Source organism: Oncorhynchus gorbuscha, linkage group LG19, assembly GCF_021184085.1.
Source record: "Oncorhynchus gorbuscha isolate QuinsamMale2020 ecotype Even-year linkage group LG19, OgorEven_v1.0, whole genome shotgun sequence".
Taxonomy (NCBI): Eukaryota; Metazoa; Chordata; class Actinopteri; order Salmoniformes; family Salmonidae; genus Oncorhynchus; species Oncorhynchus gorbuscha.
In genome coordinates this window covers 65,753,689-65,825,437 of record NC_060191.1, presented here as the reverse complement: position 1 = coordinate 65,825,437, position 71,749 = coordinate 65,753,689, and the positions used below count along the sequence as shown (strand labels likewise).

Below are 71,749 nucleotides of genomic sequence, written 5' to 3'. Positions count from 1 at the left end.
AGTATATTAACCTGCCCTGGTCATCCAAGTATATTAACCTGCCCTGGCCATCCAAGTATATTAACCTGCCCTGGTCATCCAAGTATATTAACCTGCCCTGGTCATCCAAGTATATTAACCTGCCCTGGTCATCCAAGTATATTAACCTGCCCTGGTCATCCAAGTATATTAACCTGCCCTGGTCATCCAAGTATATTAACCTGCCCTGGTCATCCAAGTATATTAACCTGCCCTGGTCATCCAAGTATATTAACCTGCCCTGGTCATCCAAGTATATTAACCTGCCCTGGTCATCCAAGTATATTAACCTGGCCTGGTCATCCTAGTATATTAACCTGCCCTGTTCATCCAAGTATATTAACCTGCCCTGGTCATCCAAGTATATTAACCTGCCCTGGTCATCCAAGCATATTAACCTGCCCTGGTCATCCAAGCATATTAACCTGCCCTGGTCATCCAAGTATATTAACCTGCCCTGGTAATCCAAGTATATTAACCTGCCCTGGTCATCCAAGTATATTAACCTGCCCTGGTCATCCAAGTATATTAACCTGCCCTGGTCATCCAAGTATATTAACCTGCCCTGGTCATCCAAGTATATTAACCTGCCCTGGTCATCCAAGTATATTAACCTGCCCTGGTCATCCAAGTATATTAACCTGCCCTGGTCATCCAAGTATATTAACCTGCCCTGGTCATCCAAGTATATTAACCTGCCCTGGTCATCCAAGCATATTAACCTGCCCTGGTCATCCAAGTATATTAACCTGCCCTGGTAATCCAAGTATATTAACCTGCCCTGGTAATCCAAGTATATTAACCTGCCCTGGTCATCCAAGTATATTAACCTGCCCTGGTCATCCAAGTATATTAACCTGCCCTGGTCATCCAAGTATATTAACCTGCCCTGGTCATCCAAGTATATTAACCTGCCCTGGTCATCCAAGTATATTAACCTGCCCTGGTCATCCAAGTATATTAACCTGCCCTGGTCATCCAAGTATATTAACCTGCCCTGGTCATCCAAGTATATTAACCTGCCCTGGTCATCCAAGTATATTAACCTGCCCTGGTCATCCAAGTATATTAACCTGCCCTGGTCATCCAAGTATATTAACCTGCCCTGGTCATCCAAGTATATTAACCTGCCCTGGTCATCCAAGTATATTAACCTGCCCTGGTCATCCAAGTATATTAACCTGCCCTGGTCATCCAAGTATATTAACCTGCCCTGGTCATCCAAGTATATTAACCTGCCCTGGTCATCCAAGTATATTAACCTGCCCTGGTAATCCAAGTATATTAACCTGCCCTGGTCATCCAAGTATATTAACCTGCCCTGGTCATCCACGTATATTAACCTGCCCTGGTCATCCAAGTATATTAACCTGCCCTGGTCATCCAAGCATATTAACCTGCCCTGGCCATCCAAGTATATTAACCTGCCCTGGTAATCCAAGCATATAAACCTGCCCTGGCCATCCAAGTATATTAACCTGCCCTGGTCATCCAAGCATATTAACCTGCCCTGGTCATCCAAGTATATTAACCTGCCCTGGTCATCCAAGCATATTAACCTGCCCTGGTCATCCAAGTATATTAACCTGCCCTGGCCATCCAAGTATATTAACCTGCCCTGGTCATCCAAGTATATTAACCTGCCCTGGTAATCCAAGTATATTAACCTGCCCTGGTCATCCAAGTATATTAACCTGCCCTGGCCATCCAAGTATATTAACCTGCCCTGGTCATCCAAGTATATTAACCTGCCCTGGTCATCCAAGTATATTAACCTGCCCTGGTCATCCAAGTATATTAACCTGCCCTGGTAATCCAAGCATATTAACCTGCCCTGGTCATCCAAGTATATTAACCTGCCCTGGTAATCCAAGCATATTAACCTGCCCTGGTCATCCAAGTATATTAACCTGCCCTGGTAATCCAAGCATATTCACCTGCCCTGGTCATCCAAGCATATAAACCTGCCCTGGTCATCCAAGCATATTAACCTGCCCTGGTCATCCAAGCATATTAACCTGCCCTGGTCATCCAAGTATATTAACCTGCCCTGGTCATCCAAGTATATTAACCTGCCCTGGTCATCCAAGCATATTAACCTGCCCTGGTCATCCAAGCATATTAACCTGCCCTGGTCATCCAAGCATATTAACCTGCCCTGGTCATCCAAGCATATTAACCTGCCCTGGTCATCCAAGTATATTAACCTGCCCTGGTCATCCAAGTATATTAACCTGCCCTGGTCATCCAAGTATATTAACCTGCCCTGGTCATCCAATTATATTTACCTGCCCTGGTCATCCAAGCATATTAACCTGCCCTGGTCATCCAAGCATATTAACCTGCACTTGTTATTCAAGCATGATAACATGCCCTTGTCACCAACATGCATATCTATGGATCTTATTGGAACTCTTGCTTACATATCCAAGCAGGTTAGATGAGTGATTAGTACAGGGGAGAGAGGAAGCCAAAATGATTTGCAGGACAGTTGGAACAGTGCTATGGCGACTGTGACATCTGACCTGAATTATGTCACTGAGGCCTGTTGCTGCTATGACCCTCGTCAGGAGTGGACATTACAGGAGTTTTCCCAGGTTCCCTCTCTTTATCCTGCATCGTTTTTCCTGAAGCAGATTTCTGTCCAGATCTGCTATTCCTCCAAGCCGGTCCACTGCTCTTCCGTTCAGACTCATTGTCAGACCCAGGTTTCAGGAAACCCATGGAAGCTCTATCTCAGTCACTAGGTCTACCTCCATCCCTCTCTCGATCCCAGTCACAAGATGTACCTCCAGCCCTCTCTCTACCCCAGTCACTAGATGTACCTCCAGCCCTCTCTCTATCCCAGTCACTAGGTCTACCTCCATCCCTCTATCCCAGTCACTAGATGTACCTCCAGCCCTCTCTCTATCCCAGTCACTAGATGTACCTCCAGCCCTCTCTCTATCCCAGTCACTAGATGTACCCCCAGCCCTCTCTCTATCCCAGTCACTAGATGTACCCCCAGCCCTCTCTCTATCCCAGTCACTAGGTCTACCTCCATCCCTCTATCCCAGTCACTAGATGTACCTCCAGCCCTCTCTCTATCCCAGTCACTAGGTCTACCTCCATCCCTCTATCCCAGTCACTAGATGTACCTCCAGCCCTCTCTCTATCCCAGTCACTAGATGTACCTCCAGCCCTCTCTCTATCCCAGTCACTAGATGTACCTCCAGCCCTCTCTCTATCCCAGTCACTAGATGTACCCCCAGCCCTCTCTCTATCCCAGTCACTAGGTCTACCTCCATCCTCTATCCCAGTCACTAGATGTACCTCCAGCCCTCTCTCTATCCTAGTCACTAGATGTACCTCCATCCCTCTCTCTATCCCAGTCACTAGATGTACCTCCATCCCTCTCTCTATCCCAGTCACTAGGTCTACCTCCATACCTCTCTCTATCCCAGTCACTAGATCTACCTCCATCCCTCTATCCCAGTCACTAGATGTACCTCCAGCCCTCTCTCTATCCCAGTCACTAGATGTACCCCCAGCCCTCTCTCTATCCTAGTCACTAGATGTACCTCCATACCTCTCTCTATCCCAGTCACTAGATCTACCTCCATCCCTCTATCCCAGTCACTAGATGTACCTCCAGCCCTCTCTCTATCCCAGTCACTAGGTCTACCTCCAGCCCTCTCTCTATCCCAGTCACTAGATGTACCCCCAGCCCTCTCTCTATCCCAGTCACTAGATGTACCCCCAGCCCTCTCTCCACCCCTTTCTCGGTCTCTTCCTCCATCTCTATCACCATCTTTATCTTTGCTACTACCCCCATCCTGATATCTGTCCCAGTGACAATCTCTATTCCTCTCTCGATCCCCCTCTCCATCTCCATCTCTTTCACTTTCCTTTGTCACTCTCTTTCTCTCCAGATAAGGAGTCCCTACCCTTGTCTGGTCTCCTCCACCTCTCTCTGCCTATTCCCTTACTGTCCTCTCCTCCATCTTTCTCCATCTCTCCCATCTTCCTCTTCTCTCCACCCTTTTCCTCTCCCTCTGCCCAACCCTTCCCTTCCTCTCCTCTCTTGTATCCATCTCATCCTCATCCATCCTCTTCAGAAACTTCTCCATGGACTGCAGGTGAGAAACAAACAAACACAATTGACCATATAATACATACACACACAGGTGAGTTGAGTGACATGATGTTGCAACGGTGCGTTGCAGTGTACCTAAGTTGCAATTAGTTAGAAGCCTTCTAACGTTTGACAGACAGAGAGCCTTTCAGACAAGCGTCAACACTGCAGAGAGGGAATTAACCAGAGAGATGGGCAGTGGGAGTGCTTCTGTCAGTAGGACTGTGTATGGAAGGATGCATGTTGTAGGATTTCTGTGCATGAGAGAATGTTAACATACAGTGCGCCTTCGGAAAGAATTCAGACACCTTGACTTTTGACACATTTTATAACGTTACAGCCTTATTCTAAAATGTATTAAATATTTTGTTCCCACATCAATCTAAACACAATACCCCGTAATGACAAAGCAAATACAGTTTATTTGATATTTTAGCAAATAAAAGATAAATAAAAACTGAAATAGCACAGACCATTTATTCTGTCCTATATTGAAGCACCTTTGGCAGTGATTACAGCCTTGATTCTTCTTGGGTATGACGCTACACCTGTATTTGGGGAGTTTCTCCCATTCTTCTTTGCAGATCCTCTCAAGCTCAGTCAGATTGGATGGGGAGCGTTGCTGCACAGCTATTTTCAGGTCTCTCCAGAGATGTTCGATCGGGTTTAAGTCCGTGCTCTGGCTGGGTCTCTCAAGGATATTCAGACTTGTCCCGAAGCCACTCCTGCATTGTCTTGGCTTTGTGCTTAGAGTTGTTGTCCTGTTGGAAGGTGAACCTTTTACTGAAGAGTGGCTTCCGTCTGGCCACTCCACCATAAAGGTCTGATTGTTGGAGTGCTGCAGAGATGGTTGTCTTTCTTGAAGGTTCTCCCATCTCCACAGAGGAGCTTTAGATCTCTGTCAGAGTGACGATCAGGTTCTTGGTCACCTCCCTGACCAAGGCCCTTCTCCCCTTGATTGCTCAGTTTGGCCGGTGGCCAGCTCTGGGAAGAGTCTTGGTGTTTCCAAACTTTTTCCATTTAAGAATGATGGAGGCCCTGTGTTCTTGGGGACCTTCAATGCTGCAGAAATGTTTTGGTACCCTTCCCCAGATCTGTGCCCTGACACAATCCTGTCTCAGAGCTCTACGGACAATTCCTTTGACCCCATGGCTTGGTTTTTGCTTTAACATGCACTGTCAACTGTGGGACCTTATATCGACAGGTGTGTGCCTTTCCAAACCATATCCAATCAATTGAATTTACCACAAAAGAACTCCAATCAAGTTGTAGAAACATCTCAAGAATGATCAATGGAAACAGGATGCACCTGTTTCGAGTCTCATGGCAAAAGGTCTGAATACTTATGTAAATACAGTATTTCAGTTTTTCTAACAATTTCTAACAACCTATTTTCACTTTGTCACTATGTTGTATTGTATGTAGATTTTAAAAATATATATTTCAGAATAAGGCTGTAATGTAACAAAATGTGGAAAGTGTCAAGGGGTCTGAATACTTTCCGTAGGCACTGTAATTAGCTGTTTATGATGTTTACAAGTGTTTTTTGTATGGACTATGTGTCTGTCAACCTGCGTGTGTTTGAGAGTTGAGTTGAGTGACTGTGTGTGTGTGTGTGTGTGCGTGTGTGTGTGTGTGTGTGTGTGTGTGTGTGTGTGTGTGTGTGTGTGTGTGTGTGTGTGTGTGTGTGTGTGTGTGTGTGTGTGTGTGTGTGTGTGTGTGTGTGTGTGTGTGTGTGTGTGTGTGTGTGTGTGTGTGTGTGTGTGTGTGTGTACTCTCACCCCATATGGTTCTGCCACTCGGACCTCCATAATGCACTGCTTTCTCTGTGCCTTCTCTCTCAGATTCAGATCAACTTTATTAACTCACCAGGGGGAAATTAATTATCATCCTCTGGTAAGACTTCCTGAGCCAACCTAGTCCTGCATCATCTACAGTTGCAGATACAGACAGAGGAGGGAAGGGGGAGAGAGGGAAGAGAGAGAGAGATTGAGAGAGACCAGAGGAAATAATTACCGTTAAACTTTTATCTTTCACAGAGAACAGAATAACATATCCAACTTCCAAAGATAACAGCTGCGCCTTTAGCTCCCTCTCCTCACATCCCTCTTCTCCTAAACAGTTTGACATCTGCCTTCTCTAGAGGAGTTAACCCCTCATCCCTCCTCTCCTAAACAGTTTGACATCTGCCTTCTCTAGAGGAGTTAACCCCTCATCCCTCCTCTCCTAAACAGTTTGACATCTGCCTTCTCAAGAGAAGTTAACCCCTCATCCCTCCTCTCCTAAACAGTTTGACATCTGCCTTCTCTAGAGAAGTTAACCCCTCATCCCTCTTCTCCTAAACAGTTTGACATCTGCCATCCCCAGAGAAGTTAACCCCTCATCCCTCTTCTCCTAAACAGTTAGACATCTGCCTTCTCAAGAGAAGTTAACCCCTCATCCCTCTTCTCCTAAACAGTTTGACATCTGCCATTCCCAGAGAAGTTAACCCCTCATCCCTCTTCTCCTAAACAGTTTGACATCTGCCATCCCCAGAGAAGTTAACCCCTCATCCCTCTTCTCCTAAACAGTTTGACATCTGCCATTCCCAGAGAAGTTAACCCCTCATCCCTCTTCTCCTAAACAGTTTGACATCTGCCATCCCCAGAGAAGTTAACCCCTCATCCCTCTTCTCCTAAACAGTTTGACATCTGCCATTCCCAGAGAAGTTAACCCCTCATCCCTCTTCTCCTAAACAGTTTGACATCTGCCTTCTCAAGAGAAGTTAACCCCTCATCCCTCTTCTCCCAAACAGTTTGACATCTGCCATCCCCAGAGAAGTTAACCCCTCACCCCTCCTCTCCTAAACAGTTTGACATCTGCCTTCTCTAGAAACGTTAACCCCTCATCCCTGTTCCCCTAAACAGTTTGACATCTGCCTTCTCTAGAAACGTTAACCCCTCATCCCTGTTCTCCTAAACAGTTTGACATCTTCCTTCCCCAGAGAAGTTAACCCCTCATCCCTCCTCTCCTAAACAGTTAGACATCTGCCATCTCTAGAGAAGTTAACCCCTCTTCTCCTAAACAGTTAAACATCTGCCTTCCCCAGATACAGTGGGGCAAAAAAGTATTTAGTCAGCCACCAATTGTGCAAGTTCTCCCAATTAAAAAAAGATGAGAGAGGCCTGTAATTTTCATCATAGGTACACTTCAACTATGACAGACAAAATGAGAAAAAAATCCAGAAAATCACATTGTAGGATTTTAATGAATTTATTTGCAAATTATGGTGGAAAATAAGTATTTGGTCAATAACAAAAGTTTATTTCAATATTTTGTTATATACCCTTTGTTGGCAATGACAGAGGTCAAACGTTTTCTGTACGTCTTCACAAGGTTTTTACACACTGTTGCTGGTATTTTGGCCCATTCCTCCATGCAGATCTCCTCTAGAGCAGTGATGTTTTGGGGCTGTTGCTGGGCAACACGGACTTTCAACTCCCTCCAAAGATGTTTTATGAGGTTTAGATCTGGAGACTGGCTAGGCCACTCCAGGACCTTGAAATGCTTCTTACGAAGCCACTCCTTCATTGCCCGGGCGGTGTGTTTGGGATCATTGTCATGCTGAAAGACCCAGCCACGTTTCATCTTCAATGCCCTTGCTGATGGAAGGAGGTTTTCACTCAAAATCTCATGATACATGGCCCCATTCATTCTTTCCTTTACACGGATCAGTCGTCCTGGTCCCTTTGCAGAAAAACAGCCCCAAAGCATGATGTTTCCACCCCCATGCTTCACAGTAGGTATGGTGTTCTTTGGATGCAACTCAGCATTCTTTGTCCTCCAAACACGACGAGTTGAGTTTTTACCAAAAAGTTATATTTTGGTTTCATCTGACCATATGACATTCTCCCAATCTTCTTCTGGATCATCCAAATGCTCTCTAGCAAACTTCAGACAGGGCCTGGACATGTACTGGCTTAAGCAGGGGGACATGTCTGGCACTGCAGGATTTGAGTCCCTGGTGGCGTAGTGTGTTACTGAAGGTAGGATTTGTTACTTTGGTCCCAGCTCTCTGCAGGTCATTCACTAGGTCCCCCCGTGTGGTTCTGGGATTTTTGCTTACCGTTCTTATGATCATTTTGACCCCAAGGGGTGAGATCTTGAGTGGAGCCCCAGATCGAGGGAGATTATCAGTGGTCTTGTGTCTTCCATTTCCTAATATTTGCTCCCACAGTTGATTTCTTCAAACCAAGCTGCTTACCTATTGCAGATTCAGTCTTCCCAGCCTGGTGCAGGTCTACAATTTTGTTTCTGGTGTCCTTTGACATCTCTTTGGTCTTGGCCATAGTGGAGTTTGTAGTGTGACTGTTTGAGGTTGTGGACAGGTGTCTTTTATACTGATAACAAGTTCAAACAGGTGCCATTAATACAGGTAACAAGTGGAGGACAGAGGAGCCTCTTAAAGAAGAAGTTACAGGTCTGTGAGAGCCAGAAATCTTGCTTGTTTGTAGGTGACCAAATACTTATTTTCCACCATAATTTGCAAATAAATTCATTAAAGATCCTACAATGTGATTTTCTGGATTTTTTTTCTCATTTTTTCTGTCATAGTTGAAGTGTACTTATGATGAAAATTACAGGCCTCATCTTTTTAAGTGGGAGAACTTGCACAACTGGTGGCTGACCAAATATTTTGTAAGTCATCCCCTCATCCGTTGATACTCTCTACTTCTCAATCTCTTTTATCTCACACAGTGTGTGTTCATGCATGTGAGTGTCTGTCAAAAGCCCAAGTTAAAAGCAAGGTTTAAACCCCCCTCTCTTCCCCCCTCATTCAGACACGCCTCTTCATGAACCTCTCAGTCAAACCAGGGATGAAGAAAACTGCATTCCCTTCTGACACACAGAGCTTAGAGAGAAAAGTGTGTGTGTGTGTGTGTGTGTGTGTGTGTGTGTGTGTGTGTGTGTGTGTGTGTGTGTGTGTGTGTGTGTGTGTGTGTGTGTGTGTGTGTGTGTGTGTGTGCGTGCGTGTGTGTGTGTGTGTGTGTGTGTGTGCGCATGTGTGCGCATGTGCGTGCATGTGTGTACTGTCCATGTCTGTATCTAGCAGAGTTTGGTTTGCATACGTAAGTGACAGTGTGCGTCACTGTCTGTGTGAGTCTGTCTGTGTCTTAAGTCTGCTTATTCTGCCATGCTTTTAAAGTGAAGCTTACTCAGGAGATATTAGAGTACCTACTGAGTGAAGATGAGACAAACTGTCAGCTTAACAGAACCAAGCTCTTCTCTCTGCAGCTAACTTTAAAAACGTTCCTCTCTCAGACAGCATATCTCAATACTTCCTGCCTCCCTCTCTCCTTCTCTCTGCCCCTTTCCTCTCTGCCTCCTCTCGTTCTCTCTGCCTCCTCTCCTTCTCTCTGCCCCTTTCCTCTCTGCCTCCTCTCATATTCTCTGCCTCTCCTCTCTCCCTCCTCTCATTCTCTGCTTCATCTCCTTCCCTCTGATTCCTCTCCTTCTCTCTGCCTCCTCTCCTTCTCTCTGCCTCATCTCCTTCTCTCTGCCTCCTCTCCTCCTCTCATTCTCTCTGCTTCATCTCCTTCTCTCTGCCCCTCACCTTCTCTTTGCATCCTCTTCTTCTCTTTGCCTCTTTTCCTTCTCACTGCCTCCTCTCCTTCTCTCTTCCCTTCTCCTTCTATCTGCCCTCTCCTTCTCTCTGCCCCCTCTCCTTCTCTCTGCCCCTGTTCCTTCTCTCTGCCTCCTCTCCTCTCCTTCTCTCTTCCCTGTCCTTCTCTCCTTCTCTCTGCCCCCTCTCCTTCTCTCTGCCCCTGTTCCTTCTCTCTTCCTCCTCTCCTCTCTCTTTCTCCTCTCCTTCTCTCTTCCCTGTCCTTCTCTCCTTCTCTCTGCCCCCTATCCTTCTCTCTGTCCCCTATCCTTCTCTCTGCCCCCTCTCCTTCTCTCTGCGCCCTCCTTCTCTCTTTCCCCTCTCCTTCTCTCTTCCCTGTCCTTCTCTCCTTCTCTCTGCCCCCTATCCTTCTCTCTGCCCCTGTTCCTTCTCTCTTCCTTCTCCTCTCTCTTTCTCCTCTCCTTCTCTCCTTCTCTCTGCCCCCTATCCTTCTCTCTGCCCCCTCTCCTTCTCTCTGCGCCCTCCTTCTCTCTTTCCCCTCTCCTTCTCTCTGCCCTGTCCTTTTCTCATTCTTTCTGCCTCCTCTCTTCTCTCTTTCTCCTCTCCTTCTCTCTACCCCCTCTCCTTCTCTCTGCCCCTCCAATTTTCTCTGATAGTGTCTCCCTTTCCTACTCCTTTCCCCCTCTCTCACTCCTAGATTCACCCCCTCTCCCTCCGTCTCTCACTCATACTTCCCCCTCTCTCACTCCTACTTTCCCCCTCTCTTGTTTTGTCCGTCTGTCTGTCTGTCTGTCTGTCTGTCTGTCTGTCTGTCTGTCTGTCTGTCTGTCTGTCTGTCTGTCTGTCTGTCTGTCTGTCTGTCTGTCTGTCTGTCTGTCTGTCTGTCTGTCTGTCTGTCTGTCTGTCTGTCTGTCCGTCCGTCCGTCCGTCCGTCGTCCGTCCGTCCGTCCGTCCGTCCATCTGTGTCTGTCCGTCCATCGGTTATTTACGTGGTGTCTGGGCCCTCAGTTTAGTTTGGTTTAGTATATTAATTCGACCATTTAAAAAAACAATTACACATAAACGTTAAAAAAGCCATACATGCACATGAATAAAATCATGGAGGACAACACACAACAAAGTCTGGGACTTATTTCCATTGTGGTCCTCTTGAGACAAGATGGCTAGTCAAGATCCAACACAGTTATGGCATTGAGATAATACAACGTAAACATGCCCCCCTGACAAACTGTCAGCTTAACAGAACCAAGCTCTTCTCTCTGCAGCTCTAACTTTAAAAATGTTCCTCTCTCAGACAACATATCTCAATACTTCCTGCCTCCCTCTCTCCTTCTCTCTGCCCCTTTCCTCTCTCCCTCCTCTCATTCTCTCTGCCTCTCCTTCCCTCTGCCTCCTCTCCATCTCTCTGCCTCCTCTCCTTCTCTCTGCCTCCTCTCCTTCTCTCTCCCTCCTCTCATTCTCTCTGCCTCTCCTTCCCTCTGCCTCCTCTCCATCTCTCTGCCTCCTCTCCTTCTCTCTCCCTCCTCTCATTCTCTCTGCCTCTCTTTCCCTCTGCCTCCTCTCCTTCTCTCTGCCCCTTTCCTCTCTCCCTCCTCTCATTCTCTCTGCCTCTCCTTCCCTCTGCCTCCTCTCCATCTCTCTGCCTCCTCTCCTTCTCTCTCCCTCCTCTCATTCTCTCTGCCTCTCCTTCCCTCTGCCTCCTCTCCATCTCTCTGCCTCCTCTCCTTCTCTCTCCCTCCTCTCATTCTCTCTGCCTCTCCTTCCCTCTGCCTCCTCTCCATCTCTCTGCCTCCTCTCCATCTCTCTGCCTCCTCTCCTTCTCTCTCCCTCCTCTCATTCTCTCTGCCTCTCTTTCCCTCTGCCTCCTCTCCTTCTCTCTCCCTCCTCTCATTCTCTCTGCCTCTCTTTCCCTCTGCCTCCTCTCCTTCTCTCTCCCTCCTCTCATTCTCTCTGCCTCTCCTTCCCTCTGCCTCCTCTCCATCTCTCTGCCTCCTCTCCTTCTCTCTCCCTCCTCTCATTCTCTCTGCCTCTCCTTCCCTCTGCCTCCTCTCCATCTCTCTGCCTCCTCTCCTTCTCTCTCCCTCCTCTCATTCTCTCTGCCTCTCTTTCCCTCTGCCTCCTCTCCTTCTCTCTGCCTCCTCCTGCCTATAAACACTGAACTCTTAACCCATCCCTCCCCTCACATACAGAAGGTGTAGCATTCCTAGCACAGATAGAGGGGAGGGGGAGTCCTAGCACAGATGGAGGGGAGGGGGAGTCCTAGCACAGATAGAGAGGGAGTCCTATCACAGATAGAGGGGAGGGGGAGTCCTATCACAGATAGAGGGGAGGGGGAGTCCTAGCACAGACAGAGAGACCGGGGGAGAGTGGAGTGTTGACCGACGACTGGGATGATATAGAGAGTTGTGTACATGGGTTTGATGATTAAACTTCAGGTATAAGTGTGAGAGCAGAGAAGGTTGATGATGTAGTATGAAGTTGAGCAGGTGGTTCGATGGACCTTTTTAAATAAAATTACTGGCCTTCTATTCTGAGGGCAGGTCACTCCTCCCGCCCTTCCAGAACAGGTTCAACTCCAGCTTATGCAGATCAGCGTTCAGAGTTCCACACACACACTCACTCACTCAATCACTCACACACTCACACACTCACTCACTCACTCACTCACTCACTCACTCACTCACTCACTCATTCATTCACTCACTCACTCACTCACTTAATCATTCTCTCACTTAATCACTCACTCACTCACTTAATCACTCATTTCACTCACTCAATCACTCAATCACTCACTCACTCACTCACTCACTCACTTAATCACTCACTTAATCACTCATTCACTCACTCACTCACTCACTCACTCACTCACTCACACACAGACACACAGACACACACACTCATAAACACACGTAGACAAAGCTTTGTCAAGTCCCTTGTCCTTCCAGCACCCTTCTATTTAGACATAGCCAGCACCTTCTATTTAGACAAAGCCATTACCCTTCTATTTAGACATAGCCAGCACCCTTCTATTTAGACATAGCCCTAACCCTTCTATTTAGACATAGCCAGCACCTTCTGTTTAGACATAGCCAGCACCTTCTATTTAGACATAGCCAGCACCCTTCTATTTAGACATAGCCAGCACCCTTCTATTTAGACATAGCCAACACCCTTCTATTTAGACATAGCCTGCACCCTTCTATTTAGACATAGCCAACACCCTTCTATTTAGACATAGCCAGCACCCTTCTATTTAGACATAGCCAGCACCTTCTGTTTAGACATAGCCAGCACCCTTCTATTTAGACATAGCCAGCACCTTCTATTTAGACATAGCCAGCACCCTTCTATTTAGACATAGCCAGCACCCTTCTATTTAGACATAGCCAGCACCCTTCTATTTAGACATAGCCAGCACACTTCTATTTAGACATAGCCAGCACCCTTCTATTTAGACATAGCCAGCACCCTTCTATTTAGACATAGCCAGCACCCTTCTATTTAGACATAGCCAGCACCTTCTATTTAGACATAGCACCTTCTGTTTAGACAGCACCCTTCTATTTAGACATAGCCAGCACCCTTCTATTTAGACATAGCCAGCACCCTTCTATTTAGACATAGCCAGCACCCTTCTATTTAGACATAGCCAGCACCCTTCTATTTAGACATAGCCAGCACCCTTCTATTTAGACATAGCCAGCACCTTCTATTTAGACATAGCCAGCACCCTTCTATTTAGACGGGGTGGCAGCGTAGCCTAGTGGTTAGAGCATTGGACTAGTAACCGGAAGGTTGCAAGTTCAAACCCCTGAGCTGACATGGTACAAATCTGTCATTCTGCCCCTGAACAGGCAGTTAACCCACTGTTCCCAGGCTGTCATTGAAAATAAGAATATGTTCTTAACTGACTTGCCTGGTTAAATAAAGGTAAAATAAATAAAAAGACATAGCCAGCACCCTTCTATTTAGACATAGCCAGCACCCTTCTATTTAGACATAGCCAGCACACACACACACACACACACACACCTGCTGGATGACCCGGGCATTCTCTTTCTCTCCCTCTTTCAAACTTTCTTTCTCAGCACTCTTCACTGGTGTTGACGTTGTTCTCACTGTCAAGAAGTCAAACGTCATCGTCTGGATAAGAGCGTCTGCTAAATGACTTAAATGTAAATGTAAATGTCTCATCTCTCTAGCGGATGGATGGAAGGAGACAGGGATAGAGAGAGAGCGATGGACAAAACACATGTTGCCTGACAATAACATTAAACCAATCAATAAAGATATCAATAGGGAACATCAAATCATAACGTACATGTATGCTAATGTAAATGGTACAACACAAAAAATGCTAATTGAAAATGCTAATATGACTATCAATGCTAATATGACTATCAATGCTAATATGACTATCAATGCTAATATGACTATCAATGCTAATATGACTATCAATGCTAATATGACTATCAATGCTAATATGACTATCAATGCTAATATGACTATCAATGCTAATATGACTATCAATGCTAATATGACTATCAATGCTAATATGACTATCAATGCTAATATGACTATCAATGCTAATATGACTATCAAACCAGAGTCTAGCATTCTAACAGTCACTCCATTTTCAAATACAAACACTTTCTCTCTCTCTCTACACACAGACAGACACAAACACACACAGGGGGGCTACATCTAATAAGGGAAGGTGTGTGACAGCACGAGAATGTAAGACAGCCACTGTGCCACTATGTAACATTTTTATTTGTCTCTAGATTGCAGGTAGGTTGTTCAACGCCAAAATCCAAAGGAGGGCAGAGCACCCCTCCGGGCCCCCCCTGCCTTACACATCACCACCCCCATCCTGGACAGAAACCTGAAAAGCTTGGTTATTGATCCGTATTTGGCGATGTTGACACAGGCTGTGCGTCGTTCAGACCTAATTAAGAGTGGGGCTCTATTGATCCAATGTCCTAGAAACACACCCTCACTACAATAATGTCACCTTTTATACCCACTGGAAAATGTCTACCTGATTAATACAATTTGATTTGGAGAGAAAAAAATGTACCTTTCATAGACCAGACAGCTCAATAAGAACACCACACACCACTTTATAAACCAAGCGCGTAGAAACCTTCCGGTTAAACCCATCTTGACTAAATTGCAACGCTCTTTGTTCACTTAGGGCATTTGGCCTGCAGGTGATTTTGTCCCCCCAACTTTTCAGAGTAAAGCACAGTCTATACCCTGTGGAAAGCTTTCGACACCTTGTAGAATCCATGCCGTGACACAAAAAGGCTGTTCTATGGGCAAAAGGAGGGTGCAACTCAATATTAGGAATTGTGTTCTTAATATTTATTTATCTCGCTCTCTCAAACAAGTAAAAATATAAACGCAACATATAAAGTGTTGGTCCCATGTTTCATGAGCTGAAATAAAGTATCCCAGAATTTTTCTATATGCACAAAAAGCTTATTTATCTCAAATGTTTTGCACAAATATGATTAAATCCCAATTAGTGAACAAGTGCCAAGATAATCCATCCACTTGGCAGGTGTGGCATATCAAGAACCTGATTAAACAGCATTATCATTACACAGGTACACCTTGTGCTAGGGACAATAAAAGGCAGCTCTAAAATGTCACACAACACAATGCCACAGATGTCTAAAGTTTTGAGAGAGCATGCAATTGGCATGCTGACCTGCAGGAGTGTCCAAAAGAGCTGTTGCGAGATAATTTAATGTTCATTTTTCTACCATAAGCCACCTCCAACATTGTTTTAGAGAATTTGGCTATACGTCAAACCGGCCTCTAAACCACAGACCACACGTAACCAAGCCAGCGCAGAACCTCCACATGCGGCTTCTTCACCTGGTGAACACCGCTGAAATATCACATTTACATAAGTATTCAGACCCTTTATCAGTACTTTGTTGAAACACTTGAAGGTCTCTTTCAGGTCTCTCCAGATATGTTCGATCGGGTTCAAGTCCGTGCTCTGGCTGGGCCACTCAAGGACATTCAGTCCCCAAGCCACTCCTGCGTTGTCTTGGCTTTGTGCTTAGGGTCATTGTCATGTTGGAAGGTGAACTGAGCGCTCTGGAGCAGGTTTTCATCAAGGATCTCTCTGTCCTTTGCGCCGTTCATCTTTCCCTCGATCCTGACTAGTCTCCCAGTCCCTGCCGCTGAAAAACATCCCCAAAGCATGATGCTGCCACCACCATGTTTCACCATAAGTGTCACGCCCCGACCTGAGTATTCTTTGTTTTCTTTATATATTTTGGTTAGGTCAGGGTGTGACATGGGTGATGTATGTGTTTTTGTACTGTCTAGGGGTTTTGTATGGTTATGGGGTTGTTTACCATATAGGTGTTTATGTAAGTCTATGGTTGCCTAGATTGGTTCTCAATTAGAAGCAGCTGTTTATCGTTGTCTCTGATTGGGAACCATATTTAGGAAGCCATCTTCTTTGGGTATTTTGTGGGTTATTATCTATGTCTGCACATTTAGATTATATAGTGGCACGTTGTTGTTTTGTAAGTTTGTTTCAGTGGTCTTTCTTCATTAAATATAGAACATGTATTCATATCACGCTCCGCCTTGGTCTCCTCACTACGGATGGTGCCAGCTTTTCCCAAGACTTTCAATCTTGGTTTAATCAGACCAGAAAATCTTGTTTTTCATGTCTGAGTCTTTAGGTGCCTTATGGCAAACTCCAAGCGGGCTGCCATGTGCCTTTTACTGAGGAGTGGCTTCCTCTAGCCACTTTACCATTAAGGTCTGATTGTTGGAGTGCTGCAGAGATGGTTGTCCTTCTCCCATCTCCACAGAGGAACTCTAGAGCTCTGTCAGAGCGACCATCGGGTTCTTGGTCACCTCCCTGACCAAGGCCCTTCTCCCCTGATTGCTCAGTTTTGCCAGGCAGCCAGCTCTAGGAAGAATCTTGGTGATTCCAAACATCTTCCATTTAAGAATGATGGAGGTCACTGTGTACTTGGGGACCTTCAATGCTGCAGTTTGGTACCCTTCCTTAGATCTGTGTCTCGACACAATCCTGTCTCGACGCTCTATGGAAAAGTCTTTCAACTTCATGGCTTGGTTTTTGCTCTGACATGCATTGCCAACTGTGGGACCTTATATAGCCACGTGTGTGCCTTTCCAAATCATGTCCAATCAATAGAATCTACAACAGGTGGACTCCAATCAAGTTGTAGAAACATCTCAGGGATGATCGATGGAAACAGTATGCACCTCAGCTGAATTTGGAGACTACTTATGTAAAGTGCCTTGCAAAAGTATTCATCCCCCTTAGTGTTTTTCCTATTTTGCTGCATTACAAACTGTACTTTAAATGGATTTTTATTTGGATTTCATGTAATCGACATACACAAAATATTCCAAATTGGTGAAGTGAAATGAAGAAAACTCACACTATGTTTATGAAGTCAACACAGCAGCTCAGGAGATAACATTTATTTTATTTTATATTTTATTTTACCTTTATTTAACTGGGCAAGTCAGTTAAGAACAAATTCTTATTTTCAATGACTGCCTAGGAACAGTGGGTTAACTGCCTGTTCAGGGGCAAAACGACAGATTTGTACCTTGTCAGCTCGGGGGTTTGAACTTGCAACCTTCCGGTTACTAGTCCAACTCTCTAACCACTAGAGAGTGGATCCCACTACTCATTTTTCTGTGTGCATGGCATATGTATGGTGTAAGGTAAGTGAGTATATGTGTGTTCTGCAGGCAGGAATTTAACCGTGTTAAACTTTATCCAGAGTGGTTATGTCACAGGTCTTATCTCCCTGCAGCAGTGTTTGTTCTGCCATTCTCTGACGACACCTCATATTTACACACACACACACACACACACACACACACACACACACACACACACACACACACACACACACACACACACACACACACACACACACACACACACACACACACACACACACACACACACACACACACACACACACACACACACACACACACTATGGTGCGCCTTAATCAATCACACCACTGTAAACACCATCAATCTGCTTCCATTGATTCAAGTGTCTATCCGCCTTGTCATTTCCTTCCTTTCCTCTGAGGGCACAGCATCTGTTGCTCTTTATTTCTCCATGGTAATATATTGATCACCTGAGGCAAGGTGGGTAGACATTCAGCAGACAGTGCATTCACAGAGGACTAGAGGTAGGCACCACCTCCACTGTGTAGAACACCGCCACCTAGTGTCTACCATTCCCATATCACAACTGACTGACAACCAGATAGAAGAAGAGCACAGTCCTGTAGCAGGAGCAACGAGGGGGGACAGGTAAACAGGTTCATGTACTTGGGTACTTTGGAAGGAATTGAAAAGCAATGCAAGAGACTGAACAAAACTATAAAATGCAACATGTAAAGCATTGGTCCCCAAAGTTCCCAGAAATGTTCCATACACACAAAATGAGTTTACATTCCTGTTAGTGAGCATTTCTCCTTTGCCAAGATAATCCATCCACCTGACAGGTGTAGCATTTAGCTAAAAATGCAATAACATCTGCTAAATATGTGAAGGTGACCCATAACATTCGATTTGATAAAGTGCATTCAGAAAGATAACACAAAGATAACTGAACTGAATGACTATCTTCCCATAGCACTCACTTCTGTCACCATAAAGTGCTTTGAGAGGCAAGTTAAGGATCATATCACCTCTACCTTACCTGACACCCTAAACACACTTGAATTTGATTACCGCCCCAATAGATCCACAGACGATGCAATCACCATCACACTGCACACTGCCTTATCCCATCAGGACAAGAGGAATACCTATATCAGAATGCTGTTCATTGACAATAGCTCAGCCTTCAACACCATAGTACCCTCCAAACTCATCATCAAGCTCGGGCCCTGGGTCTGTACCCCGCCCTGTGCAACTGGGTCCTGGACTTCCTGACGGGCCGCTCCCCAGGTGGTGAAGGTAGGAAACAACACCTCAACACTGGGGCTCCACAAGGGGTGTGCTCAGCCCCCTCCTGTACTCCTGTGTTCACCCATGACTGCGTGGCCAGACAACACAACCATAGTAGGTTTGATTACCAACAATGACGAGATAGCTTACAGAGAGGAGGTGAGGGGCCTGGCAGAGTGGTGCCAGGAAAATAGCCTCTCCCCACAACGTCAACAAAACGAGGGAGCTGATCATGGACTTCAGGAAAAAGCAGAGGGAGCACCTCCCTATCCACATTGACGGGACAGCAGTGGAGAAGGTGGAAAGCTTCAAGTTCCTCGTACACATCACTGACGGAGGCTGAAGAAATTTGGCTTGGCCCCTAAGACCCTCACAAACTTTTACAGGTGCCCAATTGAGAGCATCCTGTTGGGCTGTATCACCGCCTGTTACGGTACCTGCACTGCCCGCTACCGTAGGGCTATCCAATGGGTGGTGGGGTCTGCCCAATGCATCACCGGGGACACAATACAACTATAACAATTTACATTAAAATGCTTAATACTTAGTTGTTGACGTATCAATTACAAGCATTATAGACAGCATACATGATTAATATAGACAGTATACATGGTTAATATAGACAGTATACATGGTTAATATAGACAGTATACATGGTTAATATAGACACCATACATGGTTAATATAGACAGCATACATGGTTAATATAGACAGCATACATGGTTAATATAGACAGTATACATGGTTAATATAGACAGCATACATGGTTAATATAGACAGTATACATGGTTAAAATAGACAGTATACATGGTTAATATAGACACCATACATGGTTAATATAGACAGCATACATGGTTAATATAGACAGCATACATGGTTAATATAGACACCATACATGGTTAAAATAGACAGTATACATGGTTAATATAGACACCATACATGGTTAATATAGACAGCATACATGGTTAATATAGACAGCATACATGGTTAATATAGACACCATACATGGTTAATATAGACAGCATACATGGTTAATATAGACAGCATACATGGTTAATATAGACAGCATACATGGTTAATATAGACAGCATACATGGTTAATATAGACACCATACATGGTTAATATAGACAGCATACATGGTTAATATAGACAGCATACATGGTTAATATAGACACCATACATGGTTAATATAGACAGCATACATGGTTAATATAGACAGCATACATGGTTAATATAGACACCATACTGTCACGCCTTGGTCTTAGTATTTTGGGTTTCTTTAATTATTTTGTTCAGGCCAGGGTGTGACATGGGTTTATTGTATTGTCGCATTGGGGTTTTTGTAGGCATTGGGATTGGGGTTGATTAGGGGTGTGTCTAGTATAGGCTTGGCTGCTTGAGGCGGTTCTCAATCAGAGTCAGGTGATTCTTGTTGTCTCTGATGGGGAACCGTATTTAGGTAGCCTGGGTTTCACTGTGTATTTCGTGGGTGATTGTTCCTGTCTCTGTGTAGTTTCACCAGATAGGCTGTAATTAGGTTTCACGTTCCGTTTTTTTGTTTTGTATTTGTATCAGTGATTTCATGTACCGCGATTCATTTCATTAAAGACATGAGTAACCACCACGCTGCATTTCGGTCCGACTCTCTTTCAACAAACGAAGAACGCCGTTACAGAATCACCCACCACACACGGACCGAGCAGCGTGTTAACAGGCAGGAGCCAAAGGAGAGGCAACAGAAGCAGCTGCAGTGGGAGAGGCTGCACCACTTGGAGAATTGGACATGGGAGGAAGAACTGGACGGAAAAGGACCCTGGGCTCAGCCTGGTGAATATCGCCGCCCCAAGGAGGAACTAGAGGCGGTTAAGCGGAGAGGCGCTGGTATGAGGAGGCAGCACGGCGAAGTGGATGGAAGCCCGGGAATCAGCCCCAAAAATGTATTGGGGGGGGGGGCTTACAGGGGGTATGGCTACGCCAGGTAGGAGACCTGCGCAAACTCCCTGTGCTTACCGGGGGGGCTAGAGAGACCGGTGCCCGAGCCAAATGCCATGAAGCCGGTTCTACGCATCTGGTCCCCAGTGCGTCTCCTTGGGCCGGCTTACATGGTACCAGCCTTGCACAGCCTGCTCAAGAGCTCCAGTGTGCTTGCACGGTCCGGTCTATCCAGAGCCACCTCCACACACCAGTCCTCCGGTAGCAGCTCCCCGCACCAGGCTTGTCTAAATTGTCCACCAGTCCTTTTGTGGCGTTGTAATATATTAGAAAATCTGTTTTTGATGTTCCTGGCCACAGATTCTCCCATCTCTATGCAGCGTACTCATGAGTACCACATTTCTGCCTTTCTTTGGCACGTAGGACACTAGGGACGTGTCGGCCGTGAACACAAAATTAGAGGAAGCTCCTGTCTCAGCGTGTGCAAAGTCAAAAAGTCAAAAAGTTATCGCATGTGATGTTGTGGCCACTTAGTCCTTGTGTCATGTTCAGGACAACCCGCATCGCTTGGTTCTTCTCCCTGTATACACTTTCAAGTTCCACGCATATGATGAAGCAGCATCACGGGCAACCCAGATCTTTATTCCATATTTTACGGGTTTAGACAGTATGTACTGCCTGAAGGGGTAGCAGACCCTAAATGGCATAAGCTGCTAATCTACAGTAACGTTGGGCCCAGGGTTGTAAAACAGGAGAAGGCGGTCCACCCACTTGTTCCACACTGACCTGATCACAGCTGCGTGTCTCTCTGCACTGACCTGATCTCAGCTAGCTTGTCTCTGCACTGACCTGATCGCAGCTAGCTTGTCTCTCTGCACTGACCTGATTGCAGCTAGCTTGTCTCTCTGCACTGACCTGATCACAGCTAGCTTGTCTCTCTGCACTGACCTGATTACAGCTAGCTTGTCTCTCTGCACTGACCTGATTACAGCTAGCTTGTCTCTCTGCACTGACCTGATTACAGCTAGCTTGTCTCTCTGCACTGACCTGATTACAGCTAGCTTGTCTCTCTGCACTGACCTGATCGCAGCTAGCTTGTATCTCTGCACTGACCTGATTACAGCTAGCTTGTCTCTCTGCACTGACCTGATCACAGCTAGCTTGTCTCTCTGCACTGACCTGATTACAGCTAGCTTGTCTCTCTGCACTGACCTGATTACAGCAAGCTTGTCTCTCTGCACTGACCTGATCGCAGCTAGCTTGTCTCTGCACTGACCTGATTGCAGCTAGCTTGTCTCTCTGCACTGACCTGATTGCAGCTAGCTTGTCTCTCTGCACTGACCTGATTGCAGCTAGCTTGTCTCTCTGCACTGACCTGATCGCAGCTAGCTTGTCTCTCTGCACTGACCTGATTGCAGCTAGCTTGTCTCTCTGCACTGACCTGATTGCAGCTAGCTTGTCTCTCTGCCGCAGAGCTAGTCTAGTGTCTCGGTTATTGATAATCTTGGAAATAATGTGGAAGTTTTCCAGAGACATTGTTACACAGAAAAGTTCTCTGCCAGTTTCTGCATCCCACAGGGATTCTGTGGATTCCCATTGGATCTGAAAACACCAGCAAGGATAAGAACCCCAAAGTATGCATGTAAATGAGTTTGGTCCATCTCCTTCCAACTCTCTCCAAAAATCACACCTTCCCTCCAAATGAGTGCAGTTCAGAATGATTTTCTGGATGATGAACAGTTCAAAAGAAGGCTTTATGTCCTGAAAAAGAGTAACCACCATCTGTGTCGGCCCTGGTTACATTCTTATCACATTGGACAGCCATGCGGGGTGGCTTATTCCTTGGGCAAGAAGATGATTAAATTTCATTTGTTTTTACATCCATGTTTATCCTCCTGCAGGCTGCTGATGAGCTGGTTGCTGACGGGTTGGTCCTGGGGCTGGCTGCTGACGGGCTGGTCCTGGGGCTGGTCCTGGGGCTGGCTGCTGACTGGCTGGTCCTGGGGCTGGTCCTGGGGCTGGCTGCTGACTGGCTGGTCCTGGGGCTGGCTGCTGACGGGCTGGTCCTGGGGCTGGTCCTGGGGCTGGCTGCTGACTGGCTGGTCCGGGGCTGGCTGAGGGTCAATCTCATCCTCTTCTTCCAACTCACTGTCAGACTCTGAATTGACAGACACATGATCCTCATATTTGGAAAATATGCTCCTTCCACACTAGCTTCTCTCTCTGCTAAAAATATTCCTAAAGCACTCTGAGCAGAGATTATTTTTGACATACTGATAGAAATGTGAAGAACACAGCAAGTTTGGAAGCATACGATGTACAGGGTCAGTTCCAATACCATATTTACAATGTGCAGGGATTCTGGAGTGATGGAGGTAGACATGTACACTACCGTTCAAAAGTTTGGGGTCACTTAGAAATGTCCTTGTTTTTGAAAGAAAAGCTACTTTTTTGTTCCATTAAAATAACATCAAATTGATCAAATACAGTGTAGGCATTGTTAATGATGTAAATGACTAATGTAGCTGGAAACAGATGTTTTTGAATGGAATATCTACATGGGTGTGCAGAGGCCCATTATCAGCAACCATCAGAGTAGTGCACTCATCCCATAACCACAAGGTTCAAGCTCCCCTCCTTTAGGCCTTCATTGAAAGTTATCCTTTCTCAATCTCACTGTATGTCTGCAGGACACTACTTGAGAGAAGGGAAATAGTGTAGCTCCCATAGAGCTAAAATCTCATCCTACACTAAACAAAAATATAAACAACATGCAACAATTTCAGTCAATTGAAATAAACACATTAGGCCCTAAACTATGGATTTCACATGACTGGGAATACAGATATGCATCTTTTTGTCACAGATACGGATGTGCGAAGTTGCTGGATATTAGGGAGAACTGGAACACGCTGTCATACACATTGATCCAGAGCATCCAAAATATGCTCAATGGGTGACATGTATGGTGAGTATGCAGGCCATGCAAGAACAGGGACATTTTCAGCTCCCAGGAATTCTTTACAGATCCTTGCGACATGGAGCTGTGAATTATCATGCTGAAACATGAGGTGAAGGCGGATCTCGTTCACGGTATCTCTGTGCATTGCCATCAACAAAATACAACTGTGTCCGTAGTAACCACCCCATTGGGCACTCCGTTCACAATGCTGACATCAGCAAACCGCTCGCCCACACAATGCCATAAAGTTGAAACCAGGATTAATCCGTGAAGAGCACACTTCTCCAGTGTGCCTGTCGCCATCAAAGGTGAGCATATGCCAACTGCAGTCAAGTCAAGACCCTGGTGAGGACAACCATGCAGATGAGCTTCCCTGAGATGGTTTCTGACAGTTTGTGCAGAAATTCTTCAGTTGTGCAAACCCACAGTTTCATCAGCTGTCCGGGTGGCTGGTCTCAGACGATCCCGCAGGTTAAGTAGCCGGATGTGTAGGTCCTGGGCTGGCGTGGTTACACGTGGTCTGCGGTTGTGAGGCTGGTTGGACGTACTGCCAAATTCTCAAAAATAACATTGGCTTATGTTGGAGAAATTAACATTAAATTATCTGGCAACAGCTCAGGTGGACATTCCTGCAGTCAGCATGCTAATTGCACACTGCCTCAAAACTTAAGGCATCTATGGAATTGTGTTGTGTGACAAAACTGCACATTTTAGAGTGGCCTGTTATTGTCCCCAACACAAGGTGCACCTGTGTAATGGTCATGCTGTTTAATCAGCTTCTTGATATGCCACACCAGTCAGGTGGATGGATTATCTTGGCAAAGGAGAAATGCTCACTAACAGGAATGTAATCAAATGTGTGACTAAAATATTAGAGAAATATGATTTTGGTGCACATGGAACATTTCTGGGATTTTTTATTTCAGCTCATGAAACCAACATGTTGAATTTATATGTTTGTTCAGTGTAGTTCTGTGGTAGACCCAGTGTGTTCTGCTGAGTAGGCTGAAGGATAAGAGATAGGCCTGCCTAAGGCCAAGATGTTGACCATAACCATAACAGAGAATGAAAAATGGCCTATAATGAATAGGAATGTTTTGCAATGATGTTGTCTTGATGTTACCTCCTCAGTAAATAGATTTAAAATGCATTAGACCTTCTATCCATCTGATCAATACACTGGGCGCAGGCAGACATGTAGCCACCTTTAATTTTCTGAAAATGTCAAGTGTCTATCTGCAGCCAGACAACAGCAGCACAACAATCGATAGCCAGATAAAACACCAGGCACAGTAGACTCCAGCCTCCTCCTTTTAACTACATAACTGGCAGTTCTGTCCCGGTGGACTCAGACAGCGGAGATCATTTACGGAGATAATTTACCGGGAGCCATTTCTGAATTATCACACGGCTGCTTTGAGATACCGCCACTGCCACGAACAAGAGCCCATTACCCAGTGATCCACTCAGCTATTTAATTCCTCTGTTGGACCTTATCTCCTTAACATTTGTGTGTGTGTGAGTGTGTCCATCTCAGGTGTGGTCTAGAGAGCCAGACTCCCTTATAGCGCGTAGTCCTGAATACCGATACTCCGGCTGTGATTCAGCAGATAGGGAGGGATAGTGGTGGTGAGGGAGAGAAGCAGCAAGACAGGATGGGAAAGGGAGGAGACAAAGAGGGAGAACAGTGATAGAGGCAGTGTAGTGACCACAATGATCCCAGTTTACAGCAGAATGGAGAGACAGAGAGACCGATGGAGAGAGAGGAGCAGTCAGTTTACGAGCTGGACATTTTGGGCCCCTCTCTCTGATTGTCTGGTACCCCCCTCATTGAGATGAATTAGTCTGGCATTGGGAAGCAATGGTGGCAGCAACAGACCAACACACTGTAGTAACTATACCAGACCTTACAGTGACTCAGCTTGGCAATGAAGGGGACTAGTTAGGAAGAGTTTAACCCAAAACTAAAGTCTCCAGGCCACCAAAGTGGTCTTGAATCTAACAGAGGTATGAAAACTGAAGATTTTAAAGTGAACCATTCAGATGTTATGACACAAATCAAGGTTACCATTCAACACCCTGGGGCTTAAAACTAAGTACATGAAGTTGGAGTGAAGAACATCAAGCAGCCATTTTCCTCATTAATTTGAAGGACATTTTGTTTTTCAATCTTTATTATTTACAATAAATCAGAGATAAAAGTTAATGGGTTTGTATAATTGTCTCCATCTTTATCTGATGAAGCGAAAAGCTAATTTATTTCTGAATTCAATGTTTATCAGTTCAGGAGCACATTTACCTAAATGTGGAAGTGTTTATCTGTCTCCAGTCTTCTTCAGTATGACACACCAGTTCCCCTGGTCGTGGTAGCTTCTCTGTATGGCCACCCCTCTAACCCTGACACACAGCTCCTCTAGCTCCCCCTTCTGGAACACATGGTAGTAGCGGTGAAACACTGGGCTGGGAGCGGGGGCCTGGGCTTCAGTGGGGGGGTCTAAAGTATTTTTGGAGCCTTGTTCCCCCTGCTCATCCTCTCCCCTCCCCTGGTTACACCCTCCTCTCACTCCACCCTTGAGGTGCCAGGGCACCAGGAGGTCCTGGGAGTTGAAGGCAGTGCGGTTGGTGTGAATGCTCAGTTTTGCTGGACTCTCTGTCTCACGGTGGACCTTGGTGCAGTCTGTGGCTATGCCTGAAAGATCCTGTGCTGTGTTGTGGGCGTCCGTGGCTATGCCTGAAAAATCCTGTGCTGTGTTGTGGGCGTCCGTGGCTATGCCTGAAAAATCCTGTGCTGTGTTGTTGGCGTCTGTGGTATTGCCTGGAAAGTCCTGTGCTGTGTTGTGGGCGTCTATGTTATTGCCTGTAAGACTCTTTGACTTCTGGTTGTTGTGGTCCGTGGAGTCGCCTGTAGGACCCTGTTGTCTGGTCTCTTTGAGATATTTGGACTTCTGCTTGTTATATTCCTGTTCCACAGCCCACACATAGATCAGCGCCTGTCCTCCAGGCCTCAGCAGTCGGACAAGTTCCTCAACCACAGCCTGCCTCCGCTTCTACACACACAAACACATAACTCAAACTACTACACTCGATTAAACATGAAATAAGATATGTTTTAGTTCATGACCACTGACAGCTTGATAATGAAATAATCTCAATGTGAAATACAGAAATCATTAAATCAAGTTGAATTAAATCACTAAAAGGAAAGCATCTGTGTCGGTGTGTGTATGACCTGTGTAGAGAGGTTGTGTGTGACCTGTGTAGAGAGGTGGTGTATGACCTGTGTAGAGAGGTGTGTATGACCTGTGTGGAGAGGTGGTGTGTGACCTGTGTAGAGAGGTGGTGTATGACCTGTGTAGAGAGGTGGTGTGTGACCTGTGTGGAGAGGTGGTGTATGACCTGTGTGGAGAGGTGGTGTGTGACCTGTGTGGAGAGGTGGTGTGTGACCTGTGTAGAGAGGTGGTGTGTGACCTGTGTGGAGAGGTGGTGTGTGACCTGTGTGGAGAGGTGGTGTGTGACCTGTGTAGAGAGGTGGTGTGTGACCTGTGTAGAGAGGTGGTGTGTGACCTGTGTGGAGAGGTGGTGTGTGACCTGTGTGGAGAGGTGGTGTGTGACCTGTGTGTGTGACCCTGGTGTATGAGAGAGTGGTGTATGACCTGTGTGGATGAGGTGGAGAGGTGTATGACCTGTGGAGAGTGGATGACCTGTGTGGAGAGTGGTGTATGACCTGTGTGGAGAGGTGGTGTATGACCTGTGTGGAGAGGTGGTGTATGACCTGTGTGGAGAGGTGGTGTATGACCTGTGTGGAGAGCTGGTGTATGACCTGTGTGGAGAGCTGGTGTATGACCTGTGTGGAGAGCTGGTGTATGACCTGTGTGGAGAGCTGTTGTATGACCTGTGTGGAGAGGTGGTGTATGACCTGTGTGGAGAGGTGGTGTATGACCGCTATAGAGATGCAGGCATCACAGGTGTCACTGCGTAGAGGTACATTGAGGGCATCTGACACAAAGGCCTGGAAGCCTCTTTCAGAGCAGATCTGGACCAGAGCACTGCTACGGTCACAGCCCACCTACACACAGGAAGAACATACAAACACACACAACTTTATTAATCCATATAGCCCATACGCCGCAGAAGGTAGCCTACTGTTTAGAGTGTTGGGTTAGTAACCAAAAGGTTGCTAGATTGAATCCCCGAGCTGACAAGGTAAAAATTTGTCGTTCTGCACCTGAACAAGGCAGTTAACCCACTGTTCCCTTGTGGGCCGTCATTGTAAATAAGAATTTGTTCTTAACTGACTTGCCTAGTTAAATACAATTAAAAATAACACACATGCAACACTTGCATTTTAATCTAAACTTCCTAATTGTTCTGATTAAATAGTGAGAGGAATGAACACAATACTGATTATAAACCTCCTATATGACCCCAGCAAACCCCAATACTGGCCTGCTTTATCGAGAGAATCATTCACTTTCACATCCTCATCAAAGTCACCCAACTTATACCGCATAATGAAAATTATAGCCAGACTAGCCATCCGCAACAAGTCACAGCAGAGTAGGTGAGGAGAGAGCGAGGGAAATTGATAGCAGTAATAATCTTTTGAATAAAACTCTTGTTCAGGGGAGAAATGTAATTAAGCTTCATGAGTCATTTGCTCTAGCCTATAAGGAAGGGAATGGGGGAAGGCTGGAGGAGAATTTCAGATATTCTGTTTTATCGTGCGCGCACACGCCACGAAATACACACTCACTCTTACACAGAGACAGACACACAAAGGTTAACATTTGCATTCAATTCAAAGTAGTGAAGTTATCACTATTAGAATGGCTGAGGGGGGAGTAGAGTCTCTGCAGGTATCCTAATCCATTTTCACAAAAGTAGAGTAGCATTCACAAGGCTTCGCTATACCGGGAACATCGTGTAGAGACTGTTTTGGAGTCTTTGAAAGCCTATATGGTATATCTAAAGCATAGGCTGAGTACCAAGATAAAGGAAAAAGTTGTTTTATACAAATAATAAATGTTTACAAAAATAGTGTAGCATTTATAACAGTCTATTTTCTTCATCAGGCTTCACACAGCTGAGACGTGTAAAAAAGTCAGAACACATGCATGATAGGCTAATGGAAGAGCGAGAACAGAACAGTAGGGTCAATAAACAGGACACTCTCTTCCATTGATAGTGTTAAAAGATGGAAGTATTTATAAATGACCCTCACAGATCCCCCTTACCGCAATCACATCCGGGTTGACGCCCAGGTACTTTCCATTTCCACAGCCCACATCAGCGAGAATGCTTCCTGGTTCTAGGGAAGACAGGAAGTGACACACGCGTGGCCAGGGAGAGTGTCGAGTGCTGCTGAAGTGACAAGCGATCTCCTCGTACACGCGGTGCACAAACTCCGCCTCCAGACGGCAGGCGTCAGTCTGGCTGCGAGGGAGGAAGGGGGGCGAGGGAGGGGCAGGAGGCTGCTGGCTGTCACAGGCAGAGGGGTAACCTGCACAGAAGAGAGACCGGGACAAAGGGGTCAGCACAGGTAAAGGTACACACAGAGACACATCAATCCCATCTGCTTTGAACAAATAAAAGAGCTCACCACAGTCACATGGTGTGCGGCGCACCTTACGGAAGGTGAGAGAGGTCCTGGTGTCCCTCCTACTTAGGGTGAGGTTACTATGGTTACTGAGGTCAGAGGTCACTGCAGCAGGGGATTTTGGGTCACAGGCTGGCACCACATCAAACTTCCTGGGGGTTATCCTGGAAAACCACAGAAAATACTAACTGGAAAGTTCCCCCAAATGTTGGTTTCCTTACTCTGTCAGTCAATAATCAAGGTAAGGACATCAAAACATGCTTTTGGTTTAGTGTCCATGGTACTGTTTACACATACTAACATTTTAGCATTTGTAGCACAAATCCTACTCAAGAAATGTTTGTTGTTAGCATTTTTCACACATAATGTTCACATCCTCCATAAGTGACTGTTGAGCTTCATAATAGATTTGAGATACTCTGGATGTTTTGAACCCGAAGCGTGGATTGCTGTCATACCTGTCCCTAGACTGTTAATGGTGCAAGGAAACCAATGTCATTTTGTAATTTGGTTGAACTGTCCCTACACCCACTAGTCTCACCCTCTTCCTTTACCCCCACTCTCTCTCCATCTCTCGCTCTTACCCATGGGTCCACAGGTCTCAGCTCTCTCCCTCCCCATCTCTCTCTTACCCATGGGTCCACAGGTCTCAGCTCTCTCCCTCCCCATCTCTCTCTTACCCATGGGTCCACAGGTCTCAGCTCTCTCCCTCCCCATCTCTCTCTTACCCATGGGTCCACAGGTCTCAGCTCTCTCCCTCCCCATCTCTCTCTTACCCATGGGTCCACAGGTCTCAGCTCTCTCCCTCCCCATCTATCTCTTACCCATGGGTCCATAGGTCTCAGTACCCATGGGTCCATAGGTCTCAGCTCTCTCCCTCCCCATCTCTCTCTTACCCATGGGTCCACAGGTCTCAGCTCTCTCCCTCCCCATCTCTCTCTCTTACCCATGGGTCCACAGGTCTCAGCTCTCCCCCTCCCCATCTCTCTCTTACCCATGGGTCCACAGGTCTCAGCTCTCCCCCTCCCCATCTCTCTCTTACCCATGGGTCCACAGGTCTCAGCTCTCTCCCTCTCCATCTCTCTTACCCGTGTGTCCATAGGTATCAGCTCTCTCCCTCCCCATCTCTCTCTTACCCGTGTGTCCATAGGTCTCAGCTCTCTCTCTCTCTTACCCATGGGTCCACAGGTCTCAGCTCTCTCCCTCCCCATCTCTCTCTTACCCGTGTGTCCATAGGTCTCAGCTCTCTCTCCCTCCCCATCTCTCTCTTACCCATGGGTCCACAGGTCTCAGCTCTCTCTCCCTCCCCCTTACCCGTGTGTCCATAGGTATCAGCTCTCTCCCTCCCCCTCTTACCCGTGTGTCCATAGGTCTCAGCTCTCTCTCTCTCTTACCCATGGGTCCACAGGTCTCAGCTCTCTCCCTCCCCATCTCTCTCTTACCCGTGTGTCCATAGGTCTCAGCTCTCTCTCCCTCCCCATCTCTCTCTTACCCGTGTGTCCATAGGTCTCAGCTCTCTCTCCCTCCCCATCTCTCTGTTACCCGTGGGTCCATAGGTCTCAGCTCTCTCTCCCTCCCCATCTCTCTGTTACCCGTGTGTCCATAGGTATCAGCTCTCTCTCCCTCCCCATCTCTCTGTTACCCGTGTGTCCATAGGTCTCAGCTCTCTCTCCCTCCCCATCTCTCTCTTACCCGTGTGTCCATAGGTCTCAGCTCTCTCTCCCTCCCCATCTCTCTGTTACCATGGGTCCATAGGTCTCAGCTCTCTCTCCCTCCCCATCTCTCTCTTACCCGTGTGTCCATAGGTATCAACTCTCTCTCCCTCCCCATCTCTCTGTTACCCGTGTGTCCATAGGTCTCAGCTCTCTCCCTCCCCATCTCTCTCTTACCCGTGTGTCCATAGGTCTCAGCTCTCTCTCCCTCCCCATCTCTCTTACCCGTGTGTCCATAGGTATCTGCTCTCTCCCTTCATCAGCAGGAGACTGCGCCGTGGCAACACTACGGCAACCGAGCGGCCTTCAGGATGACGAAAATCCATCACCGTCTGCAATGAGAGATAAATGGAACGAGAGGGAGACAGAGAGATGGCAAGAGAGAGAGTGACAGGATATAATGGAATTTCAGAACCGGTGTGTTACAAACCAGGAACAGATCACAACATTTACCTCCATGAAATCACAGGCCTTACTGATATCTACATGCTCATACACACAAGACCTGGGCTCTCTTCCTCCTCTCAGATCATCTGGGGAGTATCACCCCATCAACAAAACACTCAGCTGTGACCAAATCAATCCAGAACCAGACAGCTTCTCTATGCTACAACCCCAAGCAATTATTCACACACACAAACACACACAATGTTTACTGATTCATGACCTTTTCCTGACAACTTCCTGTTAAATGATTACTGCAGAGGAAACAAAGATATCTTCCAGTAGGTCTATCCTGTCAGTCCAGATAACCTACTGCACTACAACGTCAGAAATATTAAGACATACCTAGATGTACATATTACCTCTGTACCGGCACCCCCCCGTTTATACTCTTCTTTTTCACTGCTCCTCTTTAATTACTTGTTACTTTTATCCAGATTTTTTAAAACTGCACTGTTGGTTAGGGGCTCGTATGTAAGCATTTCACCAATATGACTAATACATTTTGATTTGAGTAAAAGCCTAACTATCGCTTACAGCGGCCTATTCATTTCTACTGAACAAAGACATTGCCAACCACTCAAAACTGTCAACTAGTACATTACAACTTACAAAACAGAGACGTCCCTCCATCACAAAGACACATTACAGTATCAAACGCTCACTCCACACTGCCTACCACAGCTTTTATATTATACCATATTAACTATCAGTCAAGGCTGTCAACTTCTCTCCTATCAGTCTGGGCATAAAACTTCCCTTCACATGGAGAAGTTCCTTATCATTCTGTCAGGCGGTACGGTACTCGGTCTGTAATTTATCTTGTGTTGTAAGAGAGGCCGTTGCTAATGGCACCCCTGCAGGAGCAGAGGAACAGAGGTTTTGATATATTTAACCAGGCAAGTCAGTTAAGGACAAATTCTTATTTAAGGCCTAGGAACAGTGGGTTAACTGCCTTGTTCAGTGGCAGAACGACAGATGTTTACCTTCTCAGCTCGGGGATTCGATCTAGCAACCTTTCGGTTAGTGGCCCAATGCTCTAACCACTAGGCTACATGCCACCCCAAAAAGATGAAGTGTCGCATCCTCTAACCCTGTCGTATCTAAAGCAGCCTCCCTGTCAGCCTGTCACAGACAGTCATTTACTGACAGTGTCTGCCTTGTAGCTGTGACAGGGAACAACTTCACACAGACATATGGAATCTCTTCCTCCTTCCAACATCTGTCTTTGCATTTCTTTCATTAATTCACCAAAAAGAAGCAGTCTTCAAAGACACGCATCATTAACTCAGTCTATTAGACGGAACTCTCCACTCTAGTTTGTGTGTGTGTCTTGCATGATCATAAGTAGCATTGTGAGGGCCTCTCCAGCGAAGAAAGGTCTTAAACATAACTAACCCTCCATTAGACTGCAAAACCTTAACACACACACACGTGCAAACTCACACTTCCCCACCCGCAATCCTTTAATTAGACTGCCACAGTAACACGCTCACAAAAACTCAGAGTATAGACTTAATGTTCTGTGAGGACATTAAAACAGATTGAAGATATACCTTAGCCCCCAGGCTTAGGGAGAGGATGAGGTCTTCAAAGGCAGAGTGAGTGTCTACATGAGGAGGAATACCTAACAGCAACACAAATAAACCATAAGCTCAATGGTATGCCTTTAAACACCAGCACTATTAACATGAGTTATCCAAACATCAACCAGTACAAAGGTCTATAAATTCCCTCTGAATAACTGACAAGGATTGGGTTCATATCCAGTTCCACACACTTCACAGTCTGATTCTACAGCAGCATTGATTCTACCTTCATTGTCCTCTGTCTTCTGACTGCAGAGCACGCTGCCCCTGTGTGGTCAAGGAGAGTACTACAGCTGCTGGATGAGATTAGACTCACCTTGTCCAGACTGGTACTGGTTCACAGTCAGCTGGTCTGGCATGACTTCTGTGTGTCTGTCCCTCACACACCTCTCCAGCACAGGGACACACACCTGGGGAAGACCTGGGAACAAGACCACAAACATCAATTTATAGCAAGGGAACCACTGAATATATTCCATACACAAACACCATACAATATTATGATGGTCATAGAGACTGACAAGACACACATACCTCCAGGTAACGGTTTGTCTTTGTCCACGTTGTTGTTGTCATAGCGAAACTCGTAACCAAAATGCTTCACTCTCCTGTGCTTCAGGACTTTCTGCACTGGAAGACAAACAACAATTATTAGCCAGTGACTGAAACCTGCACAGGCACTGACAGTTGGTTGATTGGTTGTTTGGGGACCTACATGGTGAATATGTAACATAAGAGAGAGAGAGAGATGGGGAGGGAGAGAGAGCTGAGACCTATGGACACACGGGTAAGAGAGAGATGGAGAGGGAGAGAGCTGATGCCTATGGACACACGGGTAAGAGAGAGATGGAGAGGGGGAGAGAGCTGATGCCTATGGACAGTCTGGATTTTTTTGTTGTCATTTAGCAAATGAGCTTATCCAAAGAGACTTATATGATCAATTAGGGTTAAGTGCCCTGCTCAAGGGCACAGATAGATTTTTCACCTAGTCGACTCAAACAAGCGACCTTTTGGTTACAGGCCCAACACTCCTAACTGCTAGGCTACCTGCTGTGTGACAGTGCTTCATTCTGGAAATGGTCCTCAAGTCCTATACAAGCCAGAATGTTGAATAAAATGTATATTTGAACTTACTATGCCAATTGTCCATGGTATTAGTCCTTCAGCTGCTCTAAATTTGAGACAAAATATCTACAGGAAAGTATTGTTTGCCTGACTTTTTAGAGCACCGGTACTGAAGTTGACGTTTCTATTCCCTGGCACAGGCGCAAAACCATGTAAACACCCGGAAGACTTTGGTTAGTATGCATGGTTCGCATCTGTGTATTTCTGTCTTGTGCACGTGCCTCCAGTCATGAGCAAACATCTGTTTTAATTGCCACACACATAGACCCGTGTTTTGAAGTTGGTTAAATAATACTTTCCTGTGGATATTTTGTCTCAAATTTCAACCAGCTGAGGGACCAACACCACAGACAAATGGCAGAGTCAGTTTAAATATGATATTTTTCAACATTAGTGACAGATAAGGGACGTTTAGGATCGTTCTATATAAAATGTGTGTGCGTTGTCCACATAACTTGTAGTCGTCGCCACATTCTGTCACTAGTCGATTGGTTGACTGATTGATCAGAAGGAATAACACATATTTAAAATATCTGAACAGGGCCCATGTGTTGTGTCTGTGAAGGAGTGGTTTAAATCCGACTGCCCACCAGTGACATCCTCATCGTGGGACGTCCAGTCTATAGCATCCAGCAGGAGAGCCTCTTCCTCTGGAGACACAAACTCCTCAACCAGCACCAACCCTGGGGGGAGGTCCACACACCCCCACAACTCACTGTCCACTGCAAGGAGACAGACACAAACACAAGTTACTACAGGTTTTTCTTCTTCAGATCTGACTGAGTCAACTATGGTGACCCCCACACACACCTATTTACCTGTGTTGACATAGCTCAGGTACAGTGTGACAATCTGGTCCCCACGCTGCAGCTGTCGTCCGTTGAGGGCGTGTCCTCTCTGGGCGCTGACCTCTGACCTGTAGGTCACTAGGGCGTAGGGTTTGTGTGGAGGCATAAGCAGGATTTCTATCTCGCCGACCTCTCCCAGCACGTCCTGGAGCTGCTCACGGCTCACACCGTTACCTAGCCCACCATTAGCCACCACCAGGCTCTGCAGAGAAACATCAATGTAGCTAGCATTAAAGTCTTAGACCGTGTCTGTTATTTTCTCAAATAGCTACCTAGTCACATTGCACAGTATATAGCTATTGTATTCGTGTTCAGTCTACTTTATAAACGTACAGATAGATGTGTTCTTGCTGTCAAGCAGCTAGCTACAGGTGCTAGCTTCAGTAGCTAACACGTAAACTAGCTTACTCTCCCCGCAAAACAAAGACTGCCGTTATTACCTTGGTGGGCTGTGATACTGTGCTTATTCCCTCATGTTTCAGTAAAGTATGACTGGCTTTGATTTGCTTTCGGAGAAGTTTCTTCTCCTCTTTACTTCTCCTGACAGCTTTCACGTTTTCACAGCAGGACTCCATGGTGTAACTACTAAATAAGTCCCCACTGCTACACAGACCTGAGAAATGCTTCCGGAATTACGTAAAATACATATCCAGGCGTTGTTGTAATATCTGGAATGCGTCAGCAAAACCTAGGCAAGAGGAATGCGCCTCATACAGTCGTGTTCCCCTAATCCGATTTTGCGAATGCATGCCAGATCTTACAACCCCTGGATAGGTATTTTGCGGATCAGGTAATCACATCACATGCTACAGTGAGCTGGTGCTAGTCTTGCTAACACCAGTCTCACTCTAAATTCTTGATTTGTGTATAGTCATGTGGGTAGCCTGTCAACCAGGGTATAATCTGTTGCTGGACTGCACAGTTGATGCCATTGCACACAATCATTGGTTGATGCATGCAACGCCTGAGCAAGGGAACCAATCATAGGAATATACGCCTAACTGCCCAGTTGATGACGTCACACGGAAACATTGCTTTTGTTTTGTATTCCCAGCGTGATTGGTCCCTGAGCCCATAGGAGATGATTTTGAAATGTAAAGACCTCCTTCCATTTTCTAATCTGTAAAAACGCAAAAGGGCTGAAGGTGAAAGGGTTATGTACTTTTATCATCTTCCACTGTCCTCAAAGAGTTGCTGAATTTTCACTTCAGTTTGCTCCTCAATTCATTCACCTCGAAGAGCGTGATAACGCCAGTGTTCCCTTCACATTATTCCAATGATTTATTTGTTATATTTAAATTGATGCATTTACATTAACCAATGGCTGGGTTATGGATTCAACTCACACAATAACCAATGGCTTAATTATAGGATTCAACTCACACAATAACCAATGGCTTAATTATGGATTCAACTCACACAAGAACCAATGGCTGGGTTATGGATTCAACTCACACAAGAACCAATGGCTGGGTTATGTATTCAACTCATACAATAACCAATGGCTGGGTTATGGATTCAACTCACACAAGAACCAATGGCTGGGTTATGTATTCAACTCATACAATAACCAATGGCTGGGTTATGGATTCAACTCACACAATAACCAATGGCTTGGTTATGGATTCAACTCACACAATGACCAATGGCTTAATTATGGATTCAACTCACACAATAACCAATGGCTTGGTTATGGATTCAACTCACACAATAACCAATGGCTTGGTTATGGATTCAACTCACACAATGACCAATGGCTTAATTATGGATTCAACTCACACAATAACCAATGGCTGGGTTATGGATTCAACTCACACAATAACCAATGGCGGGAGTATAGATTCACCTCACACAATAACCAATGGCTGGAGTATAGATTCACCTCACACAATAACCAATGGCTGGAGTATAGATTCACCTCACACAATAACCAATGGCTGGGTTATGGATTCAACTCACACAATAACCAATGGCTGGAGTATAGATTCACCTCACACAATAACCAATGGCTGGAGTATAGATTCACCTCACACAATAACCAATGGCTGGAGTATAGATTCACCTCACACAATTCACCTCTATGACTTCCTGTAGCCTTTTAGTGGGCCACATGGGCACTAAAAGGAAATATAGCATTTTACAAGCCCGTTATATTAAATTAAGCAGCCTTTAAAATATACCACATTGAAATTCAATAAATCTGATTTTTAATATGAATAGACTTGCTTTAAAAAAAAGTATTTCTGAAGATGATGAATTATTTAATGTTATTAGTGATTCCAATCCTATCCCTCATTTTAACATCAACCCTGTAAACCAAACTCTCATTTTAACATGGGGAATTATTCCTTAAAAGCAGGTGAGAACTGGTTTTACTCTTTAAGGACATTTTATGGTGTTTTGTGGTGGAAAACTAAGCAGGTCGTGTATACTATGTCAACCCTGTTACCCATAGATAAACAGGCTAGAGATGTATTCACATTTTTTATTTATTGTGAAGCTTGTATTCAATTGTCCCTTCCTGTTGCACACAACAAGCTTCCATTCCCCCTGTCACAGGGGGATTTCGGGCTGATTTAAGATAAAGTTTTCAACCCTGTTACGGTCCACTCTGTTACTTTTTGGGGCATTTAATAGGCACTTACTATAGAAAATATGTTTTATCAACTGCTAGAGATGGGAAAAACTGTTTTTTATTAAGTTGAACATTTGCTCTTTAGTTCAAGTTCAAGTTTTATTGTCACATGCACAAGTACAGTGAAATGTATAACTTGCAAGCTCTTTATGACAGAATGTTAGAATTAGGTTAAATAAACTATTTAAAATTCATTACTCAAAAGGCACTTAATTGGTGGAACGACCCAGTTGAAAAGATGTTATGGATGTTTAGTAGTGCTGCGATTGAGCAATATTTGCACACTGACTTTGATAGTGACTTGTTATCATGTTGTGCTTTGGTGATTGGCGGTGTATTGGCATGCCTTCTAAGTGTTACAGGACATTAGTTAATATTGAAAGAACATTAGTTTGTCACACACTGTCATGGACTATTCCGTTCAGAAACAACAACAGTTGTTGTAATAACTGACAGGCTAACTTATTACAGATCACAACAGCTAACCTCACAACTGGCTATACATTCGACAGCTGCTTAAGGGGAATATTGTTATCACAAATCTGCTGCTAAACCTGCCCTCTGGTCAATCCATAAATACACGCAACACGCCTGCATGCACGCACGCACACACACACACACACACACACACACACACACACACACACACACACACACACACACACACACACACACACACACACACACACACACACACACACACACACACACACACACACACACACACACACACACACACACACACACACACACACAATATAATCCAGGGGACTGTCTCTTACTGGAATTATGGAGGCCACAGACAGCACTGATGGAGTGTTCTGGGAAATATCAACATGGAGTGATGCTATTGGACAGGTGGAAAACATACAAAATTACACTAGTGTATGTACATATTCTTATTGATTGTGTACACTGTACTTTGACCAGGTATTGGTTCCCAGGTGACAAACCTGAATACACTACAGTTCCAGCACTCAAATAAACCCCTCAAAACCATGAGTACAGAATCCCCTTCTGCCTGCTGTGTGTGTGTGTGTGTGTGTGTGTGTGTGTGTGTGTGTGTGTGTGTGTGTGTGTGTGTGTGTGTGTGTGTGTGTGTGTGTGTGTGTGTGTGTGTGTGTGTGTGTGTGTGTGTGTGTGTGTGTGTGTGTGTTGGTTCGTCTATCCTTGTGGGGACATCAAATCCCCAAAAGTTCCCACAAGGATAGTAAAAAATAAAATCAAAAATCTCACTATTGGGGACATTTCCAAGATCCCCACTAGGACAAAGGCTATTTTAAGCTAAGGGTTTTAGGGTTAGGGTTAAAACTAGGTTTAGGGTAAGGGATTAGTGGTTAGGATTACAGGTTAAGGTTAAATATAATTTATGGAAATACATTTTAGGTCCCCACGTGTGTGTGTGTGCGTGTGCGTGTGTGCGTGTGTGCGTGTGTGTGTGTGTGTTATAACAAAGCCCTCACCTGTCCTCACCCATCTCGCTAATTAGACAGACATGTCTGTGTTGGCCAGGGGGAACCCTCTGTTATGGAAACAGTCTGGCCAACCAAACAACAGCTGGGTTATGTAACACTGTTTGTGTCCTACCAAATCAATCCAATTTAGTTCAGAGCTTTTACAAGTGTATCACAAACAACAGCATTTTTACATTTACATTTAAGTCATTTAGCAGACGCTCTTATCCAGAGCGACTTACATCCCAGACCTAATCCCTCAAAGAGCAAGTTGGGGCAACAGTAGCAATATAAAACCACACACACTAAACTGGAGTTGCGACCTAATATTGTTTATACTTATGCACACTACACACCCATGACCCCTTCAGAATGCCTGGAATAGTGGTCGGGGCCTGCTGACATCCCCATGTCTCATCATGGAGTGGTGGTCTGGGCCTGCTGACATCCCCATGTCTCATCATGGAGTGGTGGTCGGGGCCTGTTGACATCCCCATGTCTCATCATGGAGTGGTGGTCGGGGCCTGTTGACATCCCCATGTCTCATCATGGAGTGGTGGTCGGGCCTGCTGACATCCCCATGTCTCATCATGGAGTGGTGGTCGGGCCTGTTGACATCCCCATGTCTCAACATGGAGTGGTGGTCAGGGCCTGTTTACATCCCCATGTCTCATCATGGAGTGATGTTCGGGCCTGCTGACATTCCCATGTCTCATCATGGAGTGGTGGTCGGGCCTGCTGACATCCCCATGTCTCATCATGGAGTGATGTTCGGGCCTGCTGACATTCCCATGTCTCATCATGGAGTGGTGGTCGGGCCTGCTGACATCCCCATGTCTCATCATGGAGTGGTGGTCGGGGCCTGCTGACAACCCCATGTCTCATCATGGAGTGGTGGTCGGGGCCTGCTGACAACCCCATGTCTCAACAGTTTGAGGGTTATCCTGTTTTCTCTATTTTGGACTCCTCTTAGAGCCATATGCAGCAGTCAGAGATGCAGAGCCAAGTGGACCTCATACACACACTAACACACATTGACACACACACACACACTCAATGTGGGAGAATGCAAACAGTGAATCGGTGAGAGAGAGAGAGAATATAGACCTCACTCACCTCTTAAAAATAGTCCATCTATGACCAGTCTCCTGTGCTATTGTTATATTTGGAGACCAGATGGTGTCTCATGTTACTTTAAATCCAATAGTCAGTCCAGTGATGATACTGGACAGTGGAAGATCCTTCCATATCCTGCTCCCCATATTAACGGAACATTCCATCTAGCACATAACATTTTGAGAACAATATGTTTATTACAATGATTTGTATAAACCCTAGATGACTGACGGGGGTGCTGTATTGAAGCACCGCGCAGCCATATTGGTACTCCTCAAGTCTAACATTTTGGGGGGGAGCTATAGAAATTCATGTATTAATGGCTATAGTTATTCTGCATGCAACCTTCCCACAACATTCTGGTGCAGGATAGTCGCTTGGCTTTGGAACATTCTCAGAACATTTAAGAAAAAAAAAGTATATATATATATATTTTTTTATTATTATTTTTTTTATTCCTTTAACGGAAGGCATCCTAAAAGTTCAAACATGGTTACATTTAATTACATTTTGTTCTAGGAACGTTTTCCAACTGGTTTGACATTGGGAATGTTCTCGAGCTGGTTTGACATTGGGAATGTTCTCGAGCTGGTTTGACATTGGGAATGTTCTCGAGCTGGTTTGACATTGGGAATGTTCTCGAGCTGGTTTGACATTGGGAATGTTCTCGAGCTGGTTTGACATTGGGAATGTTCTCGAGCTGGTTTGACATTGGGAATGTTCTCGAGCTGGTTTGACATTGGGAATGTTCTCGAGCTGGTTTGACATTGGGAATGTTCTCGAGCTGGTTTGACATTGGGAATGTTCTCGAGCTGGTTTGACATTGGGAATGTTCTCGAGCTGGTTTGACATTGGGAATGTTCTCAAGCTGGTTTGACATTGGGAATGTTCTCGAGCTGGTTTGACATTGGGAATGTTCTCAAGCTGGTTTGACATTGGGAATGTTCTCGAGCTGGTTTGACATTGGGAATGTTCTCGAGCTGGTTTGACATTGGGAATGTTCTCAAGCTGGTTTGACATTGGGAATGTTCTCGAGCTGGTTTGACAATGGGAATGTTCTCGAGCTGGTTTGACATTGGGAATGTTCTCGAGCTGGTTTGACATTGGGAATGTTCTCGAGCTGGTTTGACAATGGGAATGTTCTCGAGCTGGTTTGGGGGAATGTTCTCGAGCTGGTTTGACAATGGGAATGTTCTCGAGCTGGTTTGACAATGGGAATGTTCTCGAGCTGGTTTGACATTGGGAATGTTCTCGAGCTGGTTTGACATTGGGAATGTTCTCGAGCTGGTTTGACATTGGGAATGTTCTCGAGCTGGTTTGACATTGGGAATGTTCTCGAGCTGGTTTGACAATGGGAATGTTCTCGAGCTGGTTTGACATTGGGAATGTTCTCGAGCTGGTTTGACAATGGGAATGTTCTCGAGCTGGTTTGACAATGGGAATGTTCTCGAGCTGGTTTGACATTGGGAATGTTCTCGAGCTGGTTTGACATTGGGAATGTTCTCGAGCTGGTTTGACATTGGGAATGTTCTCGAGCTGGTTTGACATTGGGAATGTTCTCGAGCTGGTTTGACATTGGGAATGTTCTCGAGCTGGTTTGACATTGGGAATGTTCTCGAGCTGGTTTGACATTGGGAATGTTCTCGAGCTGGTTTGACAATGGGAATGTTCTCGAGCTGGTTTGACATTGGGAATGTTCTCGAGCTGGTTTGACAATGGGAATGTTCTCGAGCTGGTTTGACAATGGGAATGTTCTCGAGCTGGTTTGACATTGGGAATGTTCTCGAGCTGGTTTGACATTGGGAATGTTCTCGAGCTGGTTTGACATTGGGAATGTTCTCGAGCTGGTTTGACATTGGGAATGTTCTCGAGCTGGTTTGACATTGGGAATGTTCTCGAGCTGGTTTGACATTGGGAATGTTCTCGAGCTGGTTTGACATTGGGAATGTTCTCAAATAGTTCAGAGAACGTTAAGAAACAACGTCCTACTGTGGGAATTCAGTGCTTCAGTATAACGTTTCCTACAAGTTTCCAAACGGTTCTATTTAAAGTCATGTTCTCTAATTGTTCCGAGAACATTAAGAAAACATTCTATAAAAAGCCACAAGAAAACCTTAGTAAAGTTCAGAGAATGTTCCAAGAATATTATGTATACATTCTGTTCTCAGGATAAAGCAAACTCTCTCTAGCCTCTGTCTTGTTAAGCGAGTCCATGTGTGTTGGCCAGTGCCTACTAATTGGCCACACCTGATATTAATGAGTGATTGTTTTCTTTGAAATGAGGTCTGTTTGAATAGACTAAAATGAACAGCTTTGCAAGCATAACAATTAGAGCAGGCTCTCTCTATCCTGGTGACAAAGTGGACTAATTCCATAGATAGAGAACCAAAGGATATACATTCAAATCTCACTGATGCCATGTCACAGTAAAAAATAAATGAGTTTACATGATTAATGCCTAAGAAAATTAATTTCCATGTGTCCTATTGGTGTTCAAAAAAGAAAGCAGTGTTAAAGGTCTTGACATTCAGTGAAAGTTTTAATAAAGAAGTTATACAAAATAAATCTAAGTAATTTATCATTTCCATTCTCAGAACATTAATAAAATCTGTAAACGTTATCAGAACCTCCCTGCAACCTAAAGTTAATGTTCCCAGAACAGGCAAAATGTCCACTTCCTTTCTCAGGTCTTAGCGTCCCGTCAGAGGGACACCTGTCGACAACATCCAGTGAAATTGGAGGGTGTGCAATTCAAATAAATAATCGTAATATTAAACATTTATGAACATACAAGTATCTTATATCGGTTAAAAGCTTAAACTCCTGTTAATCTAACTGCATTGTCCGATTTACAATAGGCTTTACAGCGAAAGCATACCATGTGATTGTTTGAGGATGGCGCCAAACATCAACATATTTTTCAAGCAGCACAGGCTTCATAAAATCACAAATAGCCATTAAATAATCACTTTAAAAACAAATCTTCCCCTGTTTGCAATGCCAAGGGTCCCAGCTACAACATGCATGGTCGTTTGTTAGAAAAAACGTCTTTATTTCCCAAAAAGTCAGTTTAGTTAGCGCCAGCGATTTCAGTAATCCACTCGTTCCACATGCAGACAAATGAATCCAAAAAATGACCGCTAAACTTTGTTAAAACAAGTCAAACTACATTTCTATTTAATCCTCAGGTACCCTAAAATGTAAATAAACTATAATATTCCATACAGAAAGAAGTATGTTATAGAAAAGTAGAAGAAAAGTCAAATTAGCAAGTGCACGTCCTCTTCGTCGCACCCCCACAGACTGATTTCAAACCGTGACTCCCTGTACCAAAACTCTAAATTCTTACTTGTTTTGGAAGAAACAAGCCTGAAACCTTGAACAAAGACTGTTGACATCTAGTGGAAGCCATAGGAATTGCAATCTGGGAGCTGGAATTGCATAGGTCCCATAGCTTTCCATTGAACAAGTATGGGATCTCTAAAAAAATATATATATTTGGATTTTTTCTGACCATACCAATTGTGTTATAGTCTCATTCATTATTTAAAAATTTCTACAAACATCAAAGTGTTGAAGAAATTAACCAACAAAAGGATCTCAAAACCATAATGTATCATGGGGAAATTGAGACAGAATGACTGATCTACAAATAATAATGAGTAAGTTATTTAAGACGCAAGGATCGTTGAAGATCAGTCAATCGGCAGTCGCCTGCAAACCCAACATTAAGGCTTAGGTAAGACTGATTCACCATGCCCAGTTCACTATCCTTCACAAATCAAACACATGCAAGTAGCTGTAGTCCAATTTGAGTCAGTAGACCTGGTACCAATAATAACTTTAATGTGTGAGTTGAATCCATAACCAAGCCATTGGTTATTGTGTGAGATGAATCCATAACCCAGCCATGGGTTATTGTGTGAGATGAATCCATAACCCAGCCATTGGTTATTGTGTGAGATGAATCCATAACCCAGCCATTGGTTATTGTGTGAGATGAATCCATAACCCAGCCATGGGTTATTGTGTGAGATGAATCCATAATTAAGCCATTGGTTATTGTGTGAGTTGAATCCATAATTAAGCCATTGGTTATTGTGTGAGTTGAATCCATAACCCAGCCATTGGTTATTGTGTGAGTTGAATCCATAATTAAGCCATTGGTTATTGTGTGAGTTGAATCCATAACCAAGCCATTGGTTATTGTGTGAGTTGAATCCATAATTAAGCCATTGGTTATTGTGTGAGTTGAATCCATAATTAAGCCATTGGTTATTGTGTGAGTTGAATCCATAATTAAGCCATTGGTTATTGTGTGAGTTGAATCCATAATTAAGCCATTGGTTATTGTGTGAGTTGAATCCATAACCCAGCCATTGGTTATCGTGTGAGTTGAATCCATAACCAAGCCATTGGTTATTGTGTGAGTTGAATCCATAATTAAGCCATTGGTTATCTTCCCCCCTTTCAGATTACACCTTCAGAGACTTTTGCCTCCCTGACAGAGTGACCTGCCCTCCCAAGCAAGGTGTGAGGACCCTCATCCTTCCTGTCTCCACACATTCCCATTCTTCTTCTCCTCTGCTGCTGCACCTCTCAGGGCAGAATGGACCAGTCTGTGCAGGAGCTGTTTCTGAACTTCACAGTAGTCTTGATCACTGTGCTGCTCATGTGGATCCTAGTCAAGACCTACCAGGCCTGAACCACCAGGGGACAGATACAGGGGGAGAGAGATGAAGGGCTGAGAAATGGTGGAACTGGGTGGTACATTTCAATCCAGTTACTGCAGTTGCAAACAATCTTGAAAGCTTACTGGGCGACAGGTAGCCTATTGGTTAGAGAAGTGGGCCAGCAGCCCGGGTTGCTGGCATCATCCTAGATGCCATTGCCTGCTGTTGTGTCCTTGAGCGAGGCACTTGACCCCCTACAATTTCTCTGCGGCTGATCCATGCGTCTGACCTATTGCTTCCAGTCCCTCGTCTGTGTTTGTCTCAGGGGTTTGGGGTGTGAGCATAAAGAGACATTTCCATTAACGGACCACATAGCGAATGGACAATATAGCGAACGGACAATAAAATACAATACATCTTATATTATCTTAACTCTGAAACATAGCAGTTGCACATGGTCCCTGAGAAATGAAGTGAATACAAGAAATGGAAAGGTATAGATATAGCTTCACTGCTTCAGCTGTTTGATAAGAAAGACATGCAGTTCCTCACTCCTGCCTCTTAGAGGGACTGTAGTGTTGGAGTTTAGTTGGCAAGCATTCTGTTTACATGCTCTACAATAAAAATAAATGTTATTGTACCCAAAATGTTTTCTCTTGTTTGATGCATCCAACATTATGTTTTAAATAATACATGTGCACCCAAATCAAGAAAGTAAGCAGAGCACACACCCTACCTACATTTTTTGAAAATGTAGGAGAACCCCTTTTTGGTTCCAGATAGAACTCTTTTGGGTTCCACGTAGAACCATTTTTGAGTCCGTTTTGTTTTGGAAGCCAAACCCCTTGTCTTTATACTCAGTTAGGCCATGGAAATCAGCAATAAAACACTTATAATGCACGGATTTACAAATATACAGTATAGTATTTTTATTTGATTGAACAAAAAATAATTTATTAGTCCTATGCGATCTTATTGAATGTGCACTTGTATTCGTCTAAATCGTTTGATCATTATCTGTTTTATTTCATTAGTTCTTAGACAGTATATCAGTGGATTGATCATGGGAGGGAGCAGGCTATACAACATGATAACAACAATACGTAAATCAGTGCTGAATCTAATGCCGATATTACTGGCCAGATAAATAAAACACCTGGGGAGAAAATACAGGGCAATGATGATCAGCTGACCACTGCAGGTAGAAAGGGTTTTGAGGCGGCCTTGGGAGCTCGCAATCTGAACAACTGCCACAATAATAGAGCAATATGAGAATATAATGAAAGCAAGAGGTCCCAGTAATACCACCATTGCTAAAACAAAAGCAGGAAAACTATAAGGAACCCTATCAGTGCATGCAAGCGTTGTTATAGCGATATGATCACAGTAGCACTGCATGATTTTGTTTGAGTCACAGTAAGGAAGAGGATAGGCCCTAATTACCATTGAAAGAGAGGGAAGATGTGCAAGCACCCACGCAGTGACATTGAGTATATGAATAGTGGAGTTGTTGATAATCATTGGGTATCTGAGCGGGAAACAGATTGACACGTATCGGTCTAAAGCCATTATCAATAGGAGAAGGCTAGTTACGGATCCAAAATAGTGAACTAAGTACATTTGCAAAAAACAACCAAAGAAAGAAATTGCTCCTGCCTGAAACCAATATCTGGCAATAATCTTTGGTAAAGTGGTGGTGCTGAATAGCACGTCAGACACAACCAGATTCAAAATGATAAAATACATGGGTTTATGGAGAACGTTATGAGTTGCGAACAAGATAATAACAACAACATTTCCTATTAAAATGCAGCAATAAACGAGGAATAATACAGTTGAGGAAAGACCATAGAACTCTGGCTGAAGTCCAGGGAACCCAACGATGACAAACTCTGTCACAAAGCTGTGATTCCCAGCTGACATGATGATGGTCTCTTAGAACCAACACTGGAAAGTAATTAACATGTATGTTATAGTACATTATCCATCATTGCAACCTAGAGCAACCTAAACGTTTTTATCAGGTTTTTGTCAAATCAAATGTAACATTGCTCATGATACTGCAGTGTCAAATCCTACATTGACATATGCATATGTGACTTTCATGTAAATCATGCATATTGTCAGAAGAAGATTTTAACAAAGAAATGTTATGATTGCAGATTTCATGTTGGCATTTGGCCCATTGTGCATTTACCAATAATGATTTCAGCTCACAGACAGAAATGTTTTGCAATGCCAACAATCATAATATATATGTATATTTTTTAGTTTGTAGATAACCGTCAGTAAACCTTGGAAAATAATCATGTATAATTTGTTCATTGATATGATTAATTGCATGTGAATGTATTGATTTACATAATGTTTAACCAGGACCTTTAAAGCTATACTAATCATGAACAACAGGCCTTATGCATGGATTTACTAAATGTAGTAGGAATCAAACAAAGCAATAATATGTGTAAGAAGTTTAAAAGCAGACATTCAAATAAGGTGTTGGCAAATCAAATGAGAAACGAAGTACCTTTATCACTCATCATCCATGTTCTCAGTTTGATACACCAAAAATCAAATACATTGTTAGAGAAATGTCCTTACCTCGATTACAGTAAACTAAAATGTGAAAACGAAGACACTTCCTGAGAAGCTCTTCACCAAAGATCTTTATGCTCACAATTTATCTACTAAGTGACTGAATAATTTATGATGACGTTGACAAGTTCTGGAGATGGCAAAGCCACAAGGGGAAAAACTACCCAGTGAGCGAACGCAATACTCTTTCTACAACAAGAAACCCAACATGCTGTGTCTGTGTCACTCTAATGAAATGTGTTCCCTACTGAACAGGTTAAACAGAATCAAAGCCTTCCTTGTATGTCAGTTTTGGATTTTAAGGTAGGATTTGGTACTCAGTTTCTATTGTTGTAGGGAATTCTGAACATAATAAAAAATCCTCTGATTCAAAACAAATGTAAAGGGAGCAGGCTATACAACATGATAACAACAATATAAGTCGCTCTGGATAAGAGCGTCTGCTAAATGACTTAAATGTAATGTAATGTAATACGTAAATCAGTGCTGAATCTAATGCCGATATTACCGGCCAGATAAATAAAACACCTGGGGAGAAAATACAGGGCAATGATGATCAGCTGACCACTGCAGGTAGAAAGGGTTTTGAGGCGGCCTTGGGGGCTCGCAATCTGAACAACTGCCACAATAAAAGAGCAATATGAGAATATAATTAAAGCAAGAGGTCCCAGTAATGCCAGCATGGCAAAGATAAAAGCAGGAAAACTATAAGGAATTATTTATAAGGCATGATTTTGTTTGAGTCACAGTAAGGAAGAGGATAGGCCCTAATTACCATCATCAATGGACAGGCTTTCGCAACAATCCAAGCAGTGGCACTGAGAATATGAATAGTGGAGTTTTTGATAATAGTTGGATATCTGAGCGGAAAACAGATCGAAACATATCGGTCTAAATGTGATACAATGTGTCTCGGTGAGAGGTGTAGGAGTCAGGCGCAGGAGAGCAGGGATGTCTGAGAAGCGTGTTTAATAATATAGTCCACCAATACAAAAATGGCACAGACAAAAATCCCCCAAAAACTAAGCTCTCGGCGTGCAAACGCACGGAGGAACAAACACAGTTCCGACACTTTACATACACGTGCATAATAGTGAAAACAACAAACATCAAATACTATCGAGCGCAATACACACAAGTCTAATCCTGCACAAATTAAGGCAGGTAACAGGTGCCCTATATACACACAGAAATAAACGCAATTGAAACCAGGTGTGGTAGAAGTAACGACCCGGAGGACGAGGTGCAGGGCGATCTGGATGGAGGCGGTGAAACTCCCTTAGCATAGGTGGATCCAGTACGTCCTCCACCGCCACCCAGCATCTCTCCTCCGGACCGTACCCCTCCCAGTCCACAAGGTACTGAAGACCCCCCACCCGATGCCTCGAGTCCAGTATGGAACGAACTGCTTACACCGGCGCCCCCCCCCGATTACCAGGGGTGGGCGGAGGGACCTCCCGCACCTCATCTTCTTGAAGCGGACCAGCCACCACCGGCCTGAGGAGAGACACATGAAACGAGGGGTTAATACGGTAATACGGGGGGAGCTGTAACCTATAACACACCTCGTTTATTCTCCTCAGGACTTTGAATGGCCCCACAAACCGCGGATCCAGCTTCCGGCAGGGCAGGTGGAGGGGCAGGTTTCGGGTCGAGAGCCAGACCCGGTCCCCCGGTGTGTACACCGGGGCCTCGCTGTGGTGGCGGTCGGCACCTTCTGCCGCCCTTCGGCCCGTTTAACGTACCCATGGGCGGCCTCCCAGGTTTCCCTTGAGCGTCTCACCCAATCGTCCACCACAGGAGCCTCGGTCTGGCTCTGATGCCATGGTACCAGGACCGGCTGACAGCCCAACACACGTTGGAAGGGCGACAGGTTCGTAGAGGAGAGGCGGAGTGAGTTCTGGGCCAACTCTGCCCAGGGGATGTACTTCGCCCACTCCCCTGGCCGGTCCTGGCAATACGACCGCAGAAACCTACCCACATCCTGGTTCACTCTTTCCACCTGCCTATTCCACTCGGGGTGAAACCCAGAGGTTAGGCTGACCGAGACCCCCAAACGTTCCATGAACGGCTTCCACACCCTGGACGTGAACTGGGGACCCCGATCAGAAACAATATCCTCAGGCACCCCGTAGTGCCGGAAGACGTGAGTAAACAGGGCCTCCGCAGTCTGTAGGGCTGTAGGGAGACCGGGCAAAGGGAGGAGACGACAGGACTTAGAAAACTGATCCAAAACGACCAGGATCGTGGTGTTGCCCTGTGATGGTGGCAGATCGGTCAAGAAGTCAACCGACAGGTGTGACCAAGGCCACTGTGGAACGGGAAGGGGTTGTAACTTCCCTCTGGGCAGGTGCCTAGGAGCCTTGCACTGAGCGCACACTGAGCAGGAGGACACATAAATCCTCACGTCCTTGGCTAAAGTCCTACCGATCCCCGGGTGACCAGAGGATGGGGACATGTGAGACCACCAAATTAACCTGTCTCTCATCTCCAGCGGAACATACACCCGTCCCGCTGGACACTGTGGTGGAGTAGGCTCAACACGCGATGCTCACTCAATGTCTGCATCCACCACCCACCTCACAGGTGTCACTAGACACGAAGCCGGGAGGATGGGCGCAGGATCAATGGTCCGCTCCTCCCTATCATATAGTCGGGACAGTGCGTCTGCCTTAGTGTTCTGGGAGCCTGGTGTATAGGAGATGGTGAACCTAAATCGGGTGAAAAACATGGCCCACCTTGCCTGATGAGGGTTCAGTCTCCTCGCTGCCCAAATGTACTCTAGATTACGGTGGTCAGTCCAGATGAGAAAAGGGTGTTGGGCCCCCTCAAGCCAATGTCTCCACATCTTCAGGTCTCTGACAACAGCTAGCAGCTCCCGATCCCCCACGTCATAGTTTCGCTCCACCGGGCAGAGCTTCGGAGAAAAGAAAGCACAGGGGCGGAGCTTCGGTGGCGCACCCGAGTGCTGGGAGAGCACGGCTCCAACCCCAGCCTCGGATGCGTCTACCTCCACTATGAATGCCAAAGAGGGGTCCGGATGCGCCAGCACGGGAGCCGAGCTAAACAGAGTCTTCAGGCGACCAAAAGCCCTGTCCGCCTCAGCCGACCACACCAGACGTGTCTGGCCCCCCTTCAGCAGTGACGCAATGGGAGCAGCCACCTGCCCCAAACCCCGGATAAACCTCCGGTAGCAGTTGGCAAACCCTAAGAACCGCTGCACCTCCTTTACCGTGGTTGGAGTCGGCCAATTACGCACGGCTGCAATGCGGTCGTCCTCCATTTATGCTCCAACAGTCGCCCAAGTACCCTGCGCACCAGAGACACATGCGCGGCACCTGTATCGGAATAGACCAGAATATCATCGATGTAAACCACCACACCCTGACCGTGCAGGTCCCTGAGAATCTCATCCACAAAAGATTGGAAGACTGCTGGAGCATTCTTCAACCCGTACGGCATGATGAGGTACTCATAATGGCCGGATGTGGTACTAAACGCTGTCTTCCACTCATCTCCCTCCCGGAAACGCACCAAGTTATATGCACTCCTGAGATCCAGTTTTGTGAAAAACCGTGCTCCGTGAAATGACTCAATCGCCGTGGCAATGAGAGGTAGCGGGTAACTATACCCCACCGTGATGGAATTTAGACCTCTATAGTCAATGCACGGACGCAGACCTCCCTCCCTCTTCTTCATAAAAAATTAACTTGAGGAGGCAGGTGAGATGGAGGGCCAAATGAACCCCTGCCCCAGAGATTCCGATATGAATGTCTCCATAGCCACCGTCTCCTCCTGTGACAGGGGATACACGTGACTCCTGGGAAGTGCAGCGCCTACCAGGAGATTTATCGCACAATCCCCTCGTCGATGAGGTGGGGGATGGAACTGACAGAGCCTGATCTGGACGTCCGCGGGTCGCCATTAAGTTGTCCAACCGAATGGACAAGTCGATCAATTGGTCCAAGGACAGGGTGGTGTCTCTACAGGCCAGCTCCCTACGGACGTCCTCACGCAAACTACACCTATAGTGATCATGCCAAATCGGCAAATTCTGAGGGAATGTGCTTCGGTGGAGACTTGGTCTGGACTCTCCACCGTTGTAGCACCGATGGAAACTCGTACACACCTGCCTGAGCACTCCTCCGACCACCCCTGTAGAGCCCTCTGTTGCCACGAAATCCTGGGGTTGTGACGGGCAAACCAGGGGATCCCCAACACCACCGGAAACGCAGGAGAATCAATGAGGAAGAGACTAATTCTCTCCTCATGACCCTCCTGCGTAACCATACCCAGTGGAGCCGTGGCCTCCCTGACTAGCCCTGACCCTAATGGTCGGCTATCTAAGGCGTGCACTGGGAAGGGTTTGTCAAGCTGAACAAGGGGAATCCCTAACCTGTTCGCTAAACCACGGTCAATAAAATTCCCCGCCGAGCCTGAATCTACTAGCGCCTTATGCCGGGAAAGAGGGGAAAATTCAGGAAAAACAATCCATACATACATGTGACCAACAGGGGGCTCTGGGTGAGCCTGGTGCCGACTCACCTGAGGTGTCCGGGCAGTGCTCGGCCTGGCGTCTCGACTCCCGGGGGGACACCCCCAGCACCGGTCAGCAGAGTGCCCTCTGCGACCACAGCTGGCACAGGAAAGGCCCCCTCCTCCGGTCGCCCTCGCTGAAGCACCTCCTAGCTCCATGGGTGTTGGAGTGGTGGAGCTGGGGGATGGAACTGACAGAGCCCGATCTGGACGTTCGCGGGTCGCCATTAAGTTGTCAAACCGAATAGACATGTCGATCAATTGGTCCAAGGACAGGGTGGTGTCTCTACAGGCCAGCTCCCTACGGACGTCCTCACGCAAACTACACCTATAGTGATCGATCAAGGCCCTGTCGTTCCATCCCGCCCCAGCGGCCAAGGTCCGGAACTCTAGAGCAGTCCTGAGCACTCCTCCTCTCCTGCCTCAGATGGAACAGCCGTTTAACCGCCGCTCGACCCTCAGGTGGGTGATCGAAACACGGCCCGAAAGCGGCGGGTGAACTCTGGGTAGTGGTCCCTCGCCGAGTCAGGATCGTTCCATACCGCGTTGGCCCACTCCAGGGCTTTACCTGCGAGGCAGGAGACGAGGGCGTTCACGCTCTCACCCCCCGAAGGAGCCGGACGAACGGTCGCCAGGTATAGGTCCATCTGGAGTAAGAAGCCCTGGCACCCGGCCGCGGTCCCGTCGTACTTCCTCGGGAGGGCGAGTCGAATCCCACTGTGCTCAGGCAATGAAGGAGAGGGTAGTGGTACTGGTTGGGGTGTGGCTGATAACGGTGTGGGAAGGCCACCTCTCTCCCATCTCTCCATCTTCGCCATCACCTGATCCATGGCGGTCCCCAGTTGGTGTAACACTGCCGTGTGGTGTTGAACTCGCTCCTCCACGGACCCTGGGAGTGCGTCTGCTCCTACTGACTCCATAATTATCTGGTGCAGGATTCTGTGATACAATGCGTCTCAGTGAGAGGTGTAGGAGTCAGGCGCAGGAGAGCAGGGATGTCTGAGAAGCGTGTTTAATAATATATTCCACCAATACAAAAATGGCACAGACAAAAATCCCCCCAAAAAACTGTGCGTAATAGTGAAAACAACCAACATCAAATACAATCAAGCGCAATACACACAGGTCTAATCCTGCACGAATTAAGGCAGGTAACAGGTGCCCTATATACACACAGAAATAAATGCAATTGAAACCAGGTGTGAAAAGGAACACAGACAAAACAACTCGAAAAGGAAAAAGGGATCGGTAGCCGGCAAGTAAGCCGGCGCCGCCCGAACAGGGAGAGGAGTTACTGTAGGTAGAAGTCGTGACACTAAAGCCATTATAAATAGAATATATGAATTTACAGTTCCAAAATAGTGCACTCAGTACATCTGGACAAAACAACCTGTGAATGAAATGGCCCCTGCTTGAAACCAATACCTGGCAATAATCTTTGGTAATGTGGTGGTGCTGAAGAGAATATCAGAAACAACCAGATGTAAAATAACAAAATACATGGGTTTGTGGAGATCCCGGTCTGTTGCGAACAATACAAGAATAACAACATTTCCTACTGCAGTGCAAAAATACACCAAGAATAATACAGTTGAGGCAAGACCTTAGAACTCTGGCTGAAGTCCAGGGAACCCAACGATGACAAACTCTGTCACAAAGCTGTGATTCCCAGCTGACATGATGATGGTCTCTTAGACAACCTGCGGAAATAAAGGATTCATTCATTATTGAATCCTTCATTGAAATCTAAATGGAAATGTTATCTATTTCATCGTAAAGTATATGAGTTACCCTCATGACTTAAAATGTTATATTGTATGAAGTTGTAACTCATTTTATTTGGCCTAGGTTTGTCAACTCAATTTGATTTTACCTAACTTAAGTTACCAGGCTGCCTTTCATCTTTAATGTACAGTATGTCAACTCAGGAAATCAAGTTGAAATAACAAAACTAGGCAAAAACTAGGTAGCACAATAGGTTGTATTACATTACATTTACATTACATTTACATTTAAGTCATTTAGCAGACGCTCTTATCCAGAGCGACTTACAAATTGGTGCATTCACCTTATGACATCCAGTGGAACAGTCACTTTACAATAGTGCATCTAAAACTTAAGGTGGGGGGGGGGGTGAGAGGGATTACTTATCCTATCCTAGGTATTCCTTAAAGAGGTGGGGTTTCAGGTGTCTCCGGAAGGTGGTGATTGACTCCGCTGTCCTGGCGTCGTGAGGGAGTTTGTTCCACCATTGGGGGGGCCAGGGCAGCGAACAGTTTTGACTGGGCAGAGCGGGAGCTGTACTTCCTCAGTGGTAGGGAGGCGAGCAGGCCAGAGGTGGATGAACGCAGTGCCCTTGTTTGGGTGTAGGGCCTGATCAGAGCCTGGAGGTACTGAGGTGCCGTTCCCCTCACAGCTCCGTAGGCAAGCACCATGGTCTTGTAGCGGATGCGAGCTTCAACTGGAAGCCAGTGGAGAGAACGGAGGAGCGGGGTGACGTGAGAGAACTTGGGAAGGTTGAACACCAGACGGGCTGCGGCGTTCTGGATGAGTTGAAGGGGTTTAATGGCACAGGCAGGGAGCCCAGCCAACAGCGAGTTGCAGTAATCCAGACGGGAGATGACAAGTGCCTGGATTAGGACCTGCGCCGCTTCCTGTGTGAGGCAGGGTCGTACTCTGCGGATGATGTAGAGCATGAACCTACAGGAACGGGCCACCGCCTTGATGTTGGTTGAGAACGACAGGGTGTTGTCCAGGATCACGCCAAGGTTCTTGGCGCTCTGGGAGGAGGACACAATGGAGTTGTCAACCGTGATGGCGAGATCATGGAACGGGCAGTCCTTCCCCGGGAGGAAGAGCAGCTCCGTCTTGCCGAGGTTCAGCTTGAGGTGGTGATCCGTCATCCACACTGATATGTCTGCCAGACATGCAGAGATGCGATTCGCCACCTGGTCATCAGAAGGGGGAAAGGAGAAGATTAATTGTGTGTCGTCTGCATAGCAATGATAAGAGAGACCATGTGAGGTTATGACAGAGCCAAGTGACTTGGTGTATAGCGAGAATAGGAGAGGGCCAAGAACAGAGCCCTGGGGGACACCAGTGATGAGAGCGCGTGGTGAGGAGACAGATTCTCGCCACGCCACCTGGTAGGAGCGACCTGTCAGGTAGGACGCAATCCAAGCGTGGGCCGCACCGGAGATGCCCAACTCGGAGAGGGTGGAGAGGAGGATCTGATGGTTCACAGTATCGAAGGCAGCCGATAGATCTAGAAGGATGAGAGCAGAGGAGAGAGAGTTAGCTTTAGCAGTGTGGAGCGCCTCCGTGATACAGAGGAGAGCAGTCTCAGTTGAATGACTAGTCTTGAAACCTGACTGATTTGGATCAAGAAGGTCATTCAGAGAGAGATAGCGGGAGAGCTGGCCAAGGACGGCACGTTCAAGAGTTTTGGAGAGAAAAGAAAGAAGGGATACTGGTCTGTAATTGTTGACATCGGAGGGATCGAGTGTAGGTTTTTTCAGAAGGGGTGCAACTCTCGCTCTCTTGAAGACGGAAGGGACGTAGCCAGCGGTCAGGGATGAGTTGATGAGCGAGGTGAGGTAAGGGAGAAGGTCTCCGGAAATGGTCTGGAGAAGAGAAGAGGGGATAGCGTCAAGCGGGCAGGTTGTTGGGCGGCCGGCCGTCACAAGACGCGAGATTTCATCTGGAGAGAGAGGGGAGAAAGAGGTCAGAGCACAGGGTAGGGCAGTGTGAGCAGAACCAGCGGTGTCGTTTGACTTAGCAAACGAGGATCGGATGTCGTCGACCTTCTTTTCAAAATGGTTGACGAAGTCATCTGCAGAGAGGGAGGAGGGGGGGGGGGGAGGAGGATTCAGGAGGGAGGAGAAGGTGGCAAAGAGCTTCCTAGGGTTAGAGGCAGATGCTTGGAATTTAGCGTGGTAGAAAGTGGCTTTAGCAGCAGAGACATTATAAGTTCATACATTTTCATACATTTTATATCAACGGAGTAAAATCTTTTTGTTGTTGACGCTAAACGTTTACAGTGAAAAGTACATTAAAAGGATGTTAATGCAACATGTATCACTATAGGTTCATGTACATATCTCTTCTAGCATACCAGTATGTTTTAACGTTGCATTATTGTATTGATATTACAAGTGATATGACATTTTTCATCATGTTATACACTGAGTATACAAAATACTAAGAACACTTGCTCTTTCCATGACAGACTGACCAGGTGAATCCAGGTGGAGGCTATGATCCCTTATTGATGACACTTGTTAAATCCTCTTCAATCAGTGTAAATGAAGGGAAGGAGACAGGTTAAAGAAGGATTGTAAGCCTTGAGTGTCATGTTTTGTCTTATATTGTCTTGTCATTTTGCTTTTCCTTCTGTTCGTTTTCCCCCTGCTGGTCTTTTTAGGTTCGTTCCCTTTTTTCTCTCTCCCTCCCTCTCTCTCTTCTCTCTATCGTTCCGTTCCTGCTCCCAGCTGTTCCTATTCCCCTAATCAATCATTTAGTCTTCCACACCTGTTCCCTATCTTTTCCCCTGATTAGAGTCCCTATTTCTCCCCTTGTTTTCCGTTTCTGTCCTGTCGGATCCTTGTATATTGTTCACCGTGCTGTGTCTTTGTATCGCCCTGTCGTGTCGTGTTTCCCTCAGATGCTGCGTGGTGAGCAGGTGTCTGAGTCTGCTACGGTCAAGTGCCTTCCCGAGGCAACCTACAGTTTATGGTCGAGTCTCCAGTCTGTTCTCATCATTACGAGTGGAATTGTTTTTTATGCTTTATTTACCGCTCCGATTTGTCTAGGAGTATTGCATATTTCCTTTACTGGATTAAAGACTCTGTTTTCGCCAAGTCGCTTTTGGGTCCTCATTCACCTGCATAACAGAAGGATCCGACCAAAGAATGGACCCAGCGACTACAGACGCTCGTAACACTGCCGTCGAGATCCAAGGAGCCATGCTCGGAAGACACGAGCAGGAATTGTCTGCTGCTCGTCATGCCGTGGAGAACCTGGCCGCTCAGGTTTCCGACCTCTCTGGACAGTTCCAGAGTCTTCGTCTCGTGCCACCTGTTACTTCCTGGTCTGCCGAGCCTCCGGAACCTAGGGTTAATAACCCACCTTGTTACTCCGGGCAGCCCACGGAGTGCCGCTCCTTTCTCACCCAGTGTGATATTGTGTTCTCTCTCCAACCCAACACATACTCTAGAGAGAGAGCTCGGGTTGCTTACGTCATATCACTCCTTACTGGCCGGGCTCGAGAGTGGGGCACAGCTATTTGGGAGGCAAGGGCTGATTGTTCTAACAATTACCAGAACTTTAAAGAGGAGATGATTCGGGTTTTTGACCGTTCAGTTTTTGGTAGGGAGGCTTCTAGGGCCCTGGCTTCCCTATGCCAAGGTGATCGATCCATAACGGATTACTCTATAGAGTTTCGCACTCTTGCTGCCTCTAGTGACTGGAACGAGCCGGCGCTGCTCGCTCGTTTTCTGGAGGTACTCCACGCTGTGGTTAAAGATGAGATTCTCTCCCGGGAGGTTCCGTCCAGTGTGGACTCTTTGATTGCTCTCGCCATCCGCATTGAACGACGGGTAGATCTTCGTCACCAAGCTCGTGGAAGAGAGCTCGCGTCAACGGTGTTTCCCTGCTCCGCATCGCAACCATCTCCCTCCTCTGGCTCAGAGACTGAGCCCATGCAGCTGGGAGGTATTCGCATCTCGACTAAGGAGAGGGAACGGAGGATCACCAACCGCCTGTGCCTCTATTGCGGACTTGCTGGACATTTTGTCAATTCATGTCCAGTAAAAGCCAGAGCTCATCAGTAAGCGGAGGACTACTGGTGAGCGCTACTACTCAGGTCTCTCCATCTAGATCCTGTACTACTATGTCGGTCCATCTACGCTGGACCGGTTCGGCTGCTACATGCAGTGCCTTGATAGACTCTGGGGCTGAGGGTTGTTTCATGGACGAAGCATGGGCTCGGAAACATGACATTCCTTTCAGACAGTTAGACAAGCCTACGCCCATGTTCGCCTTAGATGGTTGTCATCTTCCCAGTATCAGATTTGAGACACTACCTTTAACCCTCACAGTATCTGGTAACCACAGTGAGACTATTTCTTTTTTGATTTTTCGTTCACCTTTTACACCTGTTGTTTTGGGTCATCCCTGGCTAGTATGTCATAATCCTTCTATTAATTGGTCTAGTAATTCTATCCTATCCTGGAACGTTTCTTGTCATGTGAAGTGTTTAATGTCTGCCATCCCTCCCGTTTCTTCTGTCCCCACTTCTCAGGAGGAACCTGGCGATTTGACAGGAGTGCCGGAGGAATATCATGATCTGCGCACGGTCTTCAGTCGGTCCCGAGCCAACTCCCTTCCTCCTCACCGGTCGTATGATTGTAGTATTGATCTCCTTCCGGGGACCACTCCTCCTCGGGGTAGACTATACTCTCTGTCGGCTCCCGAACGTAAGGCTCTCGAGGATTATTTGTCTGTGTCTCTTGACGCCGGTACCATAGTGCCTTCTTCCTCTCCGGCCGGGGCGGGGTTTTTTTTTTGTTAAGAAAAAGGACGGTACTCTGCGCCCCTGCGTGGATTATCGAGGGCTGAATGACATAACGGTTAAGAATCGTTATCCGCTTCCCCTTATGTCATCAGCCTTCGAGATTCTGCAGGGAGCCAGGTGCTTTACTAAGTTGGACCTTCGTAACGCTTACCATCTCGTGCGCATCAGAGAGGGGGACGAGTGGAAAACGGCGTTTAACACTCCGTTACGGCATTTTGAGTACCGGGTTCTGCCGTTTGGTCTCGCCAATGCGCCAGCTGTTTTTCAGGCATTAGTTAATGATGTTCTGAGAGACATGCTGAACATCTTTGTTTTTGTCTACCTTGACGATATCCTGATTTTTTCACCGTCACTCGAGATTCATGTTCAGCACGTTCGACGTGTTCTCCAGCGCCTGTTAGAGAATTGTCTCTACGTGAAGGCTGAGAAGTGCTCTTTTCATGTCTCCTCCGTTACTTTTCTCGGTTCCGTTATTTCCGCTGAAGGCATTCAGATGGATTCCGCTAAGGTCCAAGCTGTCAGTGAGTGGCCCGTTCCAAGGTCACGTGTCGAGTTGCAGCGCTTTCTAGGTTTCGCTAATTTCTATCGGCGTTTCATTCGTAATTTCGGTCAAGTTGCTGCCCCTCTCACAGCTCTTACTTCTGTCAAGACGTGTTTTAAGTGGTCCGGTTCCGCCCAGGGAGCTTTTGATCTTCTAAAAGAACGTTTTACGTCCGCTCCTATCCTCGTTACTCCTGACGTCACTAGACAATTCATTGTCGAGGTTGACGCTTCAGAGGTAGGCGTGGGAGCCATTCTATCCCAGCGCTTCCAGTCTGACGATAAGGTTCATCCTTGCGCTTATTTTTCTCATCGCCTGTCGCCATCTGAACGCAACTATGATGTGGGTAACCGTGAACTGCTCGCCATCCGCTTAGCCCTAGGCGAATGGCGACAGTGGTTGGAGGGGGCGACCGTTCCTTTTGTCGTTTGGACAGACCATAAGAACCTTGAGTACATCCGTTCTGCCAAACGACTTAATTCTCGTCAAGCTCGTTGGGCGTTGTTTTTCGCTCGTTTCGAGTTTGTGATTTCTTACCGTCCGGGTAGCAAGAACACCAAGCCTGATGCCTTATCCCGTCTTTTTAGTTCTTCTGTGGCTTCTACTGATCCCGAGGGGATTCTTCCTTATGGGCGTGTTGTCGGGTTGACAGTCTGGGGAATTGAAAGACAGGTTAAGCAAGCACTCACGCACACTGCGTCGCCGCGCGCTTGTCCTAGTAACCTTCTTTTCGTTCCTGTTTCTACTCGTCTGGCTGTTCTTCAGTGGGCTCACTCTGCCAAGTTAGCTGGTCATCCCGGCGTTCGAGGCACTCTTGCTTCTATTCGCCAGCGCTTTTGGTGGCCGACTCAGGAGCGTGACACGCGCCGTTTCGTGGCTGCTTGTTCGGACTGCGCGCAGACTAAGTCAGGTAACTCTCCTCCTGCCGGTCGTCTCAGACCGCTTCCCATTCCTTCTCGACCATGGTCTCACATCGCCTAGACTTCATTACCGGTCTGCCTTTGTCTGCGGGGAAGACTGTGATTCTTACGGTTGTCGATAGGTTCTCTAAGGCGGCACATTTCATTCCCCTCGCTAAACTTCCTTCCGCTAAGGAGACGGCACAAATCATCATCGAGAATGTGTTCAGAATTCATGGCCTCCCGTTAGACGCCGTTTCAGACAGAGGCCCGCAATTCACGTCACAGTTTTGGAGGGAGTTCTGTCGTTTGATTGGTGCGTCCGTCAGTCTCTCTTCCGGGTTTCATCCCCAGTCTAACGGTCAAGCAGAGAGGGCCAATCAGACGATTGGTCGCATACTACGCAGCCTTTCTTTCAGAAACCCTGCGTCTTGGGCAGAACAGCTCCCCTGGGCAGAATACGCTCACAACTCGCTTCCTTCGTCTGCTACTGGGTTACCTCCGTTTCAGAGTAGTCTGGGTTACCAGCCTCCTCTGTTCTCATCCCAGCTTGCCGAGTCCAGCGTTCCCTCCGCTCAAGCGTTTGTCCAACGTTGTGAGCGCACCTGGAGGAGGGTGAGGTCTGCACTTTGCCGTTACAGGGCACAGACTGTGAGAGCCGCCAATAAACGTAGGATTAAGAGTCCAAGGTATTGTTGCGGCCAGAGAGTGTGGCTTTCCACTCGCAACCTTCCTCTTACGACAGCTTCTCGTAAGTTGACTCCGCGGTTCATTGGTCCGTTCCGTGTCTCCCAGGTCGTCAATCCTGTCGCTGTGCGACTGCTTCTTCCGCGACATCTTCGTCGCGTCCATCCTGTCTTCCATGTCTCCTGTGTCAAGCCCTTTCTTCGCACCCCCGTTCGTCTTCCCTCCCCCCCCCGTCCTTGTCGAGAGCGCACCTATTTACAAGGTACGTAGGATCATGGACATGCGTTCTCGGGGACGGGGTCACCAATACTTAGTGGATTGGGAGGGTTACGGTCCTGAGGAGAGGAGTTGGGTCCCGTCTCGGGACGTGCTGGACCGTTCGCTGATTGATGATTTCCTCCGTTGCCGCCAGGATTCCTCCTCGAGTGCGCCAGGAGGCGCTCGGTGAGTGGGGGGGGTACTGTCATGTTTTGTCTTATATTGTCTTGTCATTTTGCTTTTCCTTCTGTTCGTTTTCCCCCTGCTGGTCTTTTTAGGTTCGTTCCCTTTTTTCTCTCTCCCTCCCTCTCTCTCTTCTCTCTATCGTTCCGTTCCTGCTCCCAGCTGTTCCTATTCCCCTAATCAATCATTTAGTCTTCCACACCTGTTCCCTATCTTTTCCCCTGATTAGAGTCCCTATTTCTCCCCTTGTTTTCCGTTTCTGTCCTGTCGGATCCTTGTATATTGTTCACCGTGCTGTGTCTTTGTATCGCCCTGTCGTGTCGTGTTTCCCTCAGATGCTGCGTGGTGAGCAGGTGTCTGAGTCTGCTACGGTCAAGTGCCTTCCCGAGGCAACCTACAGTTTATGGTCGAGTCTCCAGTCTGTTCTCGTCATTACGAGTGGAATTGTTTTTTATGCTTTATTTACCGCTCCGATTTGTCTAGGAGTATTGCATATTTCCTTTACTGGATTAAAGACTCTGTTTTCGCCAAGTCGCTTTTGGGTCCTCATTCACCTGCATAACATTGAGACAATTGAGAAATGTATTGTGTATGTGTGTCATTCAGAGGATGAATGGGCAAGACAAAATATTTAAGTGCCTTGGAACAGGGTATGGCAGAAGGTGCCAGGTGCAGCGGTTTGTGTCAAGAACTGCAACGCTGCTGGGTTTTTCACACTCAGCAGTTTCCCGTGTGTATGAAGAATGGTCCACCACCCAAAGGACATCCAGTCAACTTGACACAACTGTAGGAAGCATTGGAGTCAACATGGACCAGCATCCCTGTGGAACACTTTCAACACCTTGTAGAGTCCATGCCCCGACGAATTGAGAATGTTCTGAGGGCAAAAGGGGGGTGCAACTCAGTAATAGGAAGGTGTTCCTAATGTTTGGTATACTCAGTGTATGTCCCACTACATATTAATGTCAAGATATGAAGACATTTAAAGAAAAATACTAAAATAATGAATAACCATAATGTAATTATGTATGTTTTCCACCTGTCCAATAGCATCACTCCATGTTGATATTTCCCAGAACACTCCATCAGTGCTGTCTGTGGCGGCAGCGGGACACAGATGCAAGGCCTCCATAATTCCAGTAAAACAGTCCCCTGGATTATATTAATCCTCTTGGAATCCTGGAATGAGAGCGGCTCAGAAAACTCTCTCAGCAGTCCTGCTGTGACCCCAGTGTGTGTGTGTTATACATTTCACTGTACTTGTGCATGTGACAATAAAACTTGAACTTGAACTAAAGAGCAAATGTTCAACTTAATAAAAAACAGTTTTTCCCATCTCTAGCAGTCGATAAAACATATTGTCTATAGTAAGTGCCTATTAAATGCCCCAAAAAGTAACAGGGTGGACCGTAACAGGGTTGAAAACTTTATCTTAAATCAGCCTGTGACAGGGGAAATGGGAGCTTGTTGTGTGCAACAGGAAGGGACAATTGAATACAAGCTTCACAATAAAAAAAAAATGTGAATACATCTCTAGCCTGTTTATCTATGGGTAACAGGGTTGACATAGTATACACGACCTGCTTAGTTTTCCACCACAAAACACCATAAAATGTCCTTAAAGAGTAAAACCAGTTCTCACCTGCTTTTAAGGAATAATTCCCCATGTTAAAATGAGAGTTTGGTTTACAGGGTTGATGTTAAAATGAGGGATAGGATTGGAATCACTAATAACATTAAATAATTCATCATCTTCAGAAATTACTTTTTTTTTTAAAGCAAGTCTATTCATATAAAAAATCAGATTTATTGAATTTCAATGTGGTCTATTTTAAAGGCTGCTTAATTTAATATAACGGGCTTGTAAAATGCTATATTTCCTTTTAGTGCCCATGTGGCCCACTAAAAGGATACAGGGAGTCATAGAGGTGAATTGTGTGAGGTGAATCTATACTCCAGCCATTGTTTATAGTGTGAGTTGAATCCATAACCAAGCCATTGGTTATTGTGTGAGGTGAATCTATACTCCAGCCATTGTTTATGGTGTGACTTGAATCGATAACCAAGCCATTGGTTATTGTGTGAGGTTAATCTATACTCCAGCCATTGGTTATTGTGTGAGGTGAATCTATACTCCCGCCATTGGTTATTGTGTGAGGTGAATCTATACTCCAGCCATTGGTTATTGTGTGAGTTGAATCCATAACCCAGCCATTGGTTATCGTGTGAGTTGAATCCATAACCCAGCCATTGGTTATTGTGTGAGTTGTATCCATAACCAAGCCATTGGTTATTGTGTGAGTTGAATCCATAATTAAGCCATTGGTTATTGTGTGAGGTGAATCTATACTCCAGCCATTGGTTATTGTGTGAGTTGAATCCATAACCCAGCCATTGGTTATTGTGTGAGTTTAATCCATAATTAAGCCATTGGTTATCTTCCCCCCTTTCAGATTACACCTTCAGAGACTTTTGCCTTCCTGACAGAGTGACCTGCCCTCCCAAGCAAGGTGTGAGGACCCTCATCCTTCCTGTCTCCACACATTCCAATTCTTCTTCTCCTCTGCTGCCGCACCTCTCAGGGCAGAATGGACCAGTCTGTGCAGGAGCTGTTTCTGAACTTCACAGTAGTCTTGATCACTGTGCTGCTCATGTGGATCCTAGTCAAGACCTACCAGGCCTGAACCACCAGGGGACAGATACAGGGGGAGAGAGATGAAGGGCTGAGAAATGGTGGAACTGGGTGGTACATTTCAATCCAGTTACTGCAGTTGCAAACAATCTTGAAAGCTTACTGGGCGACAGGTAGCCTATTGGTTAGAGAAGTGGGCCAGCAGCCCGGGTTGCTGGCATCATCCTAGATGCCATTGCCTGCTGTTGTGTCCTTGAGCGAGGCACTTGACCCCCTACAATTTCTCTGCGGCTGATCCATGCGTCTGACCTATTGCTTCCAGTCCCTCGTCTGTGTTTGTCTCAGGGGTTTGGGGTGTGAGCATAAAGAGACATTTCCATTAACGGACCACATAGCGAATGGACAATATAGCGAACGGACAATAAAATACAATACATCTTATATTATCTTAACTCTGAAACATAGCAGTTGCACATGGTCCCTGAGAAATGAAGTGAATACAAGAAATGGAAAGGTATAGATATAGCTTCACTGCTTCAGCTGTTTGATAAGAAAGACATGCAGTTCCTCACTCCTGCCTCTTAGAGGGACTGTAGTGTTGGAGATGAGTTGGCAAGCATTCTGTTTACATGCTCTACAATAAAAAGAAATGTTATTGTACCCAAAATGTTTTCTCTTGTTTGATGCATCCAACATTATGTTTTAAATAATACATGTGCACCCAAATCAAGAAAGTAAGCAGAGCACACACCCTACCTACATTTTTTGAAAATGTAGGAGAACCCCTTTTTGGTTCCAGATAGAACTCTTTTGGGTTCCACGTAGAACCATTTTGGAGTCCGTTTAGAACCCTCTGTGGAAAGGGTCCTACATGGAACTCAAAGGTTCTTCAAAGAATAATCCTATGGGGATAGTCAAATCATTATTTTAGGTTCTAGACAGCACCTTTTTTCTAAGAGTGTTGATCATCCCTAAAGCCAACACCTCATCCGTAGCACGCGCTCCAGCAGGTGTATCTCACTGATCATCCCTAAAGCCAACACCTCATTCGGCCGCCTTTCGTTCCAGTACTCTGCTGTCTGTGACTGGAACGAATTGCAAAAATCGCTGAAGTTGGAGACTTTTATCTCCCTCACCAACTTCAAACATCAGCTATCTGAGCAGCTAACCGATCGCTGCAGCTGTACATAATCTATTGGTAAATAGCCCACCCATTTTCACCTACCTCATTCCCATACTGTTTTTATTTATTTACTTTTCTGCTCTTTTGCACACCAATATCTCTACCTGTACATGATCATCTGATCATTTATCACTCCAGTGTTAAACTGCAATATTGTAATTATTCGCCTACCTCCTCATGCCTTTTGCACACATTGTATATAGACTCCCCCTTTTTTTCTACTGTGTTATTGACTTGTTAATTGTTTACTCCATGTGTAACTCTGTGTTGTCTGTTCACACTGCTATGCTTTATCTTGGCCAGGTCGCAGTTGCAAATGAGAACTTGTTCTCAACTAGCCTACCTGGTTAAATAAAGGTGAAATGATTTTTTTTTTTAAAGAAAACTTCACCTGGACTACCTGTTGATTTGTGATGATGAAACAATAACAAACAAGCTGTTTGTTTTGGAAGCTAAACCCCTTGTCTTTATACTCATTTAGGACATGGAAATCAGCAATAAAACACTTATAAAGCACACATGTACAAATGTTCAGTATAGTGTTTTTATTTGATTGAACAAAAAATAATTTATTAGTCCTATGCGATCTTATTGAACGTGCACTTGTATTCGTCTAAATCGCTTGATCATTATCTGTTTTATTTCATTAGTTCTTAGACAGTATATCAGTGGATTGATCATGGGAGGGAGCAGGCTATACAACATGATAACAACAATACGTAAATCAGTGCTGAATCTAATGCCGATATTACTGGCCAGATAAATAAAACACCTGGGGAGAAAATACAGGGCAATGATGATCAGCTGACCACTGCAGGTAGAAAGGGTTTTGAGGCGGCCTTGGGAGCTCGCAATCTGAACAACTGCCACAATAATAGAGCAATATGAGAATATAATAAAAGCAAGAGGTCCCAGTAATACCACCATTGCAACAACAAAAGCAGGGAAACTATAAGGAACCCTATCAGTGCATGCAAGCGTTGTTATAGCGATATGATCACAGTAGCACTGCATGATTTTGTTTGAGTCACAGTAAGGAAGAGGATAGGCCCTAATTACCAGTGAAAGAGAGGGAAAATGTGCCAGAACCCACGCAGAGACATTGAGTATATGAATAGTGGAGTTTTTGATAATCATTGGGTATCTGAGCGGGAAACAGATTGACACGTATCGGTCTAAAGCCATTATCAATAGGAGAAGGCTAGTTACGGATCCAAAATAGTGAACTAAGTACATTTGCAAAAAACAACCAAAGAAAGAAATTGCTCCTGCCTGAAACCAATATCTGGCAATAATCTTTGGTAAAGTGGTGGTGCTGAATAGCACGTCAGACACAACCAGATTCAAAATGATAAAATACATGGGTTTATGGAGAACGTTATGAGTTGCGAACAAGATAATAACAACAACATTTCCTATTAAAATGCAGCAATAAACGAGGAATAATACAGTTGAGGCAAGACCGTAGAACTCTGGCTGAAGTCCAGGGAACCCAACGATGACAAACTCTGTCACAAAGCTGTGATTCCCAGCTGACATGATGATGGTCTCTTAGAACCAACACTGGAAAGTAATTAACATGTATGTTATAGTACATTATCCATCATTGCAACCTAGAGCAACCTAAACGTTTTTATCAGGTTTTTGTCAAATCAAATGTAACATTGCTCATGATACTGCAGTGTCAAATCCTACATTGACATATGCATATGTGACTTTCATGTAAATCATGCATATTGTCAGAAGAAGATTTTAACAAAGAAATGTTATGATTGCAGATTTCATGTTGGCATTTGGCCCATTGTGCATTTACCAATAATGATTTCAGCTCACAGACAGAAATGTTTTGCAATGCCAACAATCATAATATATATGTATATTTTTTAGTTTGTAGATAACCGTCAGGAAACCTTGGAAAATAATCATGTATAATTTGTTCATTGATATGATTAATTACACGTGAATGTATTGATTTACATAATGTTTAACCAGGACCTTTAAAGCTATACTAATCATGAACAACAGGCCTTATGCATGGATTTACTAAATGTAGTAGGAAACAAACAAAGCAATAATATGTGTAAGAAGTTTAAAAGCAGACATTCAAATAAGGTGTTGGCAAATCAAATGAGAAACGAAGTACCTTTATCACTCATCATCCATGTTCTCAGTTTGATACACCAAAAATCAAATACATTATGTTAGAGAAATGTCCTTACCTCGATTACATTAAACTAAAATGTGAAAACGAAGACACTTCCTGAGAAGCTCTTCACCAAAGATCTTTATGCTCACAATTTATCTACTAAGTGACTGAATAATTTATGATGACGTTGACAAGTTCTGGAGATGGCAAAGCCACAAGGGGAAAAACTACCCAGTGAGCGAACGCAATACTCTTTCTACAACAAGAAACCCAACATGCTGTGTCTGTGTCACTCTAATGAAATGTGTTCCCTACTGAACAGGTTAAACAGAATCAAAGCCTTCCTTGTATGTCAGTTTTGAATTTTAAGGTAGGATTTGGTACTCAGTTTCTATTGTTGTAGGGAATTCTGAACATAATAAAAAATCCTCTGATTCAAAACAAACGTAATTTTCGGCTATACCTGGCAATAATCTTTGGTAACATGAATATGAAAATCAGAAACAACCCGATTTAAAATAACAAAATACATAATGTTTTTTGTACAACAATTAACACTAAATGCTATCTGTGTCAATCTAACAAGGTGTTCGCTACTGTTACACAGCGTTATGTCCATTTTGGCATTGAGGTCAGGATTTGGTACTCAGTTAATATTGTTGTAGGGACAAGTATTTCCAAAAATAATAACAGAACTCAATCTCTGATTAAAAGTCAACTTTAATCATTGGCTGACAGCAAATACATGATCTTTCTGTGGAGCAATTGACTTCTTGAATCTTTTCATAAGGCTTGTTTTTATATGTTTTGTCTTGAAACAGTATATCAGTGGATTGATCATGGGAGGGAGCAGGCTATACAACATGATAATAACAATACGTAAATCAGTGTTGAATCTAATGCCGATATTACTGGCCAGATAAATAAAACACCTGGGTAGATAATACAGGGCAATGATGATCAGCTGACCACTGCAGGTAGAAAGGGTTTTGAGGCGGCCTTGGGAGCTCGCAATCTGAACAACTGCCACAATAATAGAGCAATATGAGAATATAATAAAAGCAAGAGGTCCCAGTAATGCCAGCATGGCAAAGACAAAAGCAGGAAAACTATAAGGAACCCTATCAGTGCATGCAAGCGTTGTTATAGCGATATGATCACAGTAGCACTGCATGATTTTGTTTGAGTCACAGTAAGGAAGAGGATAGGCCCTAATTACCATCATCAATGGGCAGGCTTTCGCAACAATCCAAGCAGTGGCACTGAGAATATGAATAGTGGAGTTTTTGATAATCATTGGATATCTGAGCGGAAAACAGATCGAAACATATCGGTCTAAAGCCATTATAAATAGAATATATGAATTTACAGTTCCAAAATAGTGCACTAAGTACATCTGGACAAAACAACCTGTGAATGAAATGGCCCCTGCTTGAAACCAATACCTGGCAATAATCTTTGGTAATGTGGTGGTGCTGAAGAGAATATCAGAAACAACCAGATGTAAAATAACAAAATACATGGGTTTGTGGAGATCCCGGTCTGTTGCGAACAATACAAGAATAACAACATTTCCTACTGCAGTGCAAAAATACACCAAGAATAATACAGTTGAGGCAAGACCATAGAACTCTGGCTGAAGTCCAGGGAACCCAACGATGACAAACTCTGTCACAAAGCTGTGATTCCCAGCTGACATGATGATGGTCTCTTAGACAACCTGCGGAAATAAAGGATTCATTCATTATTGAATCCTTCATTGATATCTAAATGGAAATGTTATCTATTTCATCGTAAAGTATATGAGTTACCCTCATGACTTAAAATGTTATATTGTATGAAGTTGTAACTCATTTTATTTGGCCTAGTTTTGTCAACTCAATTTGATTTGACCTAACTTAAGTTACCAGGCTGCCTTTCATCTTTAATGTACAGTATGTCAACAAAACTAGGCAAAAACTAGGTAGCACAATTAGTTGTATTACATTATAAGTTCATACATTTTCATACATTTTATATCAACGGAGTAAAATCTTTTTGTTGTTGACGCTAAACGTTTACAGTGAAAAGTACATTAAAAGGATGTTAATGCAACATGTATCACTATAGGTTCATGTACATATCTCTTCTAGCATACCAGTATGTTTTAACGTTGCATTATTCTATTGATATTACAAGTGATATGACATTTTTCATCATGTTATACACTGAGTATACAAAATACTAAGAACACTTGCTCTTTCCATGACAGACTGACCAGGTGAATCCAGGTGGAGGCTATGATCCCTTATTGATGACACTTGTTAAAATCCTCTTCAATCAGTGTAAATGAAGGGAAGGAGACAGGTTAAAGAAGAATTGTAAGCCTTAAGACAATTGAGAAATGTATTGTGTATGTGTGTCATTCAGAGGGTGAATGGGCAAGACAAAATATTTAAGTGCCTTGGAACAGGGTATGGCAGAAGGTGCCAGGTGCAGCGGTTTGTGTCAAGAACTGCAACGCTGCTGGGTTTTTCACACTCAGCAGTTTCCCGTGTGTATGAAGAATGGTCCACCACCCAAAGGACATCCAGCCAATTTGACGCAACTGTAGGAAGCATTGCCGTCAACATGGGCCAGCATCCCTGTGGAACACTTTGGAGACCTTGTAGAGTCCATGCCCCGACAAATTGAGAATGTTCTGAGGGCAAAAGGGGGGTGCAACTCAGTAATAGGAATGTGTTCCTAATGTTTGGTATACTCAGTGTATGTCCCACAACATATTACTGTCAAGATATGAAGACATTTAAAGAACAATACTAAAATAATGAATAACCATTCTTCAGCAACCTATTTTTGCCCAATGTGTGGCATGTCAATACAAAAGCTGCATCTCACAATAACTCTTTCAATGGAGTCTTTTGTCATGAAGTGAAGTTATCCAATGTTATCATCTAAAGATTAGAGAACATATTCCATCTCATTCATAAATTCAGAAAACACATTAAGAAGATGCATGAAGTGAGTTATCAAGACATACCATGTAACTCCAGATCTGCATAGTAATAAATCAGGGCTTACCCAAGTCTGATGTCTGACACGGACACTTGCCGTGTCCAATTTATAATAACGGTTGACACCCCGTGACATAATTCTGCACCTGACCTTACTCCCCAAGGTCATTTCCCTCAAGGTGTTTCTGAGGGGTTTTCTCTTGTTTGTCCTTATTTATTTCAATCATGATGTAATGATGCAAAATAAGACATGTTTTTATTTCATCATACTTAATGATAAAAGCTAGTTAGTTGGCTATCTTAATATCTTAATCTGTCTCATAAAGCTAACTAGCTGCTATGGGAGACCAACATGGTGATGACCTCTTTGGGTTTAATGGTGGCCATCTTGAAGCATGTGGGGACAGCAGACTTGGATAGGGAGCGATTGAATATGTCTGTAAACACACCAACCAGCTGGTCTACCCATGCTCTGAGGATGAGACCAGGGATGCCGTCTAGGCCAGCAGCCTTGCGAGGGTTAACATGTTTAAATGTCTTACTCATGTCGGCCACGGAGAAGGAGGGGGGGGGGGGGGGGGCTGCAGTCCTTGTTAGTGGGTGGCAACAGTGGCACTGTACTACACTCAAAGCGGACAAATGTGTTAAATTGGTGTCTGTGACGTGGCTGGTTTTCTTTCTGTAGGCTGTGATTTCCTGTAGACCTTGCCACATACGTCTCATGTCTGAGCCGTTGAATTGCAACTCCACTTTGTCCCAATAATGAACATGCACCTGTGGAACGGTCGTTGAGACACTAACAGCTTACAGACGGTAGGCAATTATTAAGGTCACAGTTATGAAAACTTAGGATACTAAAGAGGCCTGTGTACTGACTCTGAAAAACACCAAAAGAAAGATGCCAATGGCCCCTGCTCATCTGCGTGAACGTGCCGTAGGCATGCTGCAAGGAGGCATAAGGACTGCAGATGTGGCCAGGGAAATACATTGCAATATCCGTACTGTGAGACACCTAAGACAGCGCTACAGGGAGACAGGAGGGACAGCTGATCGTCCTCGCAGCGGCAGACCATGTGTAACAACACCTGCACAGGATCGGTACATCTGACATCACACCTGCGGGACAGGTACAGGATGGCAACAACAACTGCCTGAGTTACACCAGGAATGCACAATCCCTCCATCAGTGCTCAGACTGTCCGCAAAAGACTGAGAGAGGCTGGACTGAGGGCTTGTTGGCCTTTTGTAAAGCAGGTCCTCACCAGACATCACCGGCAAAAACGTCTCCAATGGCCACAAACCCACCGTCGCTGGACCAGACAGGACTGGCAAAAAGTGCTCTTCACTGACACATCGTGGTTTTGTCTCACCAGGGGTGATGGTCGGATTCGTGTTTATCGTCGAAGGAAGATCTTCGACGATAAACCGAGGCCTGTACTCTGGAGCGGGATCGATTTGGAGGTGGAGGGTCCGTCATGGTCTGGGGCGGTGTTCTCACAGCATCATCAGACTGAGCTTGTTGTCAATGCAGGGAATCTCAACGCTGTGCGTTACTGGGAAGACATCCTCCTCCCTCATGTGGTACCCTTCTTGCAGGCTCATCCTGACATGACCCTCCAGCATGACAATGCCACCAGTCATACTGCTCGTTCTGTGCACGATTTACTGCAAGACAGGAATGCCCGTGTTCTGCCATGGCCAGCGAATAGCCC

General features: G+C 45.4%; 6 protein-coding genes across 6 annotated transcripts; 2 read left to right on the top strand and 4 right to left on the bottom strand.

Moving 5' to 3' along the window:
- Positions 1–25,770: 25,770 nt before the first annotated feature.
- Positions 25,771–35,833, bottom strand: alkbh8 (alkB homolog 8, tRNA methyltransferase). Its single transcript, XM_046316154.1, has 11 exons — positions 35,373–35,833; positions 34,903–35,134; positions 34,675–34,806; positions 33,494–33,589; positions 33,276–33,380; positions 32,927–32,997; positions 31,152–31,258; positions 29,218–29,378; positions 28,853–29,118; positions 27,535–27,684; positions 25,771–26,665 (listed from the first exon to the last, which is right to left on the bottom strand). The coding sequence occupies exons 1-11, from the start codon at positions 35,505–35,507 to the stop codon at positions 25,934–25,936; spliced, it is 2,187 nt and encodes a 728-aa protein (XP_046172110.1). The 5' UTR covers positions 35,508–35,833; the 3' UTR covers positions 25,771–25,933.
- LOC124006258 (sarcolipin-like) lies at positions 35,514–45,450 on the top strand. The gene is made up of 2 exons (XM_046316156.1): positions 35,514–35,722; positions 44,612–45,450. Exon 2 carries the CDS (start codon positions 44,747–44,749, stop codon positions 44,840–44,842), a length of 96 nt encoding a protein of 31 aa, XP_046172112.1. The 5' UTR covers positions 35,514–35,722; positions 44,612–44,746; the 3' UTR covers positions 44,843–45,450.
- Positions 45,451–45,658: 208 nt separating this feature from the next.
- On the bottom strand, positions 45,659–46,733 carry LOC124004623 (olfactory receptor 2AT4-like). Its single transcript, XM_046313267.1, has one exon. The coding sequence runs from the start codon at positions 46,731–46,733 to the stop codon at positions 45,783–45,785; it is 951 nt and encodes a 316-aa protein (XP_046169223.1). The 3' UTR covers positions 45,659–45,782.
- A 16,938-nt stretch (positions 46,734–63,671) lies between these two features.
- LOC124004824 (sarcolipin-like) lies at positions 63,672–64,364 on the top strand. The gene has a single exon (XM_046313636.1). The coding sequence runs from the start codon at positions 63,672–63,674 to the stop codon at positions 63,765–63,767; it is 96 nt and encodes a 31-aa protein (XP_046169592.1). The 3' UTR covers positions 63,768–64,364.
- Positions 64,365–65,445: 1,081 nt separating this feature from the next.
- On the bottom strand, positions 65,446–66,437 carry LOC124006360 (olfactory receptor 2AT4-like). The gene has a single exon (XM_046316333.1). It carries the CDS (start codon positions 66,435–66,437, stop codon positions 65,487–65,489), a length of 951 nt encoding a protein of 316 aa, XP_046172289.1. The 3' UTR covers positions 65,446–65,486.
- Positions 66,438–67,768: 1,331 nt separating this feature from the next.
- On the bottom strand, positions 67,769–68,743 carry LOC124004952 (olfactory receptor 2AT4-like). The gene has a single exon (XM_046313756.1). The coding sequence runs from the start codon at positions 68,741–68,743 to the stop codon at positions 67,769–67,771; it is 975 nt and encodes a 324-aa protein (XP_046169712.1).
- Positions 68,744–71,749: the final 3,006 nt, after the last annotated feature.

Coding starts and splice junctions, on each gene's coding strand:
- alkbh8 (XM_046316154.1), bottom strand. CDS start 35,507: ATGGAGTCCTGCTGTGAAAACGTGAAAGCTGTCAGGAGAAGTAAAGAG. Junction 33,590..34,674: donor CCACGATGAGGATGTCACTG/GTGGGCAGTCGG, acceptor TTTGTCTTCCAG/TGCAGAAAGTCCTGAAGCAC. Junction 32,998..33,275: donor CCAGTACCAGTCTGGACAAG/GTGAGTCTAATC, acceptor TGTTGCTGTTAG/GTATTCCTCCTCATGTAGAC.
- LOC124006258 (XM_046316156.1), top strand. CDS start 44,747: ATGGACCAGTCTGTGCAGGAGCTGTTTCTGAACTTCACAGTAGTCTTG.
- LOC124004623 (XM_046313267.1), bottom strand. CDS start 46,733: ATGTCAGCTGGGAATCACAGCTTTGTGACAGAGTTTGTCATCGTTGGG.
- LOC124004824 (XM_046313636.1), top strand. CDS start 63,672: ATGGACCAGTCTGTGCAGGAGCTGTTTCTGAACTTCACAGTAGTCTTG.
- LOC124006360 (XM_046316333.1), bottom strand. CDS start 66,437: ATGTCAGCTGGGAATCACAGCTTTGTGACAGAGTTTGTCATCGTTGGG.
- LOC124004952 (XM_046313756.1), bottom strand. CDS start 68,743: ATGTCAGCTGGGAATCACAGCTTTGTGACAGAGTTTGTCATCGTTGGG.